General features: G+C 37.4%; 2 long non-coding RNA genes, 1 other non-coding gene and 2 pseudogenes across 4 annotated transcripts; 2 read left to right on the forward strand and 3 right to left on the reverse strand.

Annotated features, from left to right (window-relative positions):
* Positions 1–9571: 9571 nt before the first annotated feature.
* LOC133849935 (large subunit ribosomal RNA) lies at positions 9572–16960 on the reverse strand (annotated as a pseudogene).
* Positions 16961–17312: 352 nt separating this feature from the next.
* On the reverse strand, positions 17313–17490 carry LOC133849932 (5.8S ribosomal RNA). The gene has a single exon (XR_009895526.1). It is a non-coding gene; the product is annotated as a 5.8S ribosomal RNA (ribosomal RNA).
* Positions 17491–19666: 2176 nt separating this feature from the next.
* On the forward strand, positions 19667–21028 carry LOC133849930 (uncharacterized). Its single transcript, XR_009895524.1, has 3 exons — positions 19667–19752; positions 19832–19920; positions 19992–21028. It is a non-coding gene; the product is annotated as an uncharacterized LOC133849930 (long non-coding RNA).
* Positions 21029–28380: 7352 nt separating this feature from the next.
* LOC133849929 (uncharacterized) lies at positions 28381–29744 on the forward strand. 2 transcript variants are annotated; one of them, XR_009895523.1, is made up of 3 exons: positions 28381–28464; positions 28544–28632; positions 28704–29744. It is a non-coding gene; the product is annotated as an uncharacterized LOC133849929 (long non-coding RNA). The 2 variants fall into 2 exon arrangements; XR_009895522.1 differs by having other exon boundaries at positions 28410–28632.
* A 17144-nt stretch (positions 29745–46888) lies between these two features.
* Positions 46889–54257, reverse strand: LOC133849938 (large subunit ribosomal RNA; annotated as a pseudogene).
* Between the last annotated feature and the right edge of the window lie 5743 nt (positions 54258–60000).

Genomic DNA, 60000 nt, shown 5'->3' on the forward strand with positions numbered 1-60000 from the left:
TAATTTCGACGTCACCTCTTCTTCTGCTTCTTTGTGTTGTACATTCGTTTTCTTTGCCGGCGTTTTTTTTGTTTTCTTTACTGGCGTATTCAGTGTAGCCATTGTGTATGTATCCCGCAACGCAGAAACGCAATTACGCAGATGATCACCAAAATTGAATTGAATTGAATTTTTGCAACTTCCACTGAAGTACTACTGCTTATTGGATTCGGACCTTTCAACTTATTTTTTGAAATAAGGGCTTCAACTTACAAGACCCTATTTCACAACTTTGCAACTGTTCCGTCTATCCGTATTTTCAGCAACAACTTTCAATTTTTCACACACAAGACTCACGACCGGTTGAGCCCCAAATGTAAAAGTATTTTTATTGAATGTAAATTAATTGTTTATTATAAATCGTGATAACTTGAATGAGTGAATAATACTACGCATAATATTTTATAACTACGACTTTTTTGCAGCAACGACTTAACACTTCCGCGACTTTTCAAGGAGTGAAGTGCGTTCGCAACTCTTGTTCTTCTTCATATTTAACAGAGTGCATGAGCTGCCGGATCGCTAAACTTATTATTAACAGAAGTGACCTGTTTACATATATTTCACTTGTGAAATTTTTCTCATATGACATGCCTGCGCGACATCACCACCCCTATAAAGGTTTTGTGACACGTTTTCTGCAATGCTTTTATTTTATTTAGTATTACCATCTAACGTATCTTTTTGTTGCACTAATTTAATAATACAACAGTAAAACTTCATTATTTTTAACTTTTAATCATATTGCCTTCTATATGATTATTTTCATATATTATTTATATATGACTTATGCCGGCAAGACTCACTCCATATACATAGTCATATATATTTCACTTGTGAAATTTTTCTCATATGACATGCCTGCCCGACCTCACCACCCCTATAAAGGTTTTGTGACACGTTTTCTGCAATGCTTTTATATTATTTAGTATTACCATCTAACGTATCTTTTTGTTGCACTAATTTAATAATACAACAGTAAAACTTCATTATTTTTAACTTTTTTTATCATATTGCCTTCTATATGATTATTTTCATATATTATTTATATATGACTTATGCCGGCAAGACTCACTCCATATACATAGTCATATATATTTCAATTTGTGAAATTTTTCTCATATGACATGCCTGCTCGACATCACCACCCCTATATAGGTTTTGTGACACGTTTTCTACAACCAGCTCATTTTACTAAGGTCTACCATCTAATGTATATTTATGTTGCACTAATTTAATAATACAACAGCAAAACTTCATTATTTTTAACTTGTATAATCATATTGCCTTCTATATGATTATATTCATATATTATTTATATATGACTTATGCCGGCAAGACTCACTCCATATACATAGTCATATATATTTCACTTGTGAAATTTTTCTCATATGACATGCCTGCCCGACCTCACCCACCCCTATAAAGGTTTTGTGACACGTTTTCTGCAATGCTTTTTTTATTTAGTATTACCATCTAACGTATCTTTTTGTTGCACTAATTTAATAATACAACAGTAAAACTTCATTATTTTTAACTTTTTTAATCATATTGCCTTCTATATGATTATTTTCATATATTATTTATATATGACTTATGCCGGCAAGACTCACTCCATATACATAGTCATATATATTTCACTTGTGAAATTTTTCTCATATGACATGCCTGCTCGACATCACCACCCCTATAAAGGTTTTGTGACACGTTTTCTGCAATGCTTTTATTTTATTTAGTATTACCATCTAACGTATCTTTTTGTTGCACTAATTTAATAATACAACAGTAAAACTTCATTATTTTTAACTTTTTAATCATATTGCCTTCTATATGATTATTTTCATATATTATTTATATATGACTTATGCCGGCAAGACTCACTCCATATACATAGTCATATATATTTCACTTGTGAAATTTTTCTCATATGACATGCCTGCCCGACCTCACCACCCCTATAAAGGTTTTGTGACACGTTTTCTGCAATGCTTTTATTTTATTTAGTATTACCATCTAACGTATCTTTTTGTTGCACTAATTTAATAATACAACAGTAAAACTTCATTATTTTTAACTTTTAATCATATTGCCTTCTATATGATTATTTTCATATATTATTTAAATATGACTTATGCCGGCAAGACTCACTCCATATACATAGTCATATATATTTCACTTGTGAAATTTTTCTCATATGACATGCCTGCTCGACATCACCACCCCTATATAGGTTTTGTGACACGTTTTCTACAACCAGCTCATTTTACTAAGGTCTACCATCTAATGTATCTTTATGTTGCACTAATTTAATAATACAACAGCAAAACTTCATTATTTTTAACGTGTATAATCATATTGCCTTCTATATGATTATATTCATATATTATTTATATATGACTTATGCCGGCAAGACTCACTCCATATACATAGTCATATATATTTCACTTGTGAAATTTTTCTCATATGACATGCCTGCCCGACCTCACCTCCCCTATAAAGGTTTTGTGACACGTTTTCTGCAATGCTTTTATTTTATTTAGTATTACCATCTAACGTACCTTTTTGTTGCACTAATTTAATAATACAACAGTAAAACTTCATTATTTTTAACTTTTTTAATCATATTGCCTTCTATATGATTATTTTCATATATTATTTATATATGACTTATGCCGGCAAGACTCACTCCATATACATAGTCATATATATTTCACTTGTGAAATTTTTCTCATATGACATGCCTGCCCGACCTCACCACCCCTATAAAGGTTTTGTGACACGTTTTCTGCAATGCTTTTATATTATTTAGTATTACCATCTAACGTATCTTTTGTTGCACTAATTTAATAATACAACAGTAAAACTTCATTATTTTTAACTTGTTTAATCATATTGCCTTCTATATGATTATTTTCATATATTATTTATATATGACTTATGCCGGCAAGACTCACTCCATATACATAGTCATATATATTTCACTTGTGAAATTTTTCTCATATGACATGCCTGCTCGACATCACCACCCCTATATAGGTTTTGTGACACGTTTTCTACAACCAGCTCATTTTACTAAGGTCTACCATCTAATGTATATTTATGTTGCACTAATTTAATAATACAACAGCAAAACTTCATTATTTTTAACTTGTATAATCATATTGCCTTCTATATGATTATATTCATATATTATTTATATATGACTTATGCCGGCAAGACTCACTCCATATACATAGTCATATATATTTCACTTGTGAAATTTTTCTCATATGACATGCCTGCCCGACCTCACCACCCTATAAAGGTTTTGTGACACGTTTTCTGCAATGCTTTTATTTTATTTAGTATTACCATCTAACGTATCTTTTTGTTGCACTAATTTAATAATACAACAGTAAAACTTCATTATTTTTAACTTTTTAATCATATTGCCTTCTATATGATTATATTCATATATTATTTATATATGACTTATGCCGGCAAGACTCACTCCATATACATAGTCATATATATTTCACTTGTGAAATTTTTCTCATATGACATGCCTGCTCGACATCACCACCCCTATATAGGTTTTGTGACACGTTTTCTACAACCAGCTCATTTTACTAAGGTCTACCATCTAATGTATCTTTATGTTGCACTAATTTAATAATACAACAGCAAAACTTCATTATTTTAACTTGTATAATCATATTGCCTTCTATATGATTATATTCATATATTATTTATATATGACTTATGCCGGCAAGACTCACTCCATATACATAGTCATATATATTTCACTTGTGAAATTTTTCTCATATGACATGCCTGCCCGACCTCACCACCCCTATAAAGGTTTTGTGACACGTTTTCTGCAATGCTTTTATTTTATTTAGTATTACCATCTAACGTATCTTTTTGTTGCACTAATTTAATAATACAACAGTAAAACTTCATTATTTTTAACTTTTTAATCATATTGCCTTCTATATGATTATTTTCATATATTATTTATATATGACTTATGCCGGCAAGACTCACTCCATATACATAGTCATATATATTTCACTTGTGAAATTTTTCTCATATGACATGCCTGCTCGACATCACCACCCCTATATAGGTTTTGTGACACGTTTTCTACAACCAGCTCATTTTACTAAGGTCTACCATCTAATGTATCTTTATGTTGCACTAATTTAATAATACAACAGCAAAACTTCATTATTTTTAACTTGTATAATCATATTGCCTTCTATATGATTATTTTCATATATTATTTATATATGACTTATGCCGGCAAGACTCACTCCATATACATAGTCATATATATTTCACTTGTGAAATTTTTCTCATATGACATGCCTGCCGACCTCACCACCCCTATAGAGGTTTTGTGACACGTTTTCTGCAATGCTTTTATTTTATTTAGTATTACCATCTAACGTATCTTTTTGTTGCACTAATTTAATAATACAACATTAAAACTTCATTATTTTTAACTTTTTTAATCATATTGCCTTCTATATGATTATTTTCATATATTATTTATATATGACATGCCGGCAAGACTCACTCCATATACATAGTCATATATATTTCACTTGTGAAATTTTTCTCATATGACATGCCTGCCCGACCTCACCACCCCTATATAGGTTTTGTGACACGTTTTCTACAACCAGCTCATTTTACTAAGGTCTACCATCTAATGTATCTTTATGTTGCACTAATTTAATAATGCAACAGTAAAACTTCATTATTTTTAACTTTTTAATCATATTGCCTTCTATATGATTGTTTTCATATATTATTTATATATGACATGCCGGCAAGACTCACTCCATATACATAGTCATATATATTTCACTTGTGAAATTTTTCTCATATGACATGCCTGCCCGACCTCACCACCCCTATATAGGTTTTGTGACACGTTTTCTACAACCAGCTCATTTTACTAAGGTCTACCATCAAATGTATCTTTATGTTGCACTAATTTAATAATGCAACAGTAAAACTTCATTATTTTTAACTTTTTTAATCATATTGCCTTCTATATGATTGTTTTCATATATTATTTATATATGACATGCCGGCAAGACTCACTCCATATACATAGTCATATATATTTCACTTGTGAAATTTTTCTCATATGACATGCCTGCTCGACATCACCACCCCTATATAGGTTTTGTGACACGTTTTCTACAACCAGCTCATTTTACTAAGGTCCACCACCTAATGTATCTTTATGTGGCACTAATTTAATAATACAACAGCAAAACTTCATTATATTATCATCAATAATTTGTATTAAATACAAGTACAATCGTAAATTGTTTAACATTGTTTAAAATTTTTGTCAAAGTTGAAATGATATGTCAGTTCAATAAAAAATTCACCAAGTCCAAAAAAATGTTTTCTCAAGTTTAACTCGAATTCTTATCTTAGTATATTAATAAACTGTATTAAATGCTATTTAAAAGTTTTTCATTCAATTTTCACATGTTGAAATTTTTGCCAATGTTGAACTCATATCTCGGTAGAACCTCATATCATATGGCTGCAGTTCAATAAAAATTCACCAAGTCCAAAAAATTTTTTCTCAAGTTAAATTCAAAATCTTATCTCATTATATTAATAAACTGTATAAAATGCTATTTAAAAAGTTTTTCATTCAATTTTCACATGTTGAAATTTTTGTCAATGTTGAACTCATATCTCGGTAGAACCTCATATCATATGGCTGCAGTTCAAAAAAAAATTCACCAAGTCCAAAAAAATTTTTTCTCAAGTTAAATTCAAAATCTTATCTCATTATATTAATAAACTGTATAACATGCTATTTAAAAGTTTTTCATTCAATTTTCACATGTTGAAATTTTTTGTCAATGTTGAACTCATATCTCGGTAGAACCTCATATCATATGGCTGCAGTTCAAAAAAAATTCACCAAGTCCAAAAAAATTTTTCTCAAGTTAAATTCAAAATCTTATCTCATTATATTAATAAACTGTATAACATGCTATTTAAAAATTTTTTTAGAACCTCATATCATATGGCTGCAGTTCAATAAAAATTCACCAAGTCCAAAAAATTTTTCTCAAGTTAAATTGAAAATCTTATCTCATTATATTAATAAACTGTATAACATGCTATTTAAAAGTTTTTATTCTATTTTCACATGTTGAAATTTTTTGTCAATGTTAAACTCATATCTCGGTAGAACCTCATATCATTTGGCTGCAGTTCAATAAAAATTCACCAAGTCCAAAAAATTTTTTCTCAAGTTAAATTCAAAATCTTATCTCATTATATTAATAAACTGTATAAAATGCTATTTGAAAAGTTTTTCTTCAATTTTCATATGTTGAAATTTTTGTCATATTTCGCTAGAACCTCATATCATATGGCTGCAGTTCAATAAAAATTCACCAAGTCCAAAAATTTTTTCTCAAGTTAAATTCAAAATCTTATCTCATTATATTAATAAACTGTATAAAATGCTATTTAAAAGTTTTTCATTCAATTTTCACATGTTGAAATTTTTGTCAATGTTGAACTCATATCTCGGTAGAACCTCATATCATATGGCTGCAGTTCAATAAAAATTCACCAAGTCCAAAAAAATTTTTCTCAAGTTAAATTCAAAATCTTATCTCATTATATTAATAAACTGTATAAAATGCTATTTAAAAGTTTTTCATTCAATTTTGACATGTTGAAATTTTTTGTCAATGTTGAACTCATATCTCGGTAGAACCTCATATCATATGGCTGCAGTTCAATAAAAATTCACCAAGTCCAAAAAATTTTTCTCAAGTTAAATTCAAAATCTTATCTCATTATATTAATAAACTGTATAAAATGCTATTTAAAAAGTTTTTCATTCAATTTTCACATGTTGAAATTTTTGTCAATGTTGAACTCATATCTCGGTAGAACCTCATATCATATGGCTGCAGTTCAATAAAAAATTCACCAAGTCCAAAAAAATTTTTTCTCAAGTTAAATTCAAAATCTTATCTCATTATATTAATAAACTGTATAACATGCTATTTAAAAAGTTTTTTATTCTATTTTCACATGTTGAAATTTATTGTCAATGTTGAACTCATATCTCGGTAGAACCTCATATCATTTGGCTGCAGTTCAATAAAAATTCACCAAGTCCAAAAAAATTTTTCTCAAGTTAAATTCAAAATCTTATCTCATTATATTAATAAACTGTATAACATGCTATTTAAAAAGTTTTTTATTCTATTTTCAATTTGAAATTTTTGTCAATGTTGAACTCATATCTCGGTAGAACCTCATATCATATGGCTGCAGTTCAATAAAAATTCACCAAGTCCAAAAAATTTTTCTCAAGTTAAATTCAAAATCTTATCTCATTATATTAATAAACTGTATAAAATGCTATTTAAAAGTTTTTCATTCAATTTTCACATGTTGAAATTTTTTGTCAATGTTGAACTCATATCTCGGTAGAACCTCATATCATATGGCTGCAGTTCAATAAAAAATTCACCAAGTCCTGTATAACATGCTAAAAAAGTTTTTTTCTCAAGTTAAATTGAAATATCTTATCTCATTATATTAATAAACTGTATAACATGCTATTTAAAAAGATTCTATTTTGACATGTTGAAATTTTTTGTCAATGTTGAACTCATATCTCGGTAGAACCTCATATCATTTGGCTGCAGTTCAATAAAAAATTCACCAAGTCCAAAAAATTTTTCTCAAGTTAAATTCAAAATCTTATCTCATTATATTAATAAACTGTATAAAACATATCATTTGGCTGCATTTCAATAAAAATTCACCAAGTCCAAAAAAAATTTTTTCTCAAGTTAAATTCAAAATCTTATCTCATTATATTAATAAACATATGAAAAAATAGAACCTCATATCATATGGCTAGTTCAATAAAAATTCACCAAGTCCAAAAAATTTTTCTCAAGTTAAATTCAAAATCTTATCTCATTATATTAATAAACTGTATAAAATGCTATTTAAAAAGTTTTTCATTCAATTTTCACATGTTGAAATTTTTTGTCAATGTTGAACTTATCTCGGTAGAACCTCATATCATATGGCTGCAGTTCAATAAAAATGTCCAAAAAATTTTTTCTCAAGGAAAATCTTATCTCATTATATTTAAACTGTATAACATGCTATTTAAAAGTTTTTACCAATTTTTTGTCAATGAACTCATATCTCGGTAGAACCTCATATCATTTGGCTGCAGTTCAATAAAAAATTCACCAAGTCCAAAAAACAAGTTAAATTCATATCTCATTATATTAATAAAAATAAATGCATATTTAAAATATGCAAGTATTTTATGTACAAACATATTAAATGCATACTTAAAATACGCAAGTATTCTGTACAATAGATACATATATTTTCGCCACTATATGATGCCGTCCTTTTGCTACCAAATAAATATGTATAACTAACACATACTAAATAAATGCATATTTAAAATATGCAAGTATACACATAGATATACTATGCATATTCTTAATTTTCGCCACTAATATGATGGCGTCCTTTTGCTACCAAATAAATATATATTACCAACGCATAATAAATAAATGCATATTTAAAATACGCAAGTATTTTGTAAACAAATTTTCGCCACTAATATGATGGCGTCCTTTTGGCTACCAAATAAATATATATTACCAACGCATAATAAATAAATGCATATTTAAAATATGCAAGTATTTTGTACACATAGATATACTATGCATATTCTTAATTTTCGCCACTAATATGATGGCGTCCTTTTGGCTACCAAATAAATATATATTACCAACGCATAATAAATAAATGCATATTTAAAATATGCAAGTATTTTGTACACATAGATATACTATGCATATTCTTAATTTTCGCCACTAATATGATGGCGTCATTTTGCTACCAAATAAATATATATTACCAACGCATAATAAATAAATGCATATTTAAAATACGCAAGTATTTTGTAAACAAATTTTCGCCACTAATATGATGGCGTCCTTTTGGCTACCAAATAAATATATATTACCAACGCATAATAAATAAATGCATATTTAAAATATGCAAGTATTTTGTAAACAAATTTTCGCCACTAATATGATGGCGTCCTTTTGGCTACCAAATAAATATATATTACCAACGCATAATAAATAAATGCATATTTAAAATATGCAAGTATTTTGTACACATAGATATACTATGCATATTTTTAATCTTCGCCACTAATATGATGGCGTCCTTTTGGCTACCAAATAAATATATATAATTAACGCATACTAAATAAATGCATATTTAAAATATACAAGTATATTTTGTACACATTGATATATTATTTATTTATATATATAATATATTCATATATTATATAAATATTCTTCTTATATGCGTAATTGTATAACATAATTATGCATACAATTTTGCATATTTATATATATAAACATATATACGTTTCCATATATACATCATACATATAATATTTTTTATATATGCCTTAAACATATATATTTTATCGAATCGTCAAGCAAAGGATAAGCTTCAGTGGATCGCAGTATGGCAGCTGCTCAACCACTTACAACACCTTGCCTGTTATAAAAGTCGTTTACAATTGATTCAAGGCTTTGTCATTGTATTAAATAATGTTTTAATATATAACTAGCGCGGCACCAGGTGATCGAAGATCCTCCCAATTTACTATGTTATATGTAACATTGGCATCACATCCATCGTCGTCTATTAAATGAATAATAAACTTTTAATGGTTTAGAAGCCATACAATGCAAATTGCCCTTATTTATCATTGCAGTCCAGCACGGATACGACCTTAGAGGCGTTCAGGCATAATCCAACGGACGTAGCGTCATACCACTGTTCGCTCGAACAAGTATTGTGCCATTGGTCCGTACCTGCGGTTCCTCTCGTACTACGCAGGAATGCTGTCGCAACAACGTTTTGTCATTAGTAGGGTAAAACTAACCTGTCTCACGACGGTCTAAACCCAGCTCACGTTCCCTTGCATGGGTGAACAATCCAACGCTTGGTGAATTTTGCTTCACAATGATAGGAAGAGCCGACATCGAAGGATCAAAAGCGACGTCGCTATGAACGCTTGGCCGCCACAAGCCAGTTATCCCTATGGTAACTTTTCTGACACCTCTTGTTAAAACTCTTTAAACCAAAAGGATCGATAGGCCGAGCTTTTGCTGTCCCTGTGTGTACTGAACACCGAGATCAAGTCAGCATTTGCCCTTTTGCTCTATGTGTGGTTTCTGTCCGCACTGAGCTGGCCTTGGGACACCTCCGTTATTATTTGAGAGATGTACCGCCCCAGTCAAACTCCCTACCTGGCAATGTCCTTGAATTGGATCATACCTGAGTAATTGGAGTTATACCAAATTTTTAATTTGAGAATACATAAATGCACTCTCTCATTAATGAATTTGTTTGCGATTATATAACAAACTCGTGATACTTTGATCAAGAAGCTTGCATCAAAACCCAATACCATAAGATATAATAAATATATCCGTATAATGGCTAGGAAATGATACACGTTCCATTTAATCAAGTAAGTAAGGAAACAATAAGAGTAGTGGTATTTCATTGTCGATACTAAACCGAAATTTAATATCTCCCACTTATTCTACACCTCTTATGTCTCCTTACACTGCCAGATTAGAGTCAAGCTCAAAAGGGTCTTCTTTCCCCGCTAATTATTCCAAGCCCGTTCCCTTGGCTGTGGTTTCGCTAGATAGTAGATAGGGACAGTAGGAATCTCGTTAATCCATTCATGCGCGTGCGCGTCACTAATTAGATGACGAGGCATTTGGCTATTTTTTTGTAGGAAATGAATTTGCCCACACAACAATGCCATATATGGATGGCACGTCATATGACTGTTTTCCCTTTACTTTGTACACAATAGATGTTGGCCAGTGTAGTTGACTTTCAATGAGGAAAGTAAACCTCGGTGCTAACCCACTCCTTGGCGATATCCAGTATGGAACATGAACGTCTTAAAGCCGCAGACTCCGCCATCTACCACCCTGGTACTGATAATATTGCTATCACCAGCGTTAAGGACTCCCAGTGCTCTCAGTCGTTTTACCGACCGATAGCTCCAGATGCCCCTCCAGTTTAGCGTAGCAGAAACGATTTTAATGTCCTCATGTGCCTGATAATCCCGAACCAGAGCCGTTCGTACGTCCTGTCTGTCGTAGATCTCAACCTTACTCTGATGAGCTTGGTCAAGATCAAGTCCGTCAGTCACTACCTGAGCGTCGATCACTATCGTGTGATCTGGTCGGAAACCCACCAGGTCCGGCTTATATATCCTGTTCTCTCCTGCAGACTTGGTTCAGCAATGACAGAGTAGCCTCTCGTCTCAAGTCCCCGCTTGAGATAATTAGCTACACTGTTGTGTCTAGCCACCCGCCTCCCATGCGTACGATGACACTTCTGCAGAATGTGGTTTAGTGATTCGGGAGCATCACATCCTGCACGACACTGCCTCTCCAATTCGTGCCTTCCCTCGTGGTACGAGACCGCGTGGGTAGGGCATTTATCCGCAGTTTGATCCCATTCAAATAAGCTTTTCCAGTTAACAAACGCGTGGGTGCGACAACCCACCCGTGTTGCGGAGCATAACGCCCTGCTTCACGGAGACCGCTACCATCAACAGAGGAGTGCAACCTATCCGCCCAGTACGAGTCGATCAAAGGCGTGTATCCAGAGCCGCGTCTCCCGATGCCTTGCACCTATCTCGGGCCCTCCGAATTTCCGCACTAAGGAACGAACTGGCTGTCTCGGATTGCTCGAGGTGGGGCCATTTTATGTTCGTTAACCTCTGTATGCGCAGCATTGGAGCTGTCCTTCGAACTGAGGGAACACCGAGACCCCCACTTGTGTGGGGCATGGAAGAATGCTACTGACACATCCATAGGAAGATCTAACCATTTCCTTACGACCGACCGTACCAGTCTGTCACACTTTCTCAAAACGCCTATTGCCACACTACCAAGGGTTAGCTTGTGATATAGCTGTGGAATGAGGACAGTTCTGAGGGCGAATAACTTCTGCTGTGGCTTCAGGGGACCGCGATATGATATCCAATCTGGGACCAATGTCCTCAGTCGGATTGTAGCGGGCCCTCCCGTCCGCAGTGAACTGGATGCCAAGATACTTCCATTCCTCAGAACGCTTCAAGCTTGGACACTTGCGCGAACCTACACAAAAGCTCCGTGATTCGATCACAGTACACTTCTGCTTCGGTTGCCCCTTGACACTAACAGTAAAACACTTATTAGCGTTTAGGGTCAGCCCAACGGACGCCAAAAAGGAGACCGTGGTATCCAATAATGCCTGAAGGCCCTTCGGTGTAGAAGCAAACAACACCAGATCGTCTGCGAACGCTGCAGCGTTTGTTTTGGCATTTCCGACACTGACACCAATCTCGTCCGGTAGAGACCTGAGCAACCGGTCGATGACCAAGTTGAACATATGTGGAGACAAAGGGTCACCCTGCTTCACACCTCTAGCAGGGACGAATTCCTCTGATCTCCAGCCTTTACCATTGAGACTAGTGCCACCTCCCTAGTACAAGCTACGTACGTAGTCAACAAAACCCGTTGGTGCACCATACGCGGATAGGGTGTCAATTACCGCTGCGTGAGACACAGAGTCAAACGCTTTGCTGACATCAAGTGTCGCGATATAACACGACGCATGACGTCTATGGTGGTCCCTCAGGATTAAGTCAACTATTGTCGCGTTATCGGCGCAACCGTCAGTAGGAAGAAACCCCCGCTGACGCGGATCCCAATCGACTGATGAGGCCAATCGAGATGCCAAGATGGCATTGAGTTGTCTAACTATGACAGAAGGCACCGATATCGGACGGAAGTCTTCTGGTCGGGATGCTCTTACCGTCTTCGGGATGAAAACGGTTCGAGCCATTCGGAAGAGTGTGGGTAGTTTGCCGCACCAGAGAATAAGGTTCATTATGCGAAGCATAACACCACTGGGAATACTCCTGGCAGTTCTTGGAGATATTCCGTCCGGTCCGGGAGAAGAATTCAATGGCACTTGATGCAATTGCAGGTCCCTAGACGTAATAGGTGACCATACCCCCTCAAGCAAGTGTCCCATATGGGGCACGGTGCTATTGCAAGAGGAAAGGCTCTGCTGTGTCATGACTTCTCTCCAGTATGGTTCCATAATCTCTTGGTTTGGCATTACCGACTCGTCGGGTCCTGCTAGCAGGGATCCGATGCATCGACCTTTATGTTTGTCCCAGTTGCGCTGAACCCTAGCGAACTGCTGCCTTCTATTTTGTCTCCTATTGCGAGGCTCAGGAAAGACTCTCGCCGAAACCGGACCTTCGTTTCGATTCGGAAAAATTTCAGGAGATAGTTAGACAAACACTGGAGAGTTGCTTCTTTGCCCGAAGTCTGAGCTCCATCAACGATAGATTGCAGAACCTCGACTCTCCACGATCGATTACATCCCACAGGGCCGAAGCCCCGCAGTATCCGCATGAGGACGTCGTCCGAATGTATCGATGGTGTGATTGGAACCGACTCTGACATTGAAGAAGAAGACTCAAGCCCACTTATACTAGGGCGGCGCGTAATGGTTTGTGGTTCATTAATTTCGGGGATAAGAGCCGCTTGCCCTCTTAGCTGCTCGATTTTTGCCTTATAATTATCCCTCTGTCGACACTTTTTAATAGCATCGACACTGCGTTCTGGAAAATGCAACGCCAGCTTTTTATTAATGAACCTCTCGCCATTTGCTATGAGCTCAAGTTCCTTCCTCGCCATCATGGCCAATTCTTCCTCACACCACCTGGTTTTCACGTCAACACGCGTACGAAGCTCATCAAGCCTGTCTTTGTGCTGACGCGACATGTGGACACCTAAACCGGTCTTTGTTCCAAAAGATCGGCCGCATTCCACACATAGATGTCCAACAACTGGATTAGCATCTACGTTCCTTCCCTGATGGGCTCCTACGGATGCCGTAGGAGAATTCACTGAATAACTTTCAGCTATCCGAGGCATGTTATTAGAGTTTGCACCATCAGTTTTCAGGACCATCGGGGTGGTAACCCAATGGCCCCTTTCGCCGCTCATATTCGCTGCTGCCGAAACTACATCGGTCCAGCACCCGGAGGACACCACGAGGAGGCCACATTTTAGTGGGGCACATGTTGCCTATGAGTCGACTTGATCTGACTAACGAAGGACGGTAGCCCATTTGCCATTGCTGAGAAATGAACCATTATTCCCCTTCTGCAGACCCATTGATCCTCCTTGAATTTTTTCACTTTGACATTCAGAGCACTGGGCAGAAATCACATTGTGTCAACACCCGCTAGGGCCATCACAATGCTTTGTTTTAATTAGACAGTCGGATTCCCCAAGTCCGTGCCAGTTCTGAATTGATTGTTAATTGATAATCGTTATAATTTAAAAGAACTAACTGGTTGCCCAACTAGTATTCTTAAAAATTTTAGCAAGAAAGTTCCACAATTGGCTACGTAACTAAACTATCCGGGGAACAAGAAACTATCATAAATGATAGAAACTCTATTTACCCAGAACGAGCACATAAACCATGTTATTGTTTCCCAATCAAGCCCGACTATCTCAATCTTCAGAGCCAATCCTTATCCCGAAGTTACGGATCTAATTTGCCGACTTCCCTTACCTACATTATTCTATCGACTAGAGACTCTTCACCTTGGAGACCAGCTGCGGATATTGGTACGGCCTGTTGAGAAGTTTGCGTGTCCCCACCATAAATTTTCAAGGTCCGAGGAGAAAATATCGACACAACAATATATGTCATGCTCTTCTAGCCCATCTACCATATCTCTCTGCGAAAGACTTCCATGGTAGTACGGCTATAAAACAGAAAAGAAAACTCTTCCGATATCTCTCGACGGCTTCTTTATGGTCGTTCCTGTTGCCAGGATGAGCACGAGGCCCATATTTAATAACAAACGGATACTCAACAGGTTACGGAATTGGAACCGTATTCCCTTTCGTTCAAAATTATTCAAGTTTTTTAATTATGATAAAATTTAAATTTTAGTTACTTTTTTACTTGAAAATTTTCGGCTTTCGCCTTGAACTTAGGACCGACTAACTCGTGATCAACCACTGTTCACACGAAACCCTTCTCCACTTCAGTCCTCCAAGGTCTCATTCGATTATTTGCTACTACCACCAAGATCTGTACCAATGACGGCTCCATGCAGGCTTACGCCAAACACTTCTAAGCACACCATTGTACCTTCCTACTCACTAAAGTTTCAAAATTTATATTACAAGTAATATAAATCATCTACTTTAGCGGTAATGTATAGGTATACAACTTAAGCGCCATCCATTTTAAGGGCTAGTTGCTTCGGCAGGTGAGTTGTTACACACTCCTTAGCGGATTTCGACTTCCATGATCACCGTCCTGCTGTTTTAAGCAACCAACGCCTTTCATGGTTTCTGAATGAGTTGTTAATTTGGGCACCGTAACATTACGTTTGGTTCATCCCACAGCGCCAGTTCTGCTTACCAAAAGTGGCCCACTGGGCACATTATATCATAACCTTAAACTTCATATCAAGAAAGTTAAGGTTCTTACCCATTTAAAGTTTGAGAATAGGTTAAGATCGTTTCGACCCTAAGGCCTCTAATCATTCGCTTTACCAGATAAGATTATTTTATACAATAGTTAAATGCACCAGCTATCCTGAGGGAAACTTCGGAAGGAACCAGCTACTAGATGGTTCGATTGGTCTTTCGCCCTATACTCAATTCTGACAATCGATTTGCACGTCAGAACTGTTTCGGTCTTCCATCAGGGTTTCCCTGACTTCAACCTGATCAAGTATAGTTCACCATCTTTCGGGTCACAGCATATATGCTCAAGGTGCGTTCCAGTTAGAGGCATAAATAATATAAATATTATTATACATAACTATATAGAACGCCCCGGGATTGCGTTAATTAACTATAAATAGTTAAAAACTAATCCCAATAATAGTCAAGTTAATTACGCTATTAGGTTTATATCCCAATAACTTGCACATATGTTAGACTCCTTGGTCCGTGTTTCAAGACGGGTCCCGAAGGTATCCTGAATCTTTCGCATTGTTAATCATACAAGTGCTTATAATAAACATAAAAATTAATGATAATCATGCCATTATATAATTCCGAAAAATTAACGCACTGTACTCATATAATCTATCAGCACTTTATCAAATTTTTGAAATTTATTTTATGTTAAAATGCAAGCACTCTAATTTAAATAAACTCTTATCAAAATTGTTTGATAAATTCCATACATGCTAATAGATTACAATGTCCTTATATGGAAAAAATGCACACTATCGTTATAATATTGATTAAATATTACAATTCTAATGATGAATTTTCCATAACGGATATTCAGGTTCATCGGGCTTAACCTCTAAGCAGTTTCACGTACTATTTAACTCTCTATTCAGAGTTCTTTTCAACTTTCCCTCACGGTACTTGTTTACTATCGGTCTCATGGTTATATTTAGTTTTAGATGGAGTTTACCACCCACTTAGTGCTGCACTATCAAGCAACACGACTCTTTGGAAACATCATCTAATAATCATTAACGTTATACGGGCCTGGCACCCTCTATGGGTAAATGGCCTCATTTAAGAAGGACTTAAATCGTTAATTTCTCATACTAGAATATTGACGTTCCATACACTGCATCTCACATTTGCCATATAGACAAAGTGACTTAGTGCTGAACTGATTTCTTTTCGCTCTCCGCTACTAAGAAAATCCTTGTTAGTTTCTTTTCCTCCCTAATTAATATGCTTAAATTCAGGGGGTAGTCCCATATGAGTTGAGGTTGTTTAATTACACTTATAGACAATTCTCTGCCTATTTTGAAATATACTATCTTTTTTGAAGGTCCATAATATTCACAAAATTATTCTTTATATCATATTCGTTAATAAGAGGCAATTCTAGTTTATAAAATAATATATTTTATGCTAGACATTCCTCAGTATTATTTGAAATGAATAAAGAACATATAATTCTTCAAATTTCTCATGCAACAGAGTTTTAGTATTTTCATTTATTAATTCATATTATGAATATCTTAAGCGAGAACTTTTTAGATTCACACTTATATTATCCAATAATATACAATGTGCTTAAAATTCCGAAAAATTTTAAACAACTTATTTAGCATAGTCTTACAACCCTCAACCATATGTAGTCCAAGCAGCACTAAAAATTAATTAAAGTACATAACAGCATGGACTGCGATATGCGTTCAAAATGTCGATGTTCATGTGTCCTGCAGTTCACACGATGACGCACAGTTTGCTGCGTTCTTCATCGACCCATGAGCCGAGTGATCCACCGCTTAGAGTGATACAATTTTTTTTTTATTTCATTACGTCAACAATATTTTTATTGAAAGAAATTAAAAATACACCATTTTACTGGCATATATCAATTCCTTCAATAAAATTTTTTATACCTAAATAAATGTTGCGAAATGTCTTAGTTTTACATAATCGATAATAATAAGATATATGACAAGTATATTTTAGCTAAATTTATTTATTATGATCAACATATGTAAAGCGTTAACCTGCAAACAGGTACAACATTGTTTTTCTTTAGGTGTTGCGAACCAATGTATGCGCACTGGAATATGCACAATACATTTTGCAACGCATGTATATTATGGTACATATACACGCAGTTTTTATTTTATCCAAAACACATAAAACACTCTTAATACAGTATATAATAATAATAATACATAACAAACGGTTTTTAGCTAATTTAAATTATTATATGTTGCATAATTGTATCTCATATGATTGAATAAAATATTTATATTTATTAGTTACTTAATTTATTAAATATTGCAATTCCTAAAAAGAGAAAAACAAATTTAATTTATTAACGGTTAGATGCATTAAAACAATAATGATCCTTCCGCAGGTTCACCTACGGAAACCTTGTTACGACTTTTACTTCCTCTAAATAATCAAGTTCGGTCAACTTTTGCGAAACAACCGCAACACACAAGGCGTCACAGTGATCACGTCCGGAGACCTCACTAAATAATTCAATCGGTAGTAGCGGCGGGCGGTGTGCACAAAGGGCAGGGACGTAATCAATGCGAGTTAATGACTCACACTTACTGGGAATTCCAAGTTCATGTGAACAGTTTCAGTTCACAATCCCAAGCATGAAAGTGGTTCAGCGGTTTACCCGGACCTCTCGGTCTAGGAAATACACGTTGATACTTTCATTGTAGCGCGCGTGCAGCCCAGGACATCTAAGGGCATCACAGACCTGTTATTGCTCAATCTCATTATTGCTAGACGCAATTTGTCCATTTAAGAAGCTAGTGTCCTTATAATGGGACAAACCAACAGGTACGGCTCCACTTATATAAACACATTCAAACACAATAAACATTTTACTGCCACCATGAATGAAGGCTATATAAGCTTCAACACCATAATCCTGAAGATATCTATTTAATATATTTGAGTCTCGTTCGTTATCGGAATTAACCAGACAAATCACTCCACGAACTAAGAACGGCCATGCACCACCACCCATAGATTCGAGAAAGAGCTATCAATCTGTCTTACACACTTATGTTCGGACCTGGTAAGTTTTCCCGTGTTGAGTCAAATTAAGCCGCAGGCTCCACTCCTGGTGGTGCCCTTCCGTCAATTCCTTTAAGTTTCAGCTTTGCAACCATACTTCCCCCGGAGCCCAAAAGCTTTGGTTTCCCGGGAAGCGACTGAGAGAGCCATAAAAGTAGCTACACCCAATTGCTAGCTGGCATCGTTTATGGTTAGAACTAGGGCGGTATCTGATCGCCTTCGAACCTCTAACTTTCGTTCTTAATTAATGAAAACATCTTTGGCAAATGCTTTCGCTTAAGTTAGTCTTACGACGGTCCAAGAATTTCACCTCTCGCGTCGTAATACTAATGCCCCCAAACTATTAATCTATTAATCATTACCTCTTGATCTGAAAACCAATGAAAGCAGAACAGAGGTCTTATTTCATTATCCCATGCACAGAATATTGTAATAGGCCGCTTGTCGTAGTTGAAATTGACTAAGCCTAAAAGTATGCAACATTTTTTTTCTTCTTTTTCTGCACTCATACATAATTATACCTATTATTTATTATATTATTTATTTATATGTTTATTGTCCTAGTTAATTTGTATTATTTAATTTGTTTAGTTGTATAAAATAATTTGTAGTCTGAGAAAATGGTACTCAATGTCTTGTCATGTTTTGTTCGGAGAAGCGGAGCTTTATTTACAAATGAGACTGAAAGCTCCAAAAATAGCGCCATCTATTGGTGGACCACGATACGTACAAGCATGAATAGCTAGATCAGCTGATCGTGTTAAGTCCAGACCACAATAGACAAGCGATTACCTTTTTGAGTAGGATTAATTGTCAAATTTCCGAAAAAAAGGTTTTTGTTGTTGGTTTTGGTTGGAAGAAATGGTTAGCAGGTTATGTACAGAACCTGATAAAGAAAAAGAAAAATAGTGGAAAAGTGCATGTGCTTTAATAATAATAAAAAAAAGGAAAAAGTACATCAGTGAAGTGGTTGGTGTAGTAAGATGCTTAAAACGTACTTGTGAGTATACAAAGATACTTCATTGTATAATTGTTATACTGAGTCGTTAATCTGGTCATCTTCTTTTTTTTTACAAAAGTGCACCTTGCCGTCCACTTGTAGCTGTTTGTCCACTAGAGGAATTTGCCAACTGGCGTAAATAAACCAAGTGCCGTTTTCCAGAATAGGGTAAATATTTGTTATACGTGTATTTAGTTTTTTTTGTTGTTCTAAGTTTAGTTTTGTCTATTTATTTTTAGATTCGGCACCCAGTATTAATTTATATAACTCCGTCATAAATTATAATATAATTGATATAAAACCCAGTTATAATTTATATTAAACCCGGTATTAAGCTGAATAAAATGACCCAGCCATAATGTATAATAACCCAGTGGTAGAATTTTAAATTAATTTAAAATTAAACTTCAACACACACAACTGCTTGATTAACGGCCAACCCCAAAAGCTCCAAGTCGCAGCTGTGCTGGACACATCAGCTGTCTGGGCAACGCAAACATATGAGCTGTTGCTAGCTGCAGACGCTCATTGAGCACAGGAGAATTGCTTCCCAGCAGGTGGTGTTTCTACTGCAAAACACCTGCGTCCGGCAGCCTTGCGATCTCCGTTGGCTATTTGCTCCGCACTTGTGGTGGCATCGATGCCGAGTATCTGCGTCACCCAGGAGGAAGGCGAACGGCAGCTTATTTTTTTGTTTGTTTATTATTGTTAATTTACGTTATGTTGTTTAACTATGCATCTATAAGTGATAGTCCATCAATGTTGTAAGTGTAATATGATGTGGCGAGAAAGTTGAACCAACAACTTTTCGGGGTCCTTCATAATACAAGTACCACTGTACTATTGTATAAAATAGAAATGGCAATCATTTAAGAAGGCATGTAAGGCAACACCTATAGGCAAAATATCTTTGTAAAATTGAATTTAGTTATAAAATTAATGTTTTTGTATTGCCTGAAAAGCATGTAAAACCATACTTGCATACATTTGTATGTATGCATGTTTGTTTTGATCGACGCTACCGGTCATAGCAAGCAGCTTTCATGCAGGCGCAAAAGCTCGCAATTATTATTATTCCCCACAGATACACCACAGACAGGCACCAACACAAGGAAAGATCTTTCTGCGTGGGAGTCTCTAATGTATGTAAGTCTGTTTCACTCTAACTAATTAATAATCTATGAGCTAGAGCTAAAGCTTCCCTTTTGCTGGTGGTCCATCTGACCATAGCGCTGCTACAGCTGTCTGCAGTCCCAGCGGTCAATGACCTTGCGAGACTGGCAATAGCAAAACATTTCATTGAGTGACAGCCATCAGCTGATCCTCATTTTTACTTGCATCTAGTGTTTGCCTATATTCGGTGTGATGGTCTGACATTGCATTTCTAAATGAACCCAAAACTAGTTCATTTTAGCTAAGTTTTTTTCCTTCTCTTAATTTATACAACATTTAAATGCTAAAATAATTATTTATATTATATTTATGCTAGAACATATTTTATATTTATAGGTTAATTATTTTTAGTATTTATTTATTTATTTTTTTTTTTTGGCCTTATTTAATTAATTCTGCCTCATACACACTTACTATGTTTGTCCGTTAAATTATTATTTCTTTATTTATTTTTCTTGTCATTTTTTTTTCTTGTCAATTCATAATGTTGTTAATATTCAAAGTATTTTTGTTATCCGTTAATAAATTAAGTATGTCCGCTTAATTGTTTACTTTTATTTGGAACCATGCATAACCAAGCAGGAGTAGGTTAGCCGAACCACTTCTTTTAGGGATCCTGCCAACTATTAGTTTTTGGCAATGAATGCAGGATCATGGTAGGGTGGGCGTCTGCACACAATAACAGCTGTGTTGCATTAGAGAGTGGCTCCGTCTTCTTTGTTAACCTACCTTCCTCTCCTTCCCTTTCTTTTCTCTTTCACTATTGTTTATTGTAACCTTCCCTTTACACTCCTTCTTTTCTGTCTTCCCTTATGTACGCGAATTTTAAATGTATTATTGTTATAAGTGGTGCGTCCTATTAGTTGGCCCTTTCCTTGAACCCCATGCTATCTGAGCAAAGCCCGGAGAAGCCAGCGCGTACGCCACACTAGTAAACCTTCCACCAGCACCAGACGAATACCTCCTTAGTGATTCGTTACAGATATAATTATAATTTAATAATATATTTTGGCGCCCAATCGTGTGGCCTGTTTTGTGTAGAATCTAAACATGGCCTATATAAAAAAATTATGCTCTAGGATCAATACCATCTAGTGATTCAATTCCTTTTTTGTTTGTCTTTAATCATATTTGGGTACTAGGTTAGTCTCTTTGTGTCTGTGTTATTAGTGAGAAAGTAATACCTCATCAGTTCAGGACCAAAGAACTTAACCAAGACGGTAGTGGTTGACGTTTTCGAAAATAATAGCTTCAAAATGGCTTTATACTCAAACGGTCAAACTGTCTACTGTCGTTTATATGCTATCGTATTTCTTAAGGTGTAGAGCTTACTTTGAAAAAGTTCGTGGACCAGATCTGCCTCTTGCGGTAAGCAAAACACCTAATGAAAACGGTGGAAATAAATTAGTACTACAAAAATAATTCAGCAATGGACAACTAAATTCATTGACTGGGGTTGCATAGTCCCGTGGTGGCGCAAGTCAGCTTAGTGTGTTTAGTATTGTTTATTGTCCGTCTTTAGCAATCATAGAAGTTTAAAATGTAGTAATACTAATTAGGCAATATATTATCAACTGAGTATGGTTTGCATGCGCTATTATGCTATACTTAGTTTTGAAATAATTGCTCTTAAAGTTGGTATTATTAACATAAAGGAGCTTATTGAATGCTTATATTTTCCCCAATTTCTTTTCTTTCCCTTTAGTGGCTGTTAAGGCATTCACATTTCAATTAGTGTTTGAAACGGATCGTGGCTCAGAGCTGCTTTCTCTTCACACTAATTGAAGGTATGCTCATCTAGCAGCTAGTCCTATCCATTCAGGTGGGTTAATTAGAGTATCTGGAGGCTAACTTACACTCTGTGAAGTTTTGCATGGTTTCCAAATATCTTATGAATCGTGTTTGTTTATCAGTTTGTTGAATTTGCATTTGTATTATTATTTATTTATCTATTTATTTGTTCAGTTATTTTTGTGTGTTATTGTTGGTATTTATCTATTTCTTTATTTCATTTTTTTTCTTATTTATTTAAATCTTTATTTATTTATATATTATTTATTTTCCCATTATTATTATTTATTTATACATTTGTTTGGCGTAGCAGAATTTCTCAGTAAATTCTGACGCTTAGGTCTTATTATCATGCCAGGTCAGATAATTCAGGGGGAAACCATTTGTTGTGTTTGTACTCAGGAGGTCGAATATCCAGCTCAGTTACTAGCTACGAGGTGTAATCATTATTTTCACCACGCCTGCTTTGAGACTCGCACTGACAATAGGAATTTATGTCCAGTGTGCCGGACTGTGTTAATAAGATCTTCCATGAATCTTGCTGAAGAGTTGGAAGCGGCCAGTTCAAGTGCAACTATGATAACGAGAGGGCAAGCGAAAGCCGCGGCGGCGGTCGCATCCGCAAATGCCAATGCAGGAAATTCTACTGGTAATGGTAGTAGGTCCAGCTCGCAGCCAAGGCAGCCGACTCCAATTCCACAAGCTCCGCAACCAGTTGTTGCTCAGAGTCCAATAGCTCAGCCAGAGGCAAGTGCTGTTGGCCAAGAAATACAACAGGCAATTGCGGCTGCGATATCAGCAGCATTAGTGCAGCAGACGCAGATACTATCGCAGGTGCTGGAGAATGGGCTTCAGAGAGTAGCTCAGCAACAACTAGCTGTACATAATGAACAATTTCAATCCGTTCCTAGACCTTCTCCACCAAGTCCAAAGCACCAAAGCTTTGAAGAGTTGTTTGGATTACCAAATCGGCTAGAAACGAATCCGTTGGTAAATCAGAGAGCGCCGCAAGTTGGTGTCAACTCTTCGCCACAGGGTTCACAACTTAGTAACAGTTTGCGACCCGATAGAATTAGCCAGATTATTGCTAATTGGAAGCTGAGATACTCTGGTCATTCATCTATGTCGATAGAAGATTTTCTTTATCGCGTAGAAGCATTGACTCGGCAAACCCTTGACGGAGATTTTGAGTTGCTAGCCAAATATGCGAGTAACTTGTTTGAGGGTAGAGGAAGTGAATTTTTCTGGAGGTACCACAAAAGTGTGTCAGAAGTTCGTTGGGCAGATTTATGCAAGGCATTGAAAAATCAGTTCACGGATGGTAGAACCGATTTGGAGATTCGAGCAGCTATTTCGCAAAGAAAACAGAAAGCCAACGAATCTTTCGATCAGTTTTACGAAGCCATTGTGACATTAGTAGATCGCTTGAACAGCCCAATGAGTGAGCAGTCCATACTGGAGTTTTTGCGAGCCAATTTGCTCTCTGATATTCAGCACGAATTATTGTATGTGCCAATATTCAGCGTTGAGCAGTTGCGTCACACTGTTCGTACGCGAGAGAGGTTTCTGAAAACTATTTCAATGCCATCAACCGTTCCCAGAGGTTTACCGAGACGGCATGTAAGTGAAGTCACGGTACAAGCCACAATGGATGAAGAGGATGATGTTCAAGAGCCAGAGAATCTGGAGGTGGATGCTCTAACACTTTCTTGTTGGAATTGTGGGAAGAGTGGACATCGATACCAAGATTGCGTAGCAGAACGTAAAGTGTTTTGTTACGGTTGTGGTAAGCGTGACACGTATCGACCCAGTTGCACGAAGTGTGCAATTCCAAAAAACCCATATGGGCGTGCACCGTTGACAAGTGCACGCAAACTAGTCTCGAAGGGTACCAACACGGAGTAAAAGAAGATATAAATGTATCGAAAATAATACCAGAAGTTCAAGTAAACCCGGCTAGATCCAATATTTCAGATTTAGATAATGTTTGTAGTTCTTGTATTCGTAATAAGCAGAGGAAGGGGAACTATATACGAATTAAAAATGAGGAAAAAAGAGCTTTGTTAGCGTCAATAGTAGACATCGCGGATGATCTTCGTCCTTATGCCCAAGTCAATATACTAGGCAAATTGATAACGGGGTTAATGGACACTGGCGCTAGTATTAACTGCATTGGTGGAAAGTTAGCAGAAGAAATATTAACTAATAATACCGAATATACGCGGTTGTCATCAGCTGTAAAAACTGCTGATGGAAATAGGCAACGAATTTGTGGCAAGTTGGTTATTCCTGTCCAGTTTAAGGGCAAGACACATTCACAACGATTTTATATCGTCCCGACTTTGTCGCAAGACTTGTATTTAGGTATTGAGTTTTGGAGAGATTTCGAGCTATTGCCAATGTTTTTGATGCACCAGGCTCACACTAACAGCATTGCCTCAATTACATTTAATGATCCGCAGCAACTCGAGTTGACATCTGAGCAAAAAACGGAACTTATCACTGTTATCAACCAGTTCCCTTCATTTGCAGAAAAGGGGTTAGGAAAGACCAATTGGCTAACACACGATATTGAGGTGACGGACTGCAAACCCATAAAGCAGCGGCATTATGCAGTGTCACCAGCGGTGGAAAAGTTGATGTACCACGAGCTCGATCGAATGTTAGCGTTAGGAGTAATTGAAGAGTCCGATAGCCCTTGGTCAGCACCCGTAGTGTTGGTTCAAAAACCTGGGAAAGTTCGTCTTTGTTTGGATAGTCGTAAAGTGAATGAGGTGACCATTAAAAACGCTTATCCGATGCCGTTAATAGATGGAATATTAGGTCGATTGCCAAAAGCTGAATTCATATCAAGCATTGACTTGAAAGACGCGTACTGGCAAATTCCATTGTCACCCAATGCACGACAGAAGACGGCGTTTACTGTCCCCGGTAGACCATTATACCAATATACGGTCATGCCCTTCGGCCTTACTAATGCGCCACAAACAATGACCAAACTTATGGACAAAGTCATTCCACCGGAATTACGAAATGAAATTTTCGTATATTTGGATGACTTGTTGGTAATTTCCGACACGTTTGAAAAGCATTTAGTAGTCCTTAAACAACTGGCAGATCGTCTAACACTGGCAGGTCTCACCATCAATGTTGAGAAGAGCAAATTTTGCTTGCGAGAGGTGAAGTACTTGGGGCATGTCATAGGTCAAGGTACGATACAGACTGACCCTGACAAGGTAACAGCCATCCAAGAGTTTCCCGTGCCGAAATCGATAAAGCAAGTGCGACGATTTTGGGAACAACAGGCTGGTATCACAAGTTTATCCATAACTATGCTGGTATTGCGGCTCCGATATCTGATACGTTAAAGCAGAAGCGCAAGTTTGTGTGGTCAGATGAAGCGCAGAAGGCATTTGAATTACTTAAAGATCTGATGTGTAAAGCACCAGTGCTGCATAGTCCAGATTTCTCCAAACCCTTTGCAATCCATTGTGATGCAAGTCACACAGGTGTTGGAGGGGTGCTGATGCAAAAAGATAGCGAAAGTAATGATGTACAAATTGCGTTTATGTCATGAAAATTGAATAAGTGCCAACGCAACTATTCGGTTACGGAGAAGGAGTGTTTAGCAGCTGTAATGTGCGTAAAGAAATTTCGTTCGTATGTAGAAGGTCACGAGTTTTCGATCCACACCGACCATGCGTCATTAAAATGGTTAATGTCGCAAGCTGATTTAAGCTCGAGGTTGGCAAGGTGGGCACTTAAGTTGCAAGCCTTCTCGTTTAAGATCGTGCATAGGAAAGGCAGTCAGAACATTGTACCTGATGCTCTTTCTCGCACTTACATCGAGGACTTATCTTCGCTAAGTGTTGATAAGGTAGTAGATACTACATCAATCCATTTCAAGTCGGCAGAGTATGTAGAGCTAAAAGAGAAAGTTAAAGCCCAGCTATCTCAAATGCCTGACTTAAAGATAGTAGACCAAATCATTTACCGCCGTTCCGAACATGTGTCGGCAGAACAAGTTGCTGATGACTTATGTTGGAAAGTTTGGATTCCAAAAGATCTCATCGCTGAGGTGCTAAGAGAATGTCATACTTCTCCACTCTCCACACATAATGGAATCACAAAAACATTAGAACGTGCGAGGCGATATTACTATTGGCCAAATATGCTAAGTGACATAAAAGCTTTTGTCAGCAATTGTGATATCTGCAAAGTCACAAAGCATTCAAATCAGCCATTGCGACCGCCTTTAAGCCATAATGAACAAACTTGTAGAATTTTTCAAAAACTATATGTGGACTTTTTAGGGCCTTATCCGCGTAGTCGTTCTGGCCATATTGGCATTTTTTGTTGTGGTAGATCATCTGTCTAAATATCCATTTTTGCACCCCGTAAAAAAAATTCACAGCGGAGGCTGTAGTGCGGTTCTTAGAAGAGAACATATTTCATTGTTTCGGTGTCCCAGAAGTGGTTGTATCTGATAATGGAGTTCAATTCAAGTCGGATAAATTCAATGAATTGCTCCAAAAATACGAGGTACACCATCGTTATACGGCTGTTTACGCGCCGCAAGCGAATGCTTCAGAACGTGTCAATCGATCAGTGCTTGCTGCTATTAAGTCGTATATTAAGCCTGATCAGACAGATTGGGATGAGTCGCTGAGCTTTATTGCTTGTGCACTTCGATCCGCGACACATTCGGCCGTGCGATCAAGTCCGTATAGAGTGACCTTTGGGCAACATATGGTTACCAATGGGAAAACTTATGCGCTTCTGAGAAGCTTGGATCAATTGGAAGACAGAACTACTCAATTTAGTAGAGACGACTCAATTGAACTTATTCGTGCGGCTGCAAGGAGTGGTATACTACAACAGCAGATACGCAACGAAAAAGTTTATAATACACGTAGTCGAGAGGTCAACTACACTGTAGGGCAGGAAGTGTATAGACGGAACTTCCAACAAAGCAATTTTGTGAAAGGTTTCAGTGCTAAATTAGCTCCAACGTTTGTAAAATCGCGAGTCAGACGCAAGTTAGGTTCCGCATATTATGAGTTGGAGGATTTACAAGGCAAATTCATAGGCAAATTCCATGCGAAGGACATTAAGCAATAAGCGCTTATCTTCGCATAATGACTACTAAGCTACCTCCAAGCGGGTATCCCACTTTGTCGTTACAACGACTAAGTGTGATTTTGCCAGGGGGATGTGTAATAGGCCGCTTGTCGTAGTTGAAATTGACTAAGCCTAAAAGTATGCAACATTTTTTTTCTTCTTTTTCTGCACTCATACATAATTATACCTCTTATTTATTATATTATTTATTTATATGTTTATTGTCCTAGTTAATTTGTATTATTTAATTTGTTTAGTTGTATAAAATAATTTGTAGTCTGAGAAAATGGTACTCAATGTCTTGTCATGTTTTGTTCGGAGAAGCGGAGCTTTATTTACAAATGAGACTGAAAGCTCCAAAAATAGCGCCATCTATTGGTGGACCACGATACGTACAAGCATGAATAGCTAGATCAGCTGATCGTGTTAAGTCCAGACCACAATAGACAAGCGATTACCTTTTTGAGTAGGATTAATTGGTTGGAAGAAATGGTTAGCAGGTTATGTACAGAACCTGATAAAGAAAAAGAAAAATAGTGGAAAAGTGCATGTGCTTTAATAATAATAAAAAAAGGAAAAAGTACATCAGTGAAGTGGTTGGTGTAGTAAGATGCTTAAAACGTACTTGTGAGTATACAAAGATACTTCATTGTATAATTGTTATACTGAGTCGTTAATCTGGTCATCTTCTTTTTTTTTACAAAAGTGCACCTTGCCGTCCACTTGTAGCTGTTTGTCCACTAGAGGAATTTGCCAACTGGCGTAAATAAACCAAGTGCCGTTTTCCAGAATAGGGTAAATATTTGTTATACGTGTATTTAGTTTTTTTTGTTGTTCTAAGTTTAGTTTTGTCTATTTATTTTTAGATTCGGCACCCAGTATTAATTTATATAACTCCGTCATAAATTATAATATAATTGATATAAAACCCAGTTATAATTTATATTAAACCCGGTATTAAGCTGAATAAAATGACCCAGCCATAATGTATAATAACCCAGTGGTAGAATTTTAAATTAATTTAAAATTAAACTTCAACACACACAACTGCTTGATTAACGGCCAACCCCCAAAAGCTCCAAGTCGCAGCTGTGCTGGACACATCAGCTGTCTGGGCAACGCAAACATATGAGCTGTTGCTAGCTGCAGCCGCTCATTGAGCACAGGAGAATTGCTTCCCAGCAGGTGGTGTTTCTACTGCAAAACACCTGCGTCCGGCAGCCTTGCGATCTCCGTTGGCTATTTGCTCCGCACTTGTGGTGGCATCGATGCCGAGTATCTGCGTCACCCAGGAGGAAGGCGAACGGCAGCTTATTTTTTTTTGTTTGTTTATTATTGTTAATTTACGTTATGTTGTTTAACTATGCATCTATAAGTGATAGTCCATCAATGTTGTAAGTGTAATATGATGTGGCGAGAAAGTTGAACCAACAACTTTTCGGGGTCCTTCATAATACAAGTACCACTGTACTATTGTATAAAATAGAAATGGCAATCATTTAAGAAGGCATGTAAGGCAACACCTATAGGCAAAATATCTTTGTAAAATTGAATTTAGTTATAAAAATTAATGTTTTTGTATTGCCTGAAAAGCATGTAAAACCATACTTGCATACATTTGTATGTATGCATGTTTGTTTTGATCGACGCTACCGGTCATAGCAAGCAGCTTTCATGCAGGCGCAAAAGCTCGCAATTATTATTATTCCCCACAGATACACCACAGACAGGCACCAACACAAGGAAAGATCTTTCTGCGTGGGAGTCTCTAATGTATGTAAGTCTGTTTCACTCTAACTAATTAATAATCTATGAGCTAGAGCTAAAGCTTCCCTTTTGCTGGTGGTCCATCTGACCATAGCGCTGCTACAGCTGTCTGCAGTCCCAGCGGTCAATGACCTTGCGAGACTGGCAATAGCAAAACATTTCATTGAGTGACAGCCATCAGCTGATCCTCATTTTTACTTGCATCTAGTGTTTTCCTATATTCGGTGTGATGGTCTGACATTGCATTTCTAAATGAACCCAAAACTAGTTCATTTTAGCTAAGTTTTTTCCTTCTCTTAATTTATACAACATTTAAATGCTAAAATAATTATTTATATTATATTTATGCTAGAACATATTTTATATTTATAGGTTAATTATTTTTAGTATTTATTTATTTATTTTTTTTTGGCCTTATTTAATTAATTCTGCCTCATACACACTTACTATGTTTGTCCGTTAAATTATTTATTTATTTATTTTTCTTGTCATTTTTTTCTTGTCAATTCATAATGTTGTTAATATTCAAAGTATTTTTGTTATCCGTTAATAAATTAAGTATGTCCGCTTAATTGTTTACTTTTATTTGGAACCATGCATAACCAAGCAGGAGTAGGTTAGCCGAACCACTTATTTTAGGGATCCTGCCAACTATTAGTTTTGGCAATGAATGCAGGATCATGGTAGGGTGGGCGTCTGCACACAATAACAGCTGTGTTGCATTAGAGAGTGGCTCCGTCTTCTTTGTTAACCTACCTTCCTCTCCTTCCCTTTCTTTTCTCTTTCACTATTGTTTATTGTAACCTTCCCTTTACACTCCTTCTTTTCTGTCTTCCCTTATGTACGCGAATTTTAAATGTATTATTGTTATAAGTGGTGCGTCCTATTAGTTGGCCCTTTCCTTGAACCCCATGCTATCTGAGCAAAGCCCGGAGAAGCCAGCGCGTACGCCACACTAGTAAACCTTCCACCAGCACCAGACGAATACCTCCTTAGTGATTCGTTACAATATTCAGGCATTTGAAGCCTGCTTTAAGCACTCTAATTTGTTCAAAGTAATTGTACCGGCCCACAATAACACTCGATGAAGAGCACTAATGCAGGTTTTAAATAGGAGGAACATATAAAAAAGTACAAGTACCTAATTATATATAAGAACTCCACCGGTAATACGCTTACATACATAAAGGTATAGTACTAACTACAATTGTAAGTTGCACTACCCGTATGAAGCACAAGTTCAACTACGAACGTTTTAACCGCAACAACTTTAATATACGCTATTGGAGCTGGAATTACCGCGGCTGCTGGCACCAGACTTGCCCTCCAATAGGTCCTTGTTAAAGGATTTAAAGTGTACTCATTCAATTACAGGGCCTCGGATATGAGTCCTGTATTGTTATTTTTCGTCACTACCTCCCCGAGCTGGGAGTGGGTAATTTACGCGCCTGCTGCCTTCCTTAGATGTGGTAGCCGTTTCTCAGGCTCCCTCTCCGGAATCGAACCCTGATTCCCCGTTACCCGTTGCAACCATGGTAGTCCTAGCTACTACCATCAAAAGTTGATAGGGCAGACATTTGAAAGATCTGTCGTCGGTACGAGACCATACGATCTGCATGTTATCTAGAGTTCAACCAGTGTAACGATCTTGCGATCGCTTGGTTTTAGCCTAATAAAAGCACACGTTCCAGAAGGTCCGTGTTTTAATTGCATGTATTAGCTCTAGAATTACCACAGTTATCCAAGTAACTGTTAACGATCTAAGGAACCATAACTGATATAATGAGCCTTTTGCGGTTTCACTATTAATTCGTGTGTACTTAGACATGCATGGCTTAATCTTTGAGACAAGCATATAACTACTGGCAGGATCAACCAGAATAATGTTCATTTCATTATGTAAATAATATTTAAAATATAATTACATAAATCTTCAAATATGTAAAATACATGACAACTCACAAATATTTTTGAATAACAAACGATAATATTCAATAATTGTATATATATATATGTTATACTTGACATGTACTATACGAATGTGGCCACAATTAGATAGCGTTCACGTTCGCTAGTTATAATTCACAATTGTTTATATAAATATATATACTTATATATAAAATATATATGCATATAATCGTTCAAAAATATCATTTTATTTCAACTTACTAAATATATTATATCACACATGCATTGTTAAAAATATCAATGTACGCATATGAATATCGATAAATAAAAATTAGCAGTGCATTAACATTAACATCTGCACTGCACATAATTATGTTAACTAACATTTAATATACACAGTTGCGAATAAATACTTAAAACAGAACGACGTGTTTTATTTTACGCTTCAGCCAAGACTTTCTTGCCGAACCAACTCGGTTCAACAGGTTATGGGCCCAGGCACGGCTTGGTAGTGAAGTGCGCGGTTACGAACTGTGGTGAAATTATAAAGACATTCGCAAGGAATTGTGGTGTGACGCAAATAGCAAAATGAGTGCGATGTATCAAATAGAAAAGTTGGAGGACAACAATTATGATGCTTGGAGCATCCAAATGAAGAGTGTGCTGATACATGCAGAGCTATGGGATGTTGTGTCCGAGGATCCACAAGAAGGCGCAAGCGAAGGCGCCAATAGGACGGCAATGGATAAGAAAGCATTGGCCATGATCATGTTGAGTGCGAAGACATCACAATTGAGTGCTATCAAAAGTTGTATAGCGGCACGTGAAGCATGGAATAAGCTGAAAGAGATCCATCAGCCAAGTGGACCTGTACGTAAGGTTGCGCTTTACAAAAGGTTGCTCAACTTACGCATGACGGAGGGTCAAAGCATGACAAGTTTCATAAATGTGTTTTGTGAAATTGTCGATCAACTCGCTGCGGTTGATATACAGTTAAATAATGAGCTACAGGCCATTATATTGCTTTCAAGTTTACCAGAAGAGTTTGACAATTTTGTAGTCGCCATAGAGACGCGCGACATTCTGCCTTCTATTGAAATTCTGTGTATCAAGCTGAAGGAAGAAGGAGAACGAAGAAAAAGTGTAGAGACGCAAAGCAACACGGCGGTCGCTTTTTCTGCGACGCACAACCAAAGGCGCCAGACAGACGCCAAGAAGAAGAAGCACACAAACGTTGTCTGTTTCAATTGCGGCGTAAAAGGGCACTTTAAAGCGAATTGTCAAAAGAGATCGGTAAAGCAAGACGCAAAAGCGAAAGTCGAAAACAAGCAGTGCAGTTTGTTAAATGCATTGGATGCAAGCAGTTTTTCCAAATCAAACTGGTGTTTGGACAGTGGTGCAACGAGCCACATGTGTTGCGATCGGCAGATGTTCACGAAGTTCGAAGAACATAGCGAAATGATTAGATTGGCAGACGCAGGTTCCTTGGAAGCCAAGGGCAAAGGTGAAGTTTTGCTAAAAAGCAAAAAGTATACATTAACATTGCTAAATGTATTGTATGTGCCAAAGCTGACGAGTAATTTTATATCCGTGAGCACAGCAGTGGCAAATAATTGCGTCGTACATTTCGGGCCGAAAAATGCAAAGATTTCACAACGTGGTGAAATAATTCTGGAAGTTAACAGAACTGGAAGCCTGTATACGGTTGAGTCCGAGCCTAACAGATGTTACGCTGCCGTTAAGGCTGATGCAAAACTGTGGCACAACAGATACGGACATGTTAATTACACAAGTTTGCTGGAGATGTCAAAGAAAGGATTGGTACGTGGGATGGAGAAATTGGATATGCCATCAGTTGCCTCATGCAAGACGTGCATGATGGGCAAAGTTCATGTGGAACCTTTTCAAAAGGCCAGTGAAAGTCGTGCACAATTGTTGCTGGAACTAGTTCATACAGACGTATGTGGACCATTTGAAGCGAAGTCTCTTGCAGGATCCAGATATTTCTTGACGTTTATTGATGACTGCTCGCGGCGTATCTTCGTGTATTTCCTGAAGGGCAAAGACGAGGTCTTTGACAAGTTCGTGGAATTCAAGAATTTGGTAGAACGGCAAACCGGAAAGAAGCTTAAATGTATTCGGAGCGACAACGGTCGGGAATATGTTAACAACAAGTTCAATAACTATTTGAAGAGCAATGGTATTGATCGGCAGCTGACAGTGCCATATACCCCACAACAGAATGGAGTTGCCGAAAGGGCAAATCGCACGTTGGTGGAAATGGCAAGATGTCTATTGGTGCAGTCAGGACTAAGTCAGACATTATGGGCAGAAGCAGTAAATACGGCTGTGTATTTACGTAATCGTGCGGCTACACGAGCGTTGCCCAATATTACGCCTATGGAAGCGTGGACTGGTAAGGTGCCAAGTATAAGTCACTTAAAAGTTTTTGGTTCCGTTGCAGTTGCACTTGACAAGGGGCATCATAAGAGCAAGTTCGCAGCAAAGGGCAAAAGAGTATCGCATGGTCGGATATTCTATGCAGGCGAAGGGCTATAGATTATATGATGCGGAGTCAAACCTGGTGATCGAGAAACGAGATGTCGTATTCGATGAGCTCAGTGGCCTACAGCAGGCAAGTGACAGCGACGTAGTACTTGACATGCAACCGGCAAGTCAATGGCAATCTTCAAATTCAGACGATGAAGATGATAACCAGCTGGGATCGGGTGATGACCACGACGAAAGCGACCCAGAACTTGAAGCTACAAACGAAAGTAGCAGCAATGAATCTTTGAAAGTGCAAAAGACATGGAGATAGTGGAAGCTAATCCGACAGTACGAATTGGTCCTGGCAGACCAAAGATCATGAGAACGGGCAAGCCTGGACGCCCAAAGAAGATCTACAATATACTGGGAGCGATGGTTACAGACGAGGTAACTATTCCGTCATCGTACGACGAGGCGATCAACAGTAAACACGCAGCGCATTGGCGTGAAGCAATGCAGAAGGAGCACAAGGCTTTGATGACAAATGAAACATGGCAGCTTGCAGAATTGCCAAAGAACCAGCGCGCAATTGGCTGCAAATGGGTTTTTAGTCTAAAGCGAGATGCGTGCGGCCAGATTCAACGATTTAAGGCAAGATTGGTAGCGAAAGGATGTTCGCAGCAATATGGTGTCAACTACAGTGAAACGTTTTCACCGGTATGCAGACTAGAGAGTATGCGTTTGGTCTTAGCGTTGGCAGCAGAGTTGCAATTGTATTTGCACCAAATGGATGTATGCACGGCATATATGAACAGCGATTTGAGAGACACGGTCTATATGAAGCAACCGCAAGGGTTTGAAGACGACAACCAGGCTGGAAAGGTTTTATTGCTCAAGAAGGCGCTATATGGATTGAAGCAATCAGGAAGAGAATGGAACTCGATGCTAGATGGAGTTTTGCGTAAACTTAATTTCGTTCCATGCGACAATGAGCCCTGCTTGTACAAACAAGAGACAGGAGGTAATCTTTCACTAATACTAGTATATGTCGATGATATTCTTATAGCCTGCAAGTCAAAGGAGGATTTGAACAACATTAAGGCAGCCATATCTAACGCATTTGAGTGTGTTGATAAGGGCCCATTGGAGCTTTTTCTTGGTATGGAAATCAAACGTGATGGCGAGCTCGGCGAGATAACTTTGGGTCATACACAGTACATCAAGGATCTACTACGAAGACATGGTATGGAGAACTGCAGAGCGGCTGCGACGCCGTTAGAAGCGGGACATCAAGTGGCATGCGGTAATGACCAATGTCAGCAAGTTGATTTGAGGTCATATCAGTCAACAATTGGAGAGTTAATGTGGTTAGCTCTTACGACCAGACCTGATATTTTGCATTCAGTTGCAAAATTGGCTCAGCGGAATAAGGATCCGCATGTGGAGCATCTAACAGGAGTGAAGCATGTGTTGCGATATTTAGCTTCAACGTCGGAGTTTCAGCTACACTACAGCAAGTGTGGAAATACGTTTGAAGGCTATGTCGATTCGGATTGGGGCGGCGACCAGAGTGACCGGAAGTCATATACGGGCTATGTATATTTTCTTGGAGGTGGTCCGATATCCTGGAAATCGGAGAAGCAACTGAGCGTAGCGCTTAGCAGCACAGAAGCTGAGTACATGGCGTTATCAACAGCATGCAAAGAGGCGATTGTTATGCGCAGACTTATAGTCGAAATTGGTTGCGGCGTAGAGGACACCCCAACAGTAGTTCACACTGACAATTTAAGTGCGCAACAACTGGCAAAGAATCCTGTGCATCACTCGAGAGCAAAACATATTGATATAAGATATCATTTTGCGCGAGAAGTAGTAAGTAAGGGACAAATAGTTTTGAAGTATGTTTCAACGAATGATATGGTCGCAGACATATTAACGAAGAATTTGTCAAAGCAGAAACATATACATTTCATAAATTTGTTAAAATTGAAGTAATATTTGTAAATATGCTTACATTGAGGAAGAGTGTTAAAAAATATCAATGTACGCATATGAATATCGATAAATAAAAATTAGCAGTGCATTAACATTAACATCTGCACTGCACATAATTATGTTAACTAACATTTAATATACACAGTTGCGAATAAATACTTAAAACAGAACGACGTGTTTTATTTTACGCTTCAGCCAAGACTTTCTTGCCGAACCAACTCGGTTCAACATGCATATTTATAATTTAAATTCAATTAATTGAATAAAAAATTATTTTATTTTGATGACAAATTGATAATTTTATCTAATTTTGCATTTACGTGTAGACAATATTATATTAGTAAAAACCTCCGTCCAAAATAAATAATTTTTATAGTGTCCTTGAGGATTTTCAATTATTCACAAAATATTAATTCTTTAGCTACGAAAACACCTTTGGAATAAGACATTTAATTCGTCATATGCTTATATAATAATAGTTATTATATAAACATATAAACGTCGGATGAGACTTTTTTGTAATAACATAATTATTACCTATTATGCAAACTGAAATATATGCATCCAATACATATATATACGTGATGGGCACACACTGCTCACCATGTATAGGTTTTAGTCGCCATCGAACTTTCGAAGTGAACAGACGTGCCTCCGTGTGTGCTCCGTGTGAGAACCATAGAAACCTATAAAAACACTACCGACAGAGACGGAATTTAGAGTTCCCTGTGTGGGAGCATAAATGCAATAAAGTGCGCATATTTCAGTGACAGTGACACTCTTAATATTGTGGAAAATCGAGTTTTTCCAAGTGCAAAAATAACCACGTGCGTGGAAAATTTCCAAGCTTTTGAAGCTATCGAGGCTGAAGCAATTCCAATGGCTCATTGGAAGACGCTCGAAGCTTAAAAGCAAACTTAAACTGCTCGTCTACAAAACCATCATTAAGCCAATCTGGACTTATGGCATCCAGCTGTGGGGCACTGCCTGCAAATCAAACTGCAGGAACATCCAAAGGCTGCAGAACAAGGCTCTGAGAATGGTCTCGAACGCTCATCCTTACCATGACAACAGCACCATCCACGAGGTACTCAGGGTTCCCTGGGTAAAAGATGAAATTCGAAAAGTTTTTTTTTTTTTTTTCGTCAATAATTATTTATTTAAAATCTGTCTGTACGGACAATAATTAAATTTTTTGAGGCCGCCTTGTCGATTAAATTCTCACAAGAGATGGTTGGTATGGTTCTGGAGGGCTAATCATCATTCTCCATGGGCAGGTCGAGGGGTGTTTTCTTTTAAGTCTTCTGACGGTTTGGCTGTTGTCCAAGATGTTGATGGCCAATGTGTTTGGGTGGTTATGGAGCCTGTTGATGTAATTTGTGCTCACTTTTCGAATTTCATCTTTTACCCAGGGAACCCTGAGTACCTCGTGGATGGTGCTGTTGTCATGGTAAGGATGAGCGTTCGAGACTATTCTCAGAGCCTTGTTCTGCAGCCTTTGGATGTTCCTGCAGTTTAATTTGCAGGCAGTGCCCCACAGCTGGATGCCATAAGTCCAGATTGGCTTAATGATGGTTTTGTAGACGAGCAGTTTAAGTTTGCTTTTAAGCTTCGAGCGTCTTCCAATGAGCCATTGGAATTGCTTCAGCCTCTCTTCAGCCTGCTTTCTCTTCCTTAGGATGTGTGTGCGCCATGTTAACCGCCTGTCGAGCGTCATGCCCAGGTATTTGGGCGTGGGATTTTCGGGAATATTATCCCCATTAAGACTGACAGGCGGGCAATTGCCGTTGCGGAGTGCAAATGTGGTTTGCGTGGACTTTTCAGGGTTTACCGAGATGTTCCACCTCCTTAGCCAGGGCTCGATGGTGTTTAGCTGATTTTGTATAATTTCCGACGCATCCTGTGGGGTTCGTGCTGTGGCAAGGAAGGCTGTGTCATCGGCGTATGTGGCAACCAATAGGTTCTCGTTGAAAAATGTAGGCATGTCCGCTGTGTACAACGTGTACAATAGAGGGCCTAGGACGCTGCCTTGTGGTACACCGGCTTCGATACCTTTTGTGGTAGATCGCGCATCTCCGCATCTGACATAAAAGCTTCTGTTGTCGAGGTAAGATTGCAGAAATGCGTAATGGGGTTGAGGCAGGTTTCTCTTAAGCTTAAGCAGTAGCCCTGGGTGCCAGACTCTGTCGAAAGCTTGCTTCACGTCAAGCATTACGGCGCAGCAGTAGTTCTTCTCCTCGAATGCGTCCAATATCACTCTGACTAAACGGTGGCATTGTTCCGGGGTGGAGTGAGAACGCCTGAAGCCAAACTGGTGATCCGGAATCAACCCAGCTTCTTCCAGCACTGGCAATACTTGCGCAAAAATACTCTTTCGAGTATTTTGAGAGTATCGACAGCAAACTTATCGGACGATAAGAGCCAAGATTGGCTTCAGGTTTGCCAGGTTTAGGTATAAGAATTACCTCTGCTCGTTTCCAGATGGTTGGAAAATGTCCTAGCTGAAAGCACCTGTTGTATATGTTGGCGAGGAGTTGTAGGCAGGAGGGGAAGAAGCTTAACAGCCAGTGCTTCAATGCCATCAGCGCCCGGCGATTTATTCGTCTTGAGTCCCTCGATCTCAAGTTTGACCTCATCCACCGAGACCATAGCTAGCTCTTCTTGGTTGTTGTTGGTGTTTTCATCTAATAGTTGTAGGGCACGATGCGTAGCTGAGATATCCAGGCAGGTGCATCTTATTATCGGCTTGAAGGCTTCGCTGAGGTGCTCCACAAAAGCTTCAGCTCTTTCTTGCTCTGTGCGGCACCAGGCGCCACTAGCACGCTGGACTGGAGCAACTCTCTTAGTAGGTCGTTTTATGTGACGAGTGACCTGCCAAAGGTTGTGCTGTGGGTCTCCAGGCTCAACATTGGCCAGGAACTCCTCAAACGAGCTCTGCCTGAGCTTTAGGAGCTTATCCTTAAGCTGCTTTGCGGCTCTGTTAAATACCCTTTTATCTCTAGGATTTCTGGATAGGAACCATACTCGTCGCAACCGTCTCTTCTCAGCTACTAGCGAGGCGATCTCTGAAGACCAAAGGTGTAGGACCCTCGTTGGTAGTCTAGGAGAGATCGGGGCTCTGGGGGAAGCATGTGCTGCGGCGTTGTGCATGTGTTGCGTGAGCTCGTTGATGGCGTTGTCCACTTGCTCGGTGGAGGTAAGATCTTGCACTGGGTTGACATTTTCCGTTAGCCAGGCTTTGTAGGATTGCAGTCTCGTGCTCCTCTTGATCATCCTGGGATGTGCAGCTTTTCTCAGTGCAGGGAGGTTCAGCCGCAGTTCCACTGCGCTGTGCTCAGAGAAAAGGTCCGCGTTAGAAGAGCACGAGACTTTGGCACTATCAAATCCTTTGGAGAGGGCCATGTCCAGGGTGTCGGGAATTTTGGTCGGATCTGTTGGCCAGTAGGTGGGCTCTCCTGTGGTGTGGCATACGATGCTCCTGCGCTGGATGCACCTAAGTAGTGCGCTTCCTTTAGGGTTGCTGACTCGGCATCCCCACCATCGGTGCTTTGCGTTGAAATCGCCCCCAATTAGAAATCTGTTACCCAGACTGCTCAGCAGCAGATCAAAATGCCTTTCTAATACTCTGTGTCTGGGGGGGAGGTAGACCGCGGCGACTGTAAGGTCGCCTAGTGGGCTGGGCAGATTGACTTTGGCACATTGTACCCAGTCTTCCTCTAAGGTACACAGCTCGTTGTACTTTATGCCCGCTTTAATAATAATTGCCGCTCCGCCATGAGCTCTGCCGCTGGGGTGGTCAGCGTGGATGACGTCATACCCGTGAAGTCGGAGGTATGATCTATTGGAGAAGTGAGTTTCGGAGATGAGGAGTATGTCTGTGTTGTGTGTGTGGCTAAAGTGTTCCACCTCTGGCCGGCTTTTAATCAGGCCGTTAGCGTTCCAGATCGTTATGTTTAATCCCGTTTGCATAATGATTTGCAAACGTTAGCAAGCATTTGGGTCATTTGACTCATGACCTTTTCCATCATGCGCTCAAACATGGCCTCCATTCTGGCCATTGCCGCGTCCAGTGAATTGCTTGGTGGGATTAAGTTGGCGTTGGGGTGTAGGATGTTATCTTGTGCGGCAGCGTTTCTTGCTGTATTGGCGTAGCTAACATTTGGGTCGATTCGAAAAGTGAGCACAAATTACATCAACAGGCTCCATAACCACCCAAACACATTGGCCATCAACATCTTGGACAACAGCCAAACCGTCAGAAGACTTAAAAGAAAACACCCCTCGACCTGCCCATGGAGAATGATGATTAGCCCTCCAGAACCCTACCAACCATCTCTTGTGAGAATTTAATCGACAAGGCTGCCTCAAAAAATTTAATTATTGTCCGTACAGACAGATTTTAAATAAATAATTATTGACGAAAAAAAAAAAAAAAAAAAAAAATGTATAGGTTTTGTGACACGTTTTCTACAATGCTTTTATTTTATTTAGTATTAATAATACAACAGTAAAACTTCATTATTTTTAACTTTTTTAATCATATTGCCTTCTATATGATTATTTTCATATATTATTTATATATGACTTATGCCGGCAAGACTCACTCCATATACATAGTCATATATATTTCACTTGTGAAATTTTTCTCATATGACATGCCTGCTCGACATCACCACCCCTATATAGGTTTTGTGACACGTTTTCTACAACCAGCTCATTTTACTAAGGTCTACCATCTAATGTATCTTTATGTTGCACTAATTTAATAATACAACAGCAAAACTTCATTATTTTTAACTTGTATAATCATATTGCCTTCTATATGATTATTTTCATATATTATTTATATATGACTTATGCCGGCAAGACTCACTCCATATACATAGTCATATATATTTCACTTGTGAAATTTTTCTCATATGACATGCCTGCCCGACCTCACCACCCCTATAAAGGTTTTGTGACACGTTTTCTGCAATGCTTTTATTTTATTTAGTATTACCATCTAACGTATCTTTTTGTTGCACTAATTTAATAATACAACAGTAAAACTTCATTATTTTTAACTTTTTAATCATATTGCCTTCTATATGATTATTTTCATATATTATTTATATATGACTTATGCCGGCAAGACTCACTCCATATACATAGTCATATATATTTCACTTGTGAAATTTTTCTCATATGACATGCCTGCCCGACCTCACCACCCCTATATAGGTTTTGTGACACGTTTTCTACAACCAGCTCATTTTACTAAGGTCTACCATCTAATGTATCTTTATGTTGCACTAATTTAATAATGCAACAGTAAAACTTCATTATTTTTAACTTTTTAATCATATTGCCTTCTATATGATTATTTTCATATATTATTTATATATGACATGCCGGCAAGACTCACTCCATATACATAGTCATATATATTTCACTTGTGAAATTTTTCTCATATGACATGCCTGCTCGACATCACCACCCCTATATAGGTTTTGTGACACGTTTTCTACAACCAGCTCATTTTACTAAGGTCTACCATCTAATGTATCTTTATGTTGCACTAATTTAATAATACAACAGCAAAACTTCATTATTTTTAACTTGTATAATCATATTGCCTTCTATATGATTATTTTCATATATTATTTATATATGACTTATGCCGGCATGACTCACTCCATATACATAGTCATATATATTTCACTTGTGAAATTTTTCTCATATGACATGCCTGCCCGACCTCACCACCCCTATAGAGGTTTTGTGACACGTTTTCTGCAATGCTTTTATTTTATTTAGTATTACCATCTAACGTATCTTTTTGTTGCACTAATTTAATAATACAACATTAAAACTTCATTATTTTTAACTTTTTAATCATATTGCCTTCTATATGATTATTCACACTTGTGAAATTTTTCTCATATGACATGCCTGCCCGACCTCACCACCCCTATATAGGTTTTGTGACACGTTTTCTACAACCAGCTCATTTTACTAAGGTCTACCATCTAATGTATCTTTATGTTGCACTAATTTAATAATGCAACAGTAAAACTTCATTATTTTTAACTTTTTAATCATATTGCCTTCTATATGATTATTTTCATATATTATTTATATATGACATGCCGGCAAGACTCACTCCATATACATAGTCATATATATTTCACTTGTGAAATTTTTCTCATATGACATGCCTGCCCGACCTCACCACCCCTATATAGGTTTTGTGACACGTTTTCTACAACCAGCTCATTTTACTAAGGTCTACCATCTAATTTATCTTTATGTTGCACTAATTTAATAATACAACAGTAAAACTTCATTATTTTTAACTTTTTAATCATATTGCCTTCTATATGATTATTTTCATATATTATTTATATATGACATGCCGGCAAGACTCACTCCATATACATAGTCATATATATTTCACTTGTGAAATTTTTCTCATATGACATGGCTGCTCGACATCACCACCCCTATATAGGTTTTGTGACACGTTTTCTACAACCAGCTCATTTTACTAAGGTCCACCACCTAATGTATCTTTATGTGGCACTAATTTAATAATACAACAGCAAAACTTCATTATATTATCATCAATAATTTGTATTAAATACAAGTACAATCGCAAATTGTTTAACATTGTTTAAAATTTTTGTCAAAGTTGAAATGATATGTCAGTTCAATAAAAATTCACCAAGTCCAAAAAATGTTTTCTCAAGTTTAACTCGAATTCTTATCTTAGTATATTAATAAACTGTATTAAATGCTATTTAAAAAGTTTTCATTCAATTTTCACATGTTGAAATTTTTTGCCAATGTTAAACTCATATCTCGGTAGAACCTCATATCATATGGCTGCAGTTCAATAAAGAATTCACCAAGTCCAAAAAAATTTTTTCTCAAGTTAAATTCAAAATCTTATCTCATTATATTAATAAACTCTATAAAATGCTATTTAAAAAGTTTTTCATTCAATTTTCACATGTTGAAATTTTTGTCAATGTTGAACTCATATCTCGGTAGAACCTCATATCATATGGCTGCAGTTCAATAAAAATTCACCAAGTCCAAAAAAATTTTTCTCAAGTTAAATTCAAAATCTTATCTCATTATATTAATAAACTGTATAACATGCTATTTAAAAGTTTTTCATTCAATTTTTGATATGTTGAAATTTTTGTCAATGTTGAACTCATATCTCGGTAGAACCTCATATCATATGGCTGCAGTTCAATAAAAATTCACCAAGTCCAAAAAATTTTTCTCAAGTTAAATTCAAAATCTTATCTCATTATATTAATAAACTGTATAACATGCTATTTAAAAAGTTTTTTATTCTATCTCGGTAGAACCTCATATCATATGGCTGCAGTTCAATAAAAAATTCACCAAGTCCAAAAAATTTTTTCTCAAGTTAAATTCAAAATCTTATCTCATTATATTAATAAACTGTATAACATGCTATTTAAAAGTTTTTCATTCAATTTTCACATGTTGAAATTTTTTGTCAATGTTGAACTCATATCTCGGTAGAACCTCATATCATATGGCTGCAGTTCAATAAAAAATTCACCAAGTCCAAAAAAATTTTTTCTCAAGTTAAATTCAAAATCTTATCTCATTATATTAATAAACTGTATAACATGCTATTTAAAAAGTTTTTCATTCAATTTTCACATGTTGAAATTTTTTGTCAATGTTGAACTCATATCTCGGTAGAACCTCATATCATATGGCTGCAGTTCAATAAAAATTCACCAAGTCCAAAAATTTTTTCTCAAGTTAAATTCAAAATCTTATCTCATTATATTAATAAACTGTATAAAATGCTATTTGAAAAGTTTTTTCTTCAATTTTCATATGTTGAAATTTTTTGTCATATTTCGCTAGAACCTCATATAATATGGCTGCAGTTCAATAAAAAATTCACCAAGTCCAAAAAAATTTTTTCTCAAGTTAAATTCAAAATCTTATCTCATTATATTAATAAACTGTATAAAATGCTATTTAAAAGTTTTTCATTAAATTTTCACATGTTGAAATTTTTTGTCAATGTTGAACTCATATCTCGGTAGAACCTTATATCATGTGGCTGCGTTCAATAAAAAATTCACCAAGTCCAAAAAAAAATTTTCTCAAGTTAAATTCAAAATCTTATCTCATTATATTAATAAACTGTATTAAATGCTATTTAAAAAGTTTTTCATTCAATTTTCACATGTTGAAAATTTTTGTCAATGTTAAACTCATATCTCGGTAGAACCTCATATCATATGGCTGCAGTTCAATAAAAATTCACCAAGTCCAAAAAAATTTTTCTCAAGTTAAATTCAAAATCTTATCTCATTATATTAATAAACTGTATAACATGCTATTTAAAAGTTTTTATTCTATTTTGACATGTTGAAATTTTTGTCAATGTTGAACTCATATCTCGGTAGAACCTCATATCATTTGGCTGCATTTCAATAAAAATTCACCAAGTCCAAAAAATTTTTCTCAAGTTAAATTCAAAATCTTATCTCATTATATTAATAAACTGTATAAAATGCTATTTGAAAAGTTTTTCTTCAATTTTCATATGTTGAAATTTTTTGTCATATTTCGCTAGAACCTCATATCATATGGCTGCAGTTCAATAAAAATTCACCAAGTCCAAAAAAATTTTTCTCAAGTTAAATTCAAAATCTTATCTCATTATATTAATAAACTGTATAAAATGCTATTTAAAAAGTTTTTCATTAAATTTTCACATGTTAAAATTTTTTGTCAATGTTGAACTCATATCTCGGTAGAACCTCATATCATATGGCTGCGTTCAATAAAAATTCACCAAGTCCAAAAAACATTTTTCTCAAGTTAAATTCAAAATCTTATCTCATTATATTAATAAACTGTATTAAATGCTATTTAAAAAGTTTTTCATTCAATTTTGACATGTTAAAATTTTTTGCCAATGTTGAACTCATATCTCGGTAGAACCTCATATCATATGGCTGCAGTTCAATAAAAATTCACCAAGTCCAAAAAAATTTTTCTCAAGTTAAATTCAAAATCTTATCTCATTATATTAATAAACTGTATAAAATGCTATTTAAAAAGTTTTTCATTCAATTTTCACATGTTGAAATTTTTTGTCAATGTTGAACTCATATCTCGGTAGAACCTCATATCATATGGCTGCATTTCAATAAAAATTCACCAAGTCCAAAAAAATTTTTCTCAAGTTAAATTCAAAATCTTATCTCATTATATTAATAAACTGTATAACATGCTATTTAAAAGTTTTTTATTCTATTTTGACATGTTGAAATTTTTTGTCAATGTTGAACTCATATCTCGGTAGAACCTCATATCATTTGGCTGCATTTCAATAAAAATTCACCAAGTCCAAAAAATTTTTTCTCAAGTTAAATTCAAAATCTTATCTCATTATATTAATAAACTGTATAAAATGCTATTTGAAAAGTTTTTCTTCAATTTTCATATGTTGAAATTTTTTGTCATATTTCGCTAGAACCTCATATCATATGGCTGCAGTTCAATAAAAATTCACCAAGTCCAAAAAATTTTTCTCAAGTTAAATTCAAAATCTTATCTCATTATATTAATAAACTGTATAAAATGCTATTTAAAAAGTTTTTCATTCAATTTTGACATGTTGAAATTTATTGTCAATGTTGAACTCATATCTCGGTAGAACCTCATATCATTTGGCTGCAGTTCAATAAAAATTCACCAAGTCCAAAAAATTTTTTCTCAAGTTAAATTCAAAATCTTATCTCATTATATTAATAAACAGTATAAAATGCTATTTAAAAAGTTTTTCATTCAATTTTCATATGTTGAAATTTTTTGTCAAAATTGAACTTATAAGTTTTTCATGTCTTAATTTGCGCCACCAATATGATGGCGTTCTTTTGCTACTAAACATATTAAATGCATACTTAAAATACGCAAGTATTCTGTACACATAGATACATATATATCATGTATATTTTAATTTTCGCCTTTAATATGATGCCGTCCTTTTGCTACCAAATAAATATGTATAACTAACACATACTAAATAAATGCATATTTAAAATATGCAAGTATTTTGTACACATAGATATACTATGCATATTCTTAATTTTCGCCACTAATATGATGGCGTCCTTTTGCTACCAAATAAATATATATTACCAACGCATAATAAATAAATGCATATGTAAAATACGCAAGTATTTTGTAAACAAATTTTCGCCACTAATATGATGGCGTCCTTTTGGCTACCAAATAAATATATATTACCAACGCATAATAAATAAATGCATATTTAAAATATGCAAGTATTTTGTACACATAGATATACTATGCATATTCTTAATTTTCGCCACTAATATGATGGCGTCCTTTTGGCTTCCAAATAAATATATATTACCAACGCATAATAAATAAATGCATATTTAAAATATGCAAGTATTTTGTACACATAGATATACTATGCATATTCTTAATTTTCGCCACTAATATGATGGCGTCATTTTGCTACCAAATAAATATATATTACCAACGCATAATAAATAAATGCATATTTAAAATACGCAAGTATTTTGTAAACAAATTTTCGCCACTAATATGATGGCGTCCTTTTGGCTACCAAATAAATATATATTACCAACGCATAATAAATAAATGCATATTTAAAATATGCAAGTATTTTGTAAACAAATTTTCGCCACTAATATGATGACGTCCTTTTGGCTACCAAATAAATATATATTACCAACGCATAATAAATAAATGAATATTTAAAATATGCAAGTATTTTGTACACATAGATATACTATGCATATTTTTAATCTTCGCCACTAATATGATGGCGTCCTTTTGGCTACCAAATAAATATATATAATTAACGCATACTAAATAAATGCATATTTAAAATATACAAGTATATTTTGTACACATTGATATATTATTTATTTGTCATTGTATTAAATAATGTTTTAATATATAACTAGCGCGGCACCAGGTGATCGAAGATCCTCCCAATTTACTATGTTATATGTAACATTGGCATCACATCCATCGTCGTCTATTAAATGAATAATAAACTTTTAATGGTTTAGAAGCCATACAATGCAAATTGCCCCTTATTTATCATTGCAGTCCAGCACGGATACGACCTTAGAGGCGTTCAGGCATAATCCAACGGACGTAGCGTCATACCACTGTTCGCTCGAACAAGTATTGTGCCATTGGTCCGTACCTGCGGTTCCTCTCGTACTACGCAGGAATGCTGTCGCAACAACGTTTTGTCATTAGTAGGGTAAAACTAACCTGTCTCATGACGGTCTAAACCCAGCTCACGTTCCCTTGCATGGGTGAACAATCCAACGCTTGGTGAATTTTGCTTCACAATGATAGGAAGAGCCGACATCGAAGGATCAAAAGCGACGTCGCTATGAACGCTTGGCCGCCACAAGCCAGTTATCCCTATGGTAACTTTTCTGACACCTCTTGTTAAAAACTCTTTAAACCAAAAGGATCGATAGGCCGAGCTTTTGCTGTCCCTGTGTGTACTGAACACCGAGATCAAGTCAGCATTTGCCCTTTTGCTCTATGTGTGGTTTCTGTCCGCACTGAGCTGGCCTTGGGACACCTCCGTTATTATTTGAGAGATGTACCGCCCCAGTCAAACTCCCTACCTGGCAATGTCCTTGAATTGGATCATACCTGAGTAATTGGAGTTATACCAAATTTTTAATTTGAGAATACATAAATGCACTCTCTCATTAATGAATTTGTTTGCGATTATATAACAAACTCGTGATACTTTGATCAAGAAGCTTGCATCAAAACCCAATACCATAAGATATAATAAATATATCCGTATAATGGCTAGGAAATGATACACGTTCCATTTAATCAAGTAAGTAAGGAAACAATAAGAGTAGTGGTATTTCATTGTCGATACTAAACCGAAATTTAATATCTCCCACTTATTCTACACCTCTTATGTCTCCTTACACTGCCAGATTAGAGTCAAGCTCAAAAGGGTCTTCTTTCCCGCTAATTATTCCAAGCCCGTTCCCTTGGCTGTGGTTTCGCTAGATAGTAGATAGGGACAGTAGGAATCTCGTTAATCCATTCATGCGCGTCACTAATTAGATGACGAGGCATTTGGCTATTTTTTTTTGTAGGAAATGAATTTGCCCACACAACAATGCCATATAAGGATGGCACGTCATATGACTGTTTTCCCTTTACTTTGTACACAATAGATGTTGGCCAGTGTAGTTGACTTTCAATGAGGAAAGTAAACCTCGGTGCTAACCCACTCCTTGGCGATATCAGTATGGAACATGAACGTCTTAAAGCCGCAGACTCCGCCATCTACCACCCTGGTACTGATAATATTGCTATCACCAGCGTTAAGGACTCCCAGTGCTCTCAGTCGTTTTACCGACCGATAGCTCCAGATGCCCCTCCAGTTTAGCGTAGCAGAAACGATTTTAATGTCCTCATGTGCCTGATAATCCCGAACCAGAGCCGTTCGTACGTCCTGTCTGTCGTAGATCTCAACCTTACTCTGATGAGCTTGGTCAAGATCAAGTCCGTCAGTCACTACCTGAGCGTCGATCACTATCGTGTGATCTGGTCGGAAACCCACCAGGTCCGGCTTATATATCCTGTTCTCTCCTGCAGACTTGGTTCAGCAATGACAGAGTAGCCTCTCGTCTCAAGTCCCCGCTTGAGATAATTAGCTACACTGTTGTGTCTAGCCACCCGCCTCCCATGCGTACGATGACACTTCTGCAGAATGTGGTTTAGTGATTCGGGAGCATCACATCCTGCACGACACTGCCTCTCCAATTCGTGCCTTCCCTCGTGGTACGAGACCGCGTGGGTAGGGCATTTATCCGCAGTTTGATCCCATTCAAATAAGCTTTTCCAGTTAACAAACGCGTGGGTGCGACAACCCACCCGTGTTGCGGAGCATAGCGCCCTGCTTCACGGAGACCGCTACCATCAACAGAGGAGTGCAACCTATCCGCCCAGTACGAGTCGATCAAAGGCGTGTATCCAGAGCCGCGTCTCCCGATGCCTTGCACCTATCTCGGGCCCTCCGAATTTCCGCACTAAGGAACGAACTGGCTGTCTCGGATTGCTCGAGGTGGGGCCATTTTATGTTCGTTAACCTCTGTATGCGCAGCATTGGGCTGTCCTTCGAACTGAGGGAACACCGAGACCCCCACTTGTGTGGGGGGCATGGAAGAATGCTACTGACACATCCATAGGAAGATCTAACCATTTCCTTACGACCGACCGTACCAGTCTGTCACACTTTCGCAAAACGCCTATTGCCACACTACCAAGGGTTAGCTTGTGATATAGCTGTGGAATGAGGACAGTTCTGAGGGCGAATAACTTCTGCTGTGGCTTCAGGGGACCGCGATATGATATCCAATCTGGGACCAATGTCCTCAGTCGGATTGTAGCGGGCCCTCCCGTCCGCAGTGAACTGGATGCCAAGATACTTCCATTCCTCAGAACGCTTCAAGCTTGGACACTTGCGCGAACCTACACAAAAGCTCCGTGATTCGATCACAGTACACTTCTGCTTCGGTTGCCCCTTGACACTAACAGTAAAACACTTATTAGCGTTTAGGGTCAGCCCAACGGACGCCAAAAAGGAGACCGTGGTATCCAATAATGCCTGAAGGCCCTTCGGTGTAGAAGCAAACAACACCAGATCGTCTGCGAACGCTGCAGCGTTTGTTTTGGCATTTCCGACACTGACACCAATCTCGTCCGGTAGAGACCTGAGCAACCGGTCGATGACCAAGTTGAACATATGTGGAGACAAAGGGTCACCCTGCTTCACACCTCTAGCAGGGACGAATTCCTCTGATCTCCAGCCTTTACCATTGAGACTAGTGCCACCTCCCAAGTACAAGCTACGTACGTAGTCAACAAAACCCGTTGGTGCACCATACGCGGATAGGGTGTCAATTACCGCTGCGTGAGACACAGAGTCAAACGCTTTGCTGACATCAAGTGTCGCGATATAACACGACGCATGACGTCTATGGTGGTCCCTCAGGATTAAGTCAACTATTGTCGCGTTATCGGCGCAACCGTCAGTAGGAAGAAACCCCCGCTGACGCGGATCCCAATCGACTGATGAGGCCAATCGAGATGCCAAGATGGCATTGAGTTGTCTAACTATGACAGAAGGCACCGATATCGGACGGAAGTCTTCTGGTCGGGATGCTCTTACCGTCTTCGGGATGAAAACGGTTCGAGCCATTCGGAAGAGTGTGGGTAGTTTGCCGCACCAGAGAATAAGGTTCATTATGCGAAGCATAACACCACTGGGAATACTCCTGGCAGTTCTTGGAGATATTCCGTCCGGTCCGGGAGAAGAATTCAATGGCACTTGATGCAATTGCAGGTCCCTAGACGTAATAGGTGACCATACCCCCTCAAGCAAGTGTCCCATATGGGGCACGGTGCTATTGCAAGAGGAAAGGCTCTGCTGTGTCATGACTTCTCTCCAGTATGGTTCCATAATCTCTTGGTTTGGCATTACCGACTCGTCGGGTCCTGCTAGCAGGGATCCGATGCATCGACCTTTATGTTTGTCCCAGTTGCGCTGAACCCTAGCGAACTGCTGCCTTCTATTTTGTCTCCTATTGCGAGGCTCAGGAAAGACTCTCGCCGAAACCGGACCTTCGTTTCGATTCGGAAAAATTTCCAGGAGATAGTTAGACAAACACTGGAGAGTTGCTTCTTTGCCCGAAGTCTGCGCTCCATCAACGATAGATTGCAGAACCTCGACTCTCCACGATCGATTACATCCCACAGGGCCGAAGCCCCGCAGTATCCGCATGAGGACGTCGTCCGAATGTATCGATGGTGTGATTGGAACCGACTCTGACATTGAAGAAGAAGACTCAAGCCCACTTATACTAGGGCGGCGCGTAATGGTTTGTGGTTCATTAATTTCGGGGATAAGAGCCGCTTGCCCTCTTAGCTGCTCGATTTTTGCCTTATAATTATCCCTCTGTCGACACTTTTTAATAGCATCGACACTGCGTTCTGGAAAATGCAACGCCAGCTTTTTATTAATGAACCTCTCGCCATTTGCTATGAGCTCAAGTTCCTTCCTCGCCATCATGGCCAATTCTTCCTCACACCACCTGGTTTTCACGTCAACACGCGTACGAAGCTCATCAAGCCTGTCTTTGTGCTGACGCGACATGTGGACACCTAAACCGGTCTTTATTCCAAAATATCGGCCGCATTCCACACATAGATGTCCAACAACTGGATTAGCATCTACGTTCCTTCCCTGATGGGCTCCTACGGATGCCGTAGAAGAATTCACTGAATAACTTTCAGCTATCCGAGGCATGTTATTAGAGTTTGCACCATCAGTTTTTCAGGACCATCGGGGTGGTAACCCAATGGCCCCTTTCGCCGCTCATATTCGCTGCTGCCGAAACTACATCGGTCCAGCACCCGGAGGACACCACGAGGAGGCCACATTTTAGTGGGGCACATGTTGCCTATGAGTCGACTTGATCTGACTAACGAAGGACGGTAGCCCATTTGCCATTGCTGAGAAATGAACCATTATTCCCCTTCTGCAGACCCATTGATCCTCCTTGAATTTCTTCACTTTGACATTCAGAGCACTGGGCAGAAATCACATTGTGTCAACACCCGCTAGGGCCATCACAATGCTTTGTTTTAATTAGACAGTCGGATTCCCCAAGTCCGTGCCAGTTCTGAATTGATTGTTAATTGATAATCGTTATAATTTAAAAGAACTAACTGGTTGCCCAACTAGTATTCTTAAAAATTTTAGCAAGAAAGTTCCACAATTGGCTACGTAACTAAACTATCCGGGGAACAAGAAACTATCATAAATGATAGAAACTCTATTTACCCAGAACGAGCACATAAACCATGTTATTGTTTCCCAATCAAGCCCGACTATCTCAATCTTCAGAGCCAATCCTTATCCCGAAGTTACGGATCTAATTTGCCGACTTCCCTTACCTACATTATTCTATCGACTAGAGACTCTTCACCTTGGAGACCAGCTGCGGATATTGGTACGGCCTGTTGAGAAGTTTGCGTGTCCCCACCATAAATTTTCAAGATCCGAGGAGAAAATATCGACACAACAGTATACGTCATGCTCTTCTAGCCCATCTACCATATCTCTCTGCGAAAGACTTCCATGGTAGTACGGCTATAAAACAGAAAAGAAAACTCTTCCGATATCTCTCGACGGCTTCTTTATGGTGGTTCCTGTTGCCAGGATGAGCACGAGGCCCATATTTAATAACAAACGGATACTCAACAGGTTACGGAATTGGAACCGTATTCCCTTTCGTTCAAAATTATTCAAGTTTTTTAATTATGATAAAATTTAAATTTTAGTTACTTTTTTACTTGAAAATTTTCGGCTTTCGCCTTGAACTTAGGACCGACTAACTCGTGATCAACCACTGTTCACACGAAACCCTTCTCCACTTCAGTCCTCCAAGGTCTCATTCGATTATTTGCTACTACCACCAAGATCTGTACCAATGACGGCTCCATGCAGGCTTACGCCAAACACTTCTAAGCACACCATTGTACCTTCCTACTCACTAAAGTTTCAAAATTTATATTACAAGTAATATAAATCATCTACTTTAGCGGTAATGTATAGGTATACAACTTAAGCGCCATCCATTTTAAGGGCTAGTTGCTTCGGCAGGTGAGTTGTTACACACTCCTTAGCGGATTTCGACTTCCATGATCACCGTCCTGCTGTTTTAAGCAACCAACGCCTTTCATGGTTTCTGAATGAGTTGTTAATTTGGGCACCGTAACATTACGTTTGGTTCATCCCACAGCGCCAGTTCTGCTTACCAAAAGTGGCCCACTGGGCACATTATATCATAACCTTAAACTTCATATCAAGAAAGTTAAGGTTCTTACCCATTTAAAGTTTGAGAATAGGTTAAGATCGTTTCGACCCTAAGGCCTCTAATCATTCGCTTTACCAGATAAGATTATTTTATACAACAGTTAAATGCACCAGCTATCCTGAGGGAAACTTCGGAAGGAACCAGCTACTAGATGGTTCGATTGGTCTTTCGCCCCTATACTCAATTCTGACAATCGATTTGCACGTCAGAACTGTTTCGGTCTTCCATCAGGGTTTCCCTGACTTCAACCTGATCAAGTATAGTTCACCATCTTTCGGGTCACAGCATATATGCTCAAGGTACGTTCCAGTTAGAGGCATAAATAATATAAATATTATTATACATAACTATATAGAACGCCCGGGATTGCGTTAATTAACTATAAATAGTTAAAAAACTAATCCCAATAATAGTCAAGTTAATTACGCTATTAGGTTTATATCCCAATAACTTGCACATATGTTAGACTCCTTGGTCCGTGTTTCAAGACGGGTCCCGAAGGTATCCTGAATCTTTCGCATTGTTAATCATACAAGTGCTTATAATAAACATAAAAATCAATGATAATCATGCCATTATATAATTCCGAAAAATTAACGCACTGTACTCATATAATCTATCAGCACTTTATCAAATTTTTGAAATTTATTTTATGTTAAAATGCAAGCACTCTAATTTAAATAAACTCTTATCAAAATTGTTTGATAAATTCCATACATGCTAATAGATTACAATGTCCTTATATGGAAAAAATGCACACTATCGTTATAATATTGATTAAATATTACAATTCTAATGATGAATTTTCCATAACGGATATTCAGGTTCATCGGGCTTAACCACTAAGCAGTTTCACGTACTATTTAACTCTCTATTCAGAGTTCTTTTCAACTTTCCCTCACGGTACTTGTTTACTATCGGTCTCATGGTTATATTTAGTTTTAGATGGAGTTTACCACCCACTTAGTGCTGCACTATCAAGCAACACGACTCTTTGGAAACATCATCTAATAATCATTAACGTTATACGGGCCTGGCACCCTCTATGGGTAAATGGCCTCATTTAAGAAGGACTTAAATCGTTAATTTCTCATACTAGAATATTGACGTTCCATACACTGCATCTCACATTTGCCATATAGACAAAGTGACTTAGTGCTGAACTGACTTCTTTTCGCTCTCCGCTACTAAGAAAATCCTTGTTAGTTTCTTTTCCTCCCTAATTAATATGCTTAAATTCAGGGGGTAGTCCCATATGAGTTGAGGTTGTTTAATTACACTTATAGACAATTCTCTGCCTATTTTGAAATATACTATCTTTTTTTTGAAGGTCCATAATATTCACAAAATTATTCTTTATATCATTGTAGTATGTGCATATATCGAGGGTACACTGTACCAATAGCTAAGCAGCAACACCGAGTTGTATTGCATAAATAAACAAACTCAAGTGGACGCGAAATACGATCACCTACTTCTGCTGCACTCTAAGACAGCATTCAAGTTATGTCATCATTCCCATGCTGACCACTTACAACATCTGTATATATGTATATGCCCATAAAACTCTCTCCAGAACATAGTATATAAGATATATATATGTAGCTGCTCTTCTACGCAGTGGCATTTCACTATTATGTACTTAGGCTAAGCCAACCGAATTATTTGAATAAAGGAACATTCACAGTTTGACAACAGATCAGCACTGACGTGCTGCAACTATTTTCCTTGGCTACGAATTTAAAACATTTTTATCACATGGCGACCGTGACAAAAGAGCTAAGACTCTTCGGATAGTTTTTTTTTTAAAACAAAACAACCCAAAAATAATGGCGATATAATCAAAAGACAAATAATGATATAAACGTTTATCAATTCAACAATTGTCTTGCTGCAGTGAAATGATGAAAACACACAATACACAAATCATAAGTTAAAAAAAAATGAAACAAACAAAAGTCGGGCAATCCATAAAAACGAAATAACGTAGTCGAGTCAAGTAAAAAAAATAGTTAATAAAACTATGGTGTTCATGTCCGCACACTATAGCAACGAAGGAGTAGCAGATGAGCTACAATAGCGAATGACCACCAGGCCGACGTTTCAACACCCTGCTCCTGTCGAGCAAAGGGACCTGCCAAGACTTAAAGAGGCAATAGAGGCAGATCCAGCCGCGGGACCAAAGCCCTTGACCATAGAAGAATACAAGGCAAGGACAGCAGCGAGGAGCAGCCACCTAAGAAGAAGCGAGGTGGCCGCCGAGTAAAATTGCTCAGCTTAAGAAGACTGAACACCGAGATTCTGAAGACGGCAACCAACGGGGAAGACCGACAGCGCTACAAGGAGCGCCTTGCAGCCATCAACATTCAACTTCGCGGTGCGAAGTAAAGCGGCGAGCTGCTTTTAAAAGCCATAGCCCCAACCGCCCAAACATTATTAATGTTGCCGATGCGATTTCCGCTGCAACAACAAAAACAACAATTACTAACGTAATAGGGCCCATATTCACAACTAACACATTATACTCAGTCTTAAACTTAATATAAGTAGAAAACATCGTAAACTTGCTAATTTGCAATTTATGTAAACTGAGTATAATGAATTCATTCATTAATTAGGAAACGGTATAGAGTTTTAATATAAACAAAACAAAGGAAGATAATAATTGTCAATTATTCAAGATATATCTATGTTTTTATCTAATCTAGATCTATCTATATCGTTAACTAAAATTTTGTTCACAATGGGGCACCAAGTCAAAAGCGGACGGTAACACTGCAAATGTTGTAAATACAGTAGAAGTCGTGGATACAACTCCACACTTAGACGGACTGTACTTGCTACTTTTGATTTTAGTAATAATATCAGCCTTTAACTTAGTACTGAAGATATATCTTCTTCATAAGAGATCGTTGAGAAAGACTTACATGGGTCGAGCCAACGATTTAGACAAAATATAAAAATACTATCGTACGTGACCGTACCTCCTAGTACAGACCATCATAGTACAGACCATACCACAGGGTACAGGTGCGATTACATCGCTAAAATGTACATACATGGAATGGCTAAATCTAGCAAAAGCCATAAACAATATTAGAGATGCTTTTGATAAATCATATAAATGCATCAACAAAAGCGCTCTGATAAAAACTCAGACGCTTATTTATCACATAAGGGTATTGATAACGCAATACAACGCGCTACAAAACCTTATATTAAAGAACAGAGAAAAACTCACTGAAGAACATAAAGCTCAATGCTTAAAAGTTCTTAGTTCATTTGGTAAAGTAGAGGTCATAAAGACAAAAATTATTGGACCACTGACATATAAAGTCAAACATGCGACATCTATACAGGCAATAATTAACATATTGCAGGCAAACGTAAAAGGCGAATCGCCTGACGTTATAAAAGCCAAGTTGATGAATGCCCAACAAAAGGCAAAACCGCGTCCCAGTACGCTACCGACGTAGACAACATGCGTAAGCAGCTTGAAGCAGCTTACATAGACGGCGGATTAGACGCCGATAATGCCGACAAATTCGCGACGAAAGAGTCGATATCGGCAATGATCAAAAACTGTGCCAATGAGTCACTAAAATGATCTTAACAGCAGGTACATTCAGTACATTCAACGATGCAATGGAAAAATATATACATTGCAGTACAGAAATGACCGGCAATGCCAACACCGTCTTATTCTACAATGGGAATAATAGACGAGGTAATTATAATGCCAACTACCGCGGTAGAGGCAGAAATAATTACAACCAGAATGGTAACAACAATAATAACAGAGGTCGCGGAAGCGGCCGTGGCAATAACAGAGGCGGAGGTAACCGAAGGGGTAACCAAAGTCAAAATAATAATCAACATCAAAATGATAATAACAACCGAAATGTGCGTAACGTACAATCGGAAAACTGCCAAACCCCCTTAAGCAATCAGCAGTAAAAGTGTTTAAATTGAACCTAAATCTGAGTATTTTCATTAAAGCAAAAAACTACAAAACAAACACAGTTCTTACATTATTAATAGACACAGGTGCAGACATTTCATTGCTAAAAGACAAAGCAAATGAATATAACAACTTAAATTTCAGTAATATATCAAATATTACAGGTATTGGAGAAGGAACCATACAGTCTATAGGAGCAATCGATCTTGACCTACGCATTCAGGATGTTCTAATACCACATGAATTTCATGTAGTACCTGAGAATTTTCCGGTACCTTGCGATGGCATAATCGGTTTAGATTTCATTAAAAAATACAATTGCATATTAGAATTTCAAAGCAATCAAGACTGGTTCATAATAAGACCCAATAACTTCAATAGACATATAAACATTCCAATTTTACACAACTTAGATTCCAACACATTATTATTGCCAGCTAGATGCGAAGTAATTAGACAAATCAAATTACTCACTAGCGAAAAACGGTTGTAATAGCAAATCAGGAGCTACAACCGGGCATAATAATAGCAAGCACAATTGTCGATAGCGAAAACGCATTGATTCGTATTATAAATACAAATACTAAAGACGCCATAATAGAAGGCGCAAAGATCAAATGCGAATCATTGGAAGACTATGACATTTGTACAACAACATTAGAAAATGATAATAGAACCAAAGAAGTCTTTAAACAGTTGAGATTTCCTAAACAGTTTAATACAGTACTAACTAATTTATGCACCGAATTTAGCGATATATTTGGTTTAGAAACAGAGCCAATATCAGCTAACAATTTTTACAAACAAAAACTCAGATTAGGAGATAAAACACCGGTCTATATAAAAACTATCGTATGGCAGACAGTCAAAAACCAGAAATCGCTAGACAAGTTAAAAAATTAATAGATGATGGAATTGTTGAACCATCAATGTCGGAATATAATAGTCCATTACTTTTGGTTCCAAAGAAACCACTTCCGAATTCAACGGAAAAAGATGGCGATTAGCAGTAGACTATCGTCAAATAAATAAGAAACTATTATCAGACAAATTTCCACTTCCAAGTGTAGAAGATATTCTTGATCAATAAGGAAGAGCAAAATATTTTTCATGTCTCGACCTAATGTCTGGATTCCACCAGATAGAACTAGAAAAAAAGTATAGAGATATAACATCATTTTCAACAGCCAACGGCTCATATCGCTTCACGCGACTACCATACGGACTGAAAGTGGCACCAAACTCTTTCCAACGTATGATGACACTTGCATTCTCTGGTCTTGAACCATCGCAAGCATTTCTATATATGGATGATTTAGTAGTAATAGGTTGTTCAGAAAAACATATGCTCAAAAATTTAACAAATGTATTCGAGCTTTGTAGACAACATAATCTGAAACTACATCCCGGGAAATGTTCTTTCTTTATGAAAGAAGTCACATATTTGGGTCACAAATGTACCGATAAAGGTATACTCCCAGATGACACCAAATATGAAGTTATAGAAAAATATCCTATACCAACAGATGCTGACAGTGCTAGACGTTTCGTAGCCTTCTGTAACTATTACAGACGTTTCATTAAAAATTTTCTAATCACTCACGCCACTTAACGAGGCTTTGTAAAAGAATGTCAAATTCGAATGCAATAGTGCATTCGAATATTTAAAAGGAATTAATGAAACCAACAATATTGCAGTACCCAGATTTCAGCAAAGAATTTTGCATAACAACCGATGCTAGTAAACACGCATGCGGAGCAGTACTTACACAAGACCACAATGGTCAACAACTTCCAGTGGCATACGCTTCAAGAATGTTCACTCAAGGTGAAAGTAATAAGTCCACTACAGAACAAGAATTAGCGGCCATTCATTGGGCCATAAATCATTTTCGACCATACATATATGGCAAGCATTTCATGGTAAAAAGCGATCATAGACCATTGTCATACCTATTCTCTATGAAAAATCCGAGTTCCAAACTCACTCGCATGAGGCTGGACTTAGAAGAGTATGACTTTACAGTAGAATATCTTAAGGGGAAAGATAACCATATTGCGGACGCCTTGTCACGCATAACAATAAAAGAATTGAAAACAATTAACAGAGAAATACTAAAAGTAACAACTAGATCAAAAGCTGCACAGGAAAATTCCTGCAAAAGAAGATACCAAGGTCAAAACAAAAAATATAAATGAGCAAATAATAGAAAAGCCCAAAGTCTATGAAGTTGTCAACAATAATGACACAAAGAAACATGTTCTAATCAAAATAGATAAACATAAGTGTTTATTAAAACGAGGAAAAACAATTGTTTCACGCTTTGATGTTAATGACTTGTATTCTAATGAAACATTTGATCTAAATCAATTCTTTCAAAGGCTTATTTCAAAAGCCGGAATGCATAAAATAACAAAAATGCGAATATCACCAAGTGAACAAATATTCGAATGTGTATCACTAAATGAATTTAAAACAAAGGGCAATCGAGTACTCGAAAAAGTAGAACTAGCTATTCTACAAAAGGTGATAATCATAGAAAAAACGATGAAGCTCAAATTAAAGAAATTTTGACAAAATTCCATGATGATCCTATAGAAGGAGGCCATACGGGTATTGCGCGAACCCTGTCAAAAATCAAAAGATTTTATTATTGGCCACAAATGACTAAGACAATATCAAAGTATGTAAAGACTTGTTTGAAATGCCAACAAGCCAAAACAACAACACATACCAAAACACCATTAACATTGACACCAACGCCAGCAACAGCATTTGATACCGTTTTAATTGATACCATTGGTCCATTACCGAAATCGGAAGACGGAAATGAGTATGCAGTTACAATCATATGCGATCTAACTAAGTTTTAGTCACTATTCCAATACCGAATAAAAGTGCTAATACAGTTGCAAAGGCTATATTCGAATCATTTGTATTGAAGTACGGTCCAATGAAGACGTTCATTACGGATCAAGGTACAGAATACAAAAATTCACTTATTAACGAATTATGCAAATATATGCATATAGAAAATCTGACATCTAGCG

The sequence above is a fragment of the Drosophila sulfurigaster genome, unplaced genomic scaffold (assembly GCF_023558435.1).
Source record: "Drosophila sulfurigaster albostrigata strain 15112-1811.04 unplaced genomic scaffold, ASM2355843v2 ctg48_pilon, whole genome shotgun sequence".
Lineage (NCBI taxonomy): Eukaryota > Metazoa > Arthropoda > Insecta > Diptera > Drosophilidae > Drosophila > Drosophila sulfurigaster.